The sequence below is a fragment of the Meriones unguiculatus genome, chromosome 6 (assembly GCF_030254825.1).
Source record: "Meriones unguiculatus strain TT.TT164.6M chromosome 6, Bangor_MerUng_6.1, whole genome shotgun sequence".
In the NCBI taxonomy this organism is placed as follows: domain Eukaryota; kingdom Metazoa; phylum Chordata; class Mammalia; order Rodentia; family Muridae; genus Meriones; species Meriones unguiculatus.
In genome coordinates, this window is record NC_083354.1 from 77,277,195 (window position 1) to 77,349,283 (window position 72,089).

Genomic DNA, 72,089 nt, shown 5'->3' on the forward strand with positions numbered 1-72,089 from the left:
GAAGGCCCATGCCTGTTCCCTGTGCAGCAAACTCTATAGGAGACATGGGGCTTTCCTCGCCATCTGCTGAAGTACCATGGCCTGTGCCCTTATCACTGTGCCCAGAGTAGCAGGGATTTCCACCAAATGCAAAACCAGGCACTTGTGTGACCATGTGGAGGGTGAGGGAGGTGGGCAAGCCCTGCAGACGCAGAGCAGGCAGGGAGGGCCGCAGCCGGAGTGCCCAGCCAGCAGTCCACCAACACACCCGCACACCGGTGACACCTGTGCTCACCGCTTCCACAGCAGCCAGCTCCAGTTCCTTCCTGCACCACTGCAGCTGCACTGGCAAGCATTCCCGCAACTGCCCAACCTGCAGCACCATCTGGTCATGTACGGTGTGACAAGGCAAGAGATGGAAGCCCCCACCCCCACCCCCACCCCCGTCCTCAGGAGTTTCCTGAATGTGGCAAGAGCAAATGACAGTTGCAACCTGCTGTGCCACCCGCTCTTGTACACGGGGGCCAGGCCTTACTCCTGTGTTCAGTGTGGCTGTGGCTTCAGCTGCGATTCGCATCTCCTATTCCACAAGCAAATCCATGCCCCAGAGATACTGTGCCAGCCTCATCCATGTTCCAACAACCTTGTCTCACACGCATCTCCCTGCATGAATGAGATTTCCTGGGAGGACGCCCTTTTACACACATCTCCCCCTGATTCTTCTAGGTTTGGCCTCCCCACATTTGACCTCTTTCCCTAACCTCGGGGATGTGTTTCAGATGTTTCTAGAAAACCCACCCTCAAGAAGAAGAAGGAGGAGGAGGAGGAGGAGGAGGAAAGGGGAAGGGGAAAGAGAAGGGGATGGAGAAGAAGAAAAGGAGGAGGAGAGGAGGGGGTGGAGGAGGAGAAGGAGAAAAAGAACCTGAAGTAGTCAAACAATTGGGGGGAAAATTTAAAGATAGAGGAACATGGCCAATATGAAGACCTTCTATAAAGCAACTACGGTCAAAACAATGTGCTTCTGACAAACAGATAAATATACACAAGAGAGACGAAGACAATCTAGAAACAGGAGTGTCTAGAAAGTCTTGACAAAGAACTGAAAATGCACGCCTACATAAAAACTGTATGGGAATGTTTGTAGCATAGTCAGGAATTAGAAACAACCTATGTGAACACACAAACTGGGAAATAAACTAGTACAAAGGGACAAACTATTGTACAGAAAGTGCACAGATGAGTCCCAAAAGCTTTCAGAGAAAGAGGCAAGCAAGTGCTCTCTGTGTGTGACCCCATTTTATGTCAGTACTCAAAGAATCAAAGCGTTTTCCTCTCTACAAAGTAAAATCCGGTCAGTGGGTTCGGACACTTGGTAGAGGGAAAAGATTAATTAGAAAGGGAATACAGGAACATTTAAGGTGACAGGAATGTGCTGGGATTCCATAACTATAAATGCTTCTCATGTTTACAGAACTGGATGCCAAAAATGAAAGAATTTAGCTGCCTGAGGATAATTATCCCATGCACATATATGCATATATGATAGAAAATAATGTGCAGGAAATATGACAACGAAAACAGAATAAAAAATATCAAGTCAGAGGAATTTGACACCTGATGTCTGTAATATATAATTTAGGATTATTTGACATCAATAAGATTTGCATAATTGTTTTTACATGTTGGTAAGAAAACCAATTATCCTTAGCACTGTTAACAAGGAAAGATGTAATATAGATGATAGTCAGAGTAATTCGAGAGACAAATTACTCCCCATAGGTAGTGGGCTTAACAGTGACTCTATGAAGATATGCTTGGGTCCTCACATTTGGAGGCTCTGAATATTAGTCTATACAGCAGAAGTATGGAAAGTACACTTCGGATAACAAAGGATAGGAACAGACCTAGCATCTGGAGAGATACTAGCATCCTTACTGTAAGAGAGGTAATTTGGGGACAGAGAAGAAAGCTGATTAAAATGATGTGGCCACAAGCCTAAGACTGCTGAGAGCCACGGGGATGGAAGCAGAAGCTGCTACCTACCCACCCAAGAGCCAGTCTGCCCCCCTCCTTAGTAAAAGACTGCCTCCAACCCCGCTCCAGAAACATAATTTAAACCCTTACAGAGAAGCCAAAGTTGTTGGCAAATGTTTCCCCGGACAACTTCTTTTAATGGCATGAGGATGTCCACTGCCATCTCCCATCTGTCAAGCAGGTACCTTCAAGACAGAAGATAGGGTTACAAGCAGCCACCACTCCGCAGTGAGGTAGAGAGCATCTCTGAGGTCCAAGCATCTCTTGGACCCAGAGAGCATAAGGATGGAGGACCAAAAAAAGATAAAAGCAACACAGAGTTGCGGGAACAGTCCTGGACTCCTTGCCTGTTTTGCATGCATAAAAACAAGCCTGGTTTTAAAGTTAACAACACTTTATATTACATTTTTGTAGGCCTGTAACCATAAGCAATTCCCAGCTCACTCTAAGATCTAATTAACTTTATTAAAATGATACTGAAACTAGAGAAAGTTAAGAATGAAAAAGTTGCTGATAGCATCAGTTTTCCTCCAGATTAGCTTTCCAGAGAACAAATTTGCTGATCTCATAGGGGATGTCATTCCTTTTAATTTGCTAATCTCCGTTTTCTTTTTTCAGTTAAACGGAAAACAGGCTCTCAGAGAATTCATAAGTCACATCTCTCTACACCGCCAGAGTCACAATTAGAGAAGACCTGCCTTTGATAGTTGTGCCAAGTCAGGGAAGGGTTACCTTAACAAATTGCCACTGTCCCCAGGCTCTTGCATTAACCCTTTACAGGCTCAATGAACATGGGCAGCTTTCTCCAATCACTGTTACAGATGTAACTAAATCTGTAAAACCAGAGAGGTTCAAGTCATAAAACCAAAAAAAAAAAAAAAAAAAAGCTGGGCAGTGGTACACCTTTGATCCCAGCATTGCAAGGCAGAGGCAGGCAGATCTCTGAATTTCAGGCCAGCCTGGAGTACTGAGTGAGTACCAGGGCAGCCAGGGGCTACATAGAGAAACCCTGTCTCACAAAACTGAAACAAGGTAAAAGAAAGAAAAAAAATATGCCCAGATGGATGAAGAGACAGAACCAGAAGATAGGAAGGACTGCTGGACAGAAGGGATCAGGGTGTGTAAATGATAGCTAGAAGAAAGGATGGATATCCTGGAAGAACCTAGCCTCTTAAATTATAAGACGAAGAGAGACTGACAACCAATGTGCATGGTGACTATGGGGCTGGAACTGCCTGGCCTTCTGCCTGCTCACAAAACCCTTTCACACCACTTTACAGTTGGTGCTGAGGGAGCCATTTGGCTTCTCTAAACTATAACTAAGACCACAGCACTTCCAGGGACAGGACTGAGTCTGAACAGTTCACAGATGTGAACTTGAGACCTAGTTTGAATCTTACGTGAGTTTCTTTCTTTCCCAAATTGCTTCTTAAAAGGAAGGCTCCAGGGGGCTAGAGAGATGGCTCAGCATTTAAGAGCATTTACTGCTCTTATAGAGGCCCTGGCTTGGGTTCCCAGCACCTACATCGTAATTCACAACTGTCTGTAATTCCAGCTCTACAGCTCCAAGAGATCTGATGGCTTCTTCTGGCCTGTGGACATCAGGCATAAACATGGTATACTTCGTACCTACAGGCGGATGAAATACTCATACACATTAAATAAAATAAATAGATCTTTTTTTAAAAAAAAAAAAAAAGAATAAGGCAAAGAGTGATAGGGAAAGACACCTGGCCTTGACTTAACGCTCAATTGTTCTGCAGCCTTCCAAACCAGTTGGCAACCAAAAGTATTCAAACATAGGCACCTATGGGTGATATTTCACATTGAGTCTACAACAGCACCCCAATCTGGACATGTGTATAGCTTTCAGTTACCTGCTTGATAATGTAGACATCTGAATTTGATGACTTGGACAGCAGTCAACAAGGGTCCAAGCCAACATCTTCTCTTCCCTCTACAGCTTCATTTGCTTCTTTGGTGCTCGAAGCCAGCCCCAGGTCACTGGAGGCTTAATTCCACTCACGAACGGACCATTGTCCCTCATTTGCATAAACCAATATGTGCTGTAGAAATGCAGAATTTGCATATGCACAGGCCTCCTTCCACCGCGAGAGGCTGGTTATATTTACTCAGGATTCTTTCCCTAAATGCAGCCAGCAGAACAGTAATTAATACTGCAAGAATTTGAGTCAGCTTACATTTGCACACATGATAAAAGATGCCGTTGCTTCAGTTATCAAATAAGTAGGAAATGAAAAAAAAAAAAAAAAACACTAAGAGGCCACCAAGGAACAGGCATGTTCATGGTGCAGATGAGAGAAGAGAATGCTGCAAAATCCTTGCTTGTAGGGAGCAAAGGGAACCCTGAATGTTTGAAGTCCCATGTGAACAGGTGTTGTCAACATGGCCGCAGCCTTGTCAACGACCCTAGCCTCAAGCCTATGGGGGAAATGGCTAAGCGTTCCCTCCGGTCCATATGCAGATATTGACAGTGTGTACAGAAAATGTCCACCTACCCCCTCCTGCCCTTATATTTGTATCCCGATGACTGCTCCCCTGCATAGACTGCTCCTACAAAGATTAGCTCAACTCGCCTCCTTATTCATCTGTATACCACACACCCTGACTTGATTCATCTGCATGCAATAATCCTACATTCCTGCTCAACTGCATATCATAAATACAGCTTCTGGGATTCTGCAGTTTCTCCATCAGAAAGCTTGTCCACATGATACTGCTTTTTCTTTATATCAGTGTGTTTAACATTTCTTCATTGCCTTGCCTCCCCAGTCAGATCTACTCCTTGAAACAGGGCAAGGACACAGCAATTTATAGAGGGGAATTTAGAAATAACTAGAAGAATACTAGAAAACTTTTCTGCTCTAAATACTTGCTAGAAATTATGTGTGTGTGTGTGTGTGTGTGTGTGTGTGTGTGTGTGTGTGTGTGTATTCTCTTCCTCTGTGGCCTGGTAAGGCTGTCCTCCCTCAGGCAGAGGTGATCACAGAGCCAGACACTGAGTTCATGTCAGAGACAGTCCCTGTACCCCCACTTGGAAACTGAGCTGCCATGGGCTACATCTGTGCAGGGATTCTAGGTTATCTCCATGCATGGTCCTTGGTTGGAGTATCAGTCTCAGAAAAGACCCTTGGGCCCAGATTTTTTGGTTCTGTTGCTCTCCTTGTGGAGCTCCTGTCCCCTCCAGGTCTTTCATCTCCCCATCTTTCATACAACTCCCTGCACTCTGCCCAAAGCTTGGTCAGTCTCTCAGAGTCAGGAATCCGGATGCAGCCTAGGCAGATCTGTGTTCCCTACCACCACTACCAACCCCCAAAGCTAAGGTCAAGGTGTCAGAGAGGGCTGAAGTCTCAGCCCATGGATAAAGAGAGTTGGTTTTTCAGTCTACTCATGAGCTTGCTTCCAAGACTCAATTCCCCAAACATTTGAACAGAGGCTTCTGTTATTTGCTGGCCAAAGCTGCCCTCTGTTCCTGCCATAGCCACTTGCTCCATCACACCACAATATCATTGTGTAAAAGACAGGAGTCACACCTTCAATTGCTGCCATATTGTGTTGATTGGAAAGACTGGAGTGAAGAGGAGAATGCACTCTAACAAGAAGGAGACTGGCTGCAAGACAAGAGACAAAACACTGGTAGCGTACAAAGCCAGTGACTAAAGATCAGCCACTGGCACATCTGGACAAAGCTGAGACACATCTTAGTCTTGGCATTTACATCCCCTCAAACCCACAGCCTTTTACCACTGTTTTTTCCCCATCTCCAGAACAAAGGCCAGCCTGGCTAAAGTGTTCACTCTTCAAGGAAGGCAGCCCTTCCCGGGAAACTCTCTCCCCATGGCTTCTGTGGCCAGACACACCCTCAGAAAATGACCACACTCGGGGAAGCTCAAAGCATAACTTCAGGAGGTATGCGTAATTCACTTGCTTTCTTTTTATTGTCATTAGCTTGTGCGGGGGTGTTTTCTGACATGTATGTCTATTCACTGCATTTGTGTGTGGTGTCCAGGGAGGCAAGAAGAAAGCATAAAATCACCTAAGACTTAGTTAGAGATGGTATTGGCCCACCAGGCAGGTGCTGGGAATCGAATCCAGGTCCTCAGCAAGAGCAGCAAGTGCTCTTAACCAATGAGCCATCTCTCCAGCATCTCCTGGTACACTTGAATTTCCGCCCAGGACAGCTACAACTCACCAGCCCAGGACTATTTTTAATCATCACCCGTGCTACTTGGAAGTGCAGTTTGACTTCTACTCTTTAAGAGACCGTGAAGGTTACTGAGCTCTCCGGGCAATCAGTGGTTAAATTATCCTGCAGCAGGAAAGACTGCCTCCTCCTGTGACCACCTTCCTTCTGTGGAGAGGCAGATTCTTCTATTCTCCAGAAAGTCACCGCCATGGTGGCAGGACTGTCCTGGGACCTTGAGTTGGCGCTCAGGGAAACAGTGGGGGAGGAGAGCAACTCCAAAGCTAGCTTCAGCTCATCCCCTTGTTCTTCCAAAGCTTGAAGGATAAAGCTGGTGTTGGTTTTGCTTTCACATTTTGTTTGTAGCTTGCTTGCTTGTTTGTCTGTTTGTTTTAAAGAGGAGGTTTCTGAAGTAATAGTCTCGGGAACAAAGTGCACAGGCCTGCTTATACAGAGCGTCCCTGTTACCCATTTAAAGTGCCCTGCAAACACAAAGAGACTTGTCAGGCCACATTGTCCCTGGCCTGCCATTTTTAAGGCAACTAGTTTTATAAACTCAGAAAGGCCCCTCTGCCTGGGATATAGATCCCAAATAGGTGAAGACTTCTCCCTTATAACTATTTCCCTATGAAGCCCTAAGCATAAAGGCCCATCATCTCTCTGCCCCTTTTCACACTTTACCAACTTTTCTTCTCCTGGAGTTGATGCCCCACCCCCACTGGAGCAGGACAGTTTAGGGTCTATAAAGATCAAAGGGAAAATTAAGGTCAAGCATCTATTTTTTTTTTTTTTTTTTTTTTTTTTACCCAGTGATCAGAGGACTCCCAAGGGAGAGTGAAGGCACCAGGAAACATCTGCTCTTTCACAGAAAGGGTCCCTGGCTCTTTTCTCAGCCCTTGGAATTAGACTCCGCAAACATCCTCTTCTAGCTTCTCATCTCAATGGCTACCACGCCATAGGGTTGAGGGAAGCAAGGAACTCATTCTGCACACAAGCACTTTCCTTTTTCTAGAAAGCAAACCTGTTTACCTGGGGATAAAGGGTATCTCTCCCACCCTTCCACCAGTAGCTGCACCATCTCTCAAGGGGGGGACAGCAAGCCAGCTCTTCATGAAGACTCGGGGTTTTTCTTTAGGGCTCGGTGCTGGCCTCCTCATGGCCAAGCCTCCTTTCAAAGTTTCAGGACTGCCACCAGTTCAGCACAGGAAGCTCAGCTCTTCCTCCTCTTGGGAGTCTAGAATTTTCCTTAATGTTTCTGGTGATGTTTCAGACAACTTCCACAGGGCCAAGGATGGGCTCCAGCATCTCTCTCCCTCTCCCTCTCTCTCTCTCTCTCTCTCTCTCTCTCTCTCACACACACACACACACACACACACACACACACACAAACACACACACACACACACAAACACACACACACACACACACACACACACACACATACACTGGCCTCTGTGAACAAAGAAGAGCAGGACAGCCATTCTTTAATGGATCTGTTTAGGGGAAGAGATGAAATATGGGGCAGTGTCTCCGACGGCAAAGAGGCAGAGCTGGAGGAAAGGCGGCAGATGTTGTCAAAGCTCCTCTTTCAAGTTCCTGTGCAGTCGGAATCTGCAGATGTATGTTGGCAGGGCTACAGTCAGAGTGAATCGGGAGGCAGGGGTTCACACATCTGGAAAGCATTTGCAGGGGGCAGAGTTCAGGAGTGCTCTGCCTCAGCTGCCTTCCAAGCAGCCTGTCCAAGCAGACTGATGCAGAGTGTGGGGCTGGCTGGTCCCAGAGGAGCCTCTGGGGCCTCAGTCTCAGTGGAAGAGAGAACTGCTCCCTAAGCCAGTGGGTTCTCCTCAGTCTCGGTTCAACCCCATGGAGAAGTTGGAATGATCGTGAGATGAGAGACGGGGCCTGGGGAAAGACTGGAGTAGAGCAGAGAATGCTCTCTAACTGTGAGAAGTCTGGCTTCCAGTCAAGAAACAAAATGTACTTGGACTGAATCCAGAGCATGAGTTAACTTGAGAGCAAAGAACACCATTCAGGGGAGGAGGGGGGAAGGCCACTCCACTGCATAGGAACACCCATGCTCACACCACACTGACTTTTCTCAGAAATCTCTGTACATTTCGCCTTCGTTTATTTCAAGAATGCAAAAGGCCCTCTTTATCTGGAGGGAATTACTTACTCTCTTTGAAGGATTTATGAGGTTCTGCAGAGACAGAAAGAGAGAGAGGATCCCCCCAAAGCCTGGATTATCACCCCACTGCTCTTCACCCTCTTACCCACATGAGATGAGGGCCTGCCTCCCAGAAGGACCAGGTCACCCTGCGGGCTTAGCTTCCCTCAGGGGAAAAGTTTCAGGGTGAAGTCATGTCTCAGTTCAAAGGTCCTGCCATATCCATCATGGGGCTTAGCTGGGGGCCTCATGTTCCTGTGTTTGGTGGTGTGACCTCTCAAGGTGTGATAATGACTTAAAGATGCTGGGGCCTAAACGCATTGGTTCCTGTAGTCCTCAGAGGAATCAGAGTCCATCTGGGGAGAGAACATAGAAAAAAAAAAAAAAGATGAGTTATAAAACACAGCATAAATATATAGTGTATACTGGTCAGGAAATACAATGAGTCTAGACAAATGTCCTCAGAGTCCTTACCCTCAAGCCTGCTGACCTTCCTGCCTTGATGATATCTCACATCCCGTAGTTGCTGAAGCCAGAAACCTGCAAGCCTTCCCCTATCCCCTTCATCACCTGCTCATCCAATATGGCCTATGGATACTATTGTTACTATGACCTTAGCATCTCTTCAATGGGCGGTGCTCGCTTCAGTCCTCCAGCCTTGGTGGGCCTAGTCGACATCAACACTGCTCCAAGCTGGTCGTTCTGCTGTCAGTCTTGCCTCACTACACTGGTTTTCTGAGTCGTCTTTCTAAATTTAAATACGAACAGGTCGCTGTCCTAAAGGGGCAGCTTAGCTCCTCTATAGCTGCAAGGACACGGGTCAGCCGCCCACCCCAGCCCCAGCGTGATAGGCAAAAGCTTTGTGATCTGGTTTGTGTACATTTTCCTCACTTTGACTCAGGTCTGTCCTGGTAAATGTTCAACAACAAGATATCCAGACAGACCACCGCTGCATCTTGTAAAATTGTACACGGACGGCCTCCCACTTCCCAGAAGGAGTTCGCTTTAACTCTCCTGATTATTCCACATCCCTTGTTCATCTGGTCTTTTGCACATCTTTTTCTCTCCAGCAACAAAGATCCTATTCCCATTTCCTCCTAGCCTGGACACCCTTCAAGCCCAAGCTGATCCAGAGCCAACTGGGATAAACGTCAGGCTTTTAAAAGGGGGTTATGTTTCAAAAAGTCCTGAGCAAATTAAGAAAAGAAGCAAGTTTGAAAAGAGCAATAGGAAGAGGCTGTGTCTTCTTTAGACAATTTGAATTTGAAATGAATGTGTGGTCACTAAGCAGCAGACGGGGCGTCAGAGCCTGGGACTGACTGAATTCACCCATATACGTGATGCCACAGCCTGCAGCAGAGCTGTCAATCACATGTCCTATATGCAAAGGAGGTGGGAGACTATTCTTCCCAATAGCCCCACAGTGTATAAGACGCAGGTGCACTGATGCCTTCACGAACAGCTTCCCCACTCCTGAAGTCCATTATGCACGGTAGACACCCCTTATTCTTCACCTTATTCTTCCTGAAGGGATGCTTAATGGAGTTCACAATGGAAACACTTCTGATGAGACGCAGCCCGCTTTCTCGGGGAACTGCCTCAGTGCACTGTAAAGCCTGAGTCGGATGCAGTTGAAGGCATGTCTGAATGAAGCAAACCACCCGTCTAAGTGAAGCTGGCGGAAGCAGTCGACGGGAGCAATGTACATGAAGACGCCTTGAAATGTACAGCACGCTAGGCAAATCTAAGAATATTAGATGTGAAAGAAATCTCACAGCGTCTTACGACTACACATCAAGCCACCCTGGAGGGGCATCTGCTCGTGTGAAGTGTTCTCGCGAACCTGAGAGTTCCCACACCAAGACAATGGCAGAGGACACTCTGGGCATCTCTGGCGGCGCATGAGGTTTAGTTTCCCACCGTTAGTGTGGACCTCTCTAAGTATAACTGATTGATGTTGTACACAAGAAGTCTCAGAGCCTTGATTCAACCCTCCTGAGAACTGACTGGACTAAGGCATCCCCTGGACTCAGCTTTTCTGATCCGCCTGGGATCTGGTGCTGACTTCAAATGCAAAGGAAGCGCTGTGTTTAAATCCAGATGCCAGGGCTCAGCGTGTCTACGGCATGTCTGTGGAAGCCCATGGCTGTCTTTGTGATGTCCAGGGTGCTGTTCTGCACATCATTGAGGAACTACAGTGAGGGCCTTGACAGGACACCTCCATGCACATAAAGTTTGGCTAAGCAAGTAAACAAGAGGATAACGTAGACAAGCATACATGCACGTGCGTGTTCACGCCGACTCTCTCTCTCTCTCTTTCTCTCACTCTCTCTCTCTCTCTCTCTCTCACACACACACACACACACACACCATCCAGAGAGAGAGAGAGAGAGAGACTGCCACTGATGTTCAAAGAGCCTTGAAAGGCCTCCAGCTGCACTCTGAAACCCAGGTGGTGTGTGCCCTGATTGCATAGTAGAAGAGCCTGCAAACACTGGCGAACCAGTGCAATCCAAGAGACTATCACACCTGAGACTTTCTGGGTTTTCTGGGACTTAGTCAGGTCTTAAGGAGTATGTAAGGTTCCAATACTGAATAGCTGCTCCCTTCCTAAACTCCAGCTTCAAAGAGATTAATATAAATCAGCAGTGATGGGCAGGGCACAAGGCTCACAGCAGTCAAACCAGAGTACACAAAGAGCTCGCGGGTGATGGTACCCAAACCTCCAGGGGCCTCTCGTGATAGCCCATGGCTCAGGCCCACTGTCTCCCTGTACTTCTATTTGCCACCTTGTGTGGCCTTTATATGCCACCATTCTGGCCATCACAGAGCTGGAGAAGGGGCGTCTGCTCTCTCATCACCTAATGGCCTTGTCTCCTGCACACCTCCATGGCCATCAGCTCCACAGGACCTTCAGACCCTTTCTCCTTTCCATTATTGTACTGCTGATTCATCCTAGTGTTTCGCCGCCTAACGCCTTCCACGCATGGAGCTGATGGGCTGAGTTACAGACACTATTATTGCCAGATCCTCTTCCTTCATTGTCTAGCAGCCTGTCTCTATTTAAGCCCTAATCCTTTCTGCCATTTTTGACCTAGTTCCCATTACTTTATATTTTTCCATATTAAGTCAAATAAGCCACTTGTCACTCTGCATTTCTCTTATTGGCTCCAGCTCCTCTATTGTGATTCAAATGAATGCCTGATGGGGGTGGGGGGGAAGTCCTCCAAGACAATCCCAAGGACTTAACCACTTTCTCAATTTGTGAACTAGATGGAAAACTTCTTTGGAAAAAAAAAATCACTGGTGTTCTTTAACTAGACAAAGGGGTGGCCTAACTCACTGCTACTCTGCTCTCAGCAACCTTCAAACAGAAGCGTGCATTTAAATACACCGAATATGAGAAACATGCCATTAAGCCCTTCCTTGACAACTGCTAAGTAAACCCATTCCTCAGGGCTGAATAGCAATGGGTGAATAGGTTGTTAGATAAGATAGACTGAGAAGAAATTGAGCAAGAGAAGGGATGTGAGCCATCAAGAGCCCAACAGTAATAGTGAAACCACTCATCTGCCACAAGGTTCTTCCTCCCTTCCTGCCTTCGGCCCCAGAGAACTAACTCAACATGTGACTGAAAACACCAAAAGGTACCACTTTGGAAAATATTATTTCTTGAAACGTGTGTGGCATGATCAGGAGTCCAAAAAAATGATGCTTTTAGGGGTAAATGACCTGAAGGCTTGTCCCTGCCCCTTCCAGGGCCTGCTTGAGAATGAATCACTTGTACTGTGTTTGTTTCACAAATACTTTGAAACAAGCCAAGCTTTTAAAGGGTCCCGGAGTGGCTTTGATTTGCTGGAGCGTGTTTATCTGTCCCATAGGGAACATTTGGACTACTGAGAAGTGTTTTCAGGTGTCAGGCCCGGTCTCTATTTCCCCTCAAAATCGAGCCATTGCGCTGCTGTCCAGCTGAAACTGAGCAGCATGGGAGGCTTTCCAGGATCACCCCCAAGAGCGGTGGTGTCGGGGTCACCTTGTAATTCCACCAAAGTGGTAAGTGCTGTGCAATCCAGAGACACCGGCTGATGCAGGTGAGAAATAAGAAAGGCTCTACCAGTTTTGATCCCTGACAGAGGAGAAATGGTAGTTATTTTTCCAACCCTCGCTGAATTTTTTGATTCAATCCAAAGAGGATTTTCATTATCTATCAAATAGCAACAGTAACAGTAATAGAGATAGCAAAAACTTGGTGTGCATTTTTATGCACTATATCAACGCAGCCGTCTGACAGATGGTTATCATTATTGCATACATTTATAGGTGAAAGCCTTTGGTTGTATGAATAGCCTATTTGGTACTAGACAACGTAGGAGGGCCAGAATGAACGCAGGTCAACCCCAATCCAAGCCTACATTTGCGATAGAATTTTCTCAATTAGATACAGAAAAATGGAGGTCAAACACCTATGTCCATACTTAGAGAAAAACGACAAGACTTCTCTAGCCATGTGCTCCACATATATCTACAACTAAGAGCAAGAGGGATATGGAGAGCATCCCTAATGTGCTATTGTGTAAACACTGTGTTTCCCTTTGAAATGTGCTCTGGCAATCTCTTTGCAGCAATTAATGTCTTCCTACTATATCATATTTAATATTTCATGGTAATTCCTACACCAGAATGTTTGGAAGCCTTCCTTAAAGATGATGGGTCTTAAGCTAGAATAAAATGTACTTTAAAGGCTGAATTCTTAGATACAGTTCTCACATGTTACCACTGAGGCATAAATATGAATTGTCATTGTATTAAAATGTTCTTTTTACCACACCATTTGGGCACTAGCATCTTATCATCTTTGTCCACTGAAAAGAGAAATTAACAAGATTCCACTGGTGCGGACTGGGCAGATGCCTCAGTCTGCAAAGGGGTTGCCTTGCAAGCTTAAGGGCCTGAGTTCGATTCCCAGAACTCATGGTTAAAAAAAAAAAAAAAAAAAGGCAGAATGTAGCAGCATGCACTTGTAATCCTGGGGCTGAGGAGGCAGAAACCAGTAGATTCCTGGAACTCACTGGCCAGCATAACTGGACTGGCTGGCCATGAACCAATCAGAGGCCCTGTCTCGGCAACCAAGGTGGAGACGACTCATGAGGTGTGACACTCAGGGTTATCCTCTCACATACAGGTGCCTGTGGACCCACACACGTGAACATGCACACATACAGGAGACATAATGATCCCAGCGGTGTTTTATTTGCTCTCCCTTTTTTATTTTCCTGACAGAATACTTATCATAAATCCCTCTCAGGACCCTCTGGAGCCCTGGATGGCCTCAAAATCATCATTCCCCCCCCCCCCGAACCTCTCAACTGTGGAGGGCAACAGGCGGGGGCCACCTCACCCAGCACCACAGTTTATTTTCCTGTCAGGGCTTGTCACATAATACTTATTTTCTAGAACAAGGTGTCATATATTTCTCCCCTCATTTTCATTTGCTTTTACGTTTTTAATTGCAGATAATTTAAGCTTTTTCTTTCCTCTACTGGTTTTTGGTACTGGCATCATATTTAAAAGCAAGCTCTCTTCGTTCTATATTTTTCTCTAACATAAGGTATACTTTATTTGTTAAAGTTTATTAAGGCACCTGTCACAACTACTAAATGCCATATTTTCAAAACATTCTGTCAATTCAAAACACATTAACAACCACTTCCATCTTCTATGGGAGTTGTGTGTTCGCTGGTGTTTGCTCCTGCACTTGTTCCTGCTCTATGCCACAGACTTTTCTTCTGAGTTCAGCATGACTGCTCTCAGTTTCAATTTCTATAATTTTATAAGCCAGAGGAACTTTTTTCCTTCATTACCATCAACTGTATATGGACGTGAATGCATTTAAGAATCATTCTGGCAGTTTCCCCACACACACGCTCCAAATGGGATTACATTTAGAACAACTGAAAAAACTGACTGCTTTATGGTTTCAGCAAATTCTTCCTTCCAGGAGAAGTAAGTTGTGCCTGGCTTTCTTCGATTTCTCTCTTCTTGTGTGTTATAATGTCTGCTACTACGTAAGTGGGATCTTCTTACTACATTGACCTGAAACTTAGATTTGTGGAAGACAGAATCCTGCTTTCCAGGGCATTGGGAGGCCGTTCATTTCATCTGTAGTGGGGTGTCACAGATTCTGTCACTCACCCCTGCACAGCGTGACCATCAGCCCTAACACCACCCTGCTGTAGGCACAGCACCTTCCCCCATGGCTACTGCTCTTCTTGTAGCTTCCTAATGCATCCCCCCAGTTTCACAGTCGCTCTTTTAGTCCATTATGTGAGTTTCACAAATGACCAAATCATATTAGATCCCCTACTTAAAATCCCTTCAGGGATTCCCCATGATCCCCTGACTAACGAGGGCTCCACAAGATCCGACTCGCTGTATTTTTCCAGCCACCTCCTTCCTGTCTCCCCTCACACTATGGAGTCTCCCCCATCATGCCATTTTTCATTTCATCACTATCTTCTCACAGCTTAAACATACGCCGCGCCCTCCATGGAGAGACTCTTCTTCCAACTCATTTATCCCCTTTACCATCCCAAGCTCACAGTCAAGGTTGTCTGTTCAGCAAAGCCATCTCTGACCTCCATATTTTGTTAAAATAGTCATCATAAAGTGTATTTATTTATCCATAGGCTGATTTGTATGGCATCTCCCCTGAGCCTTTCTTCTCCCCTCCTTTACCTTAAAGGCAAAGTTTCAAAACTTTTTTTTTTTTTTAATTTTTGGTTTTTTGAGACAGAGTTTCTCTGTGTGGTCTTGGCTGTCCGGAACTTGCTTTGTAGACCAGACTGGCCTCAAACTCAGAGATCCACCTGCCTCTGCCTCTTAGAGTACTGGAATTACAGGTGTGCAAGACCAGGCCCAGCTAATACCTTTTATTTTATACAACATTGAATTGCCAAAGACTACCAGAGTGACGCCATATGCAATGCAAAGCTGCAGCATAAAGAAATCAGCACACAACTTTGATCCTCTGACTTGTCAGGTGCATTGGTTGGTGGGAGCAGTCACACGACAGGCAGAGCCATGTTTGCATCTCAGCCCTCGTCATTATTGGAGTCCTTGAGAAAAGCACTCAGGGTCCTAGAGCATCACTCTCTCTAACCATGAAACACTGTGGTTTGTAACAGCATCATAAGGCTGGCTTGGGCATGAAATGAGAAAACCTATACAAAGCAGAAGCAGAAGCCTATGCGCATAGTAGGTACTCAAGGCACATTACTTCTTCTCTCTCTGAGCTATTTTTGGTCACTAACCAACATCTTTATTTTTTAAGATGTATTTATTTGTTTATTTATACAATATTCTGTCTGTGTTTGTGCCTGCAGGCAGGAAGAAGGCACCACATCTCATTATAGATAGTTATGAGTCACCATGTCATTGCTGGGAATTAGAACTCAGGACCTTTGGAAGAACAGCCAGTGTTCTTAACCTCGGAGCCATCTCTCCAGCCCACCAGCATCTTTATTTATGTTGCCTTTTACAACTAGAGAGCTTGGAATTTGGTGCCCAGAAAACTTTATTATTAGATTAAAAGTTCAAATTAGGAGACTAAAGAGGTTGCTCAATGGGTAAAGAAAGGACTTGCTAAAAAACTATGAGGATATGAGGACCAGAGCTCAGATTCCCAGCACCCATCTAAATGCCAAGGAGACATAATGGCCCTGTAATACTAACTCTGGGGAGAAAGAGACAAGGGCCCCCAGAGCAACCTGGAAAGCTACATTAACTGAATTGGTGGGCTCTGGGTTCAAGTAAGAGATTGCCTCAATACTTAATGTGAAGAGTGATCAAGACAGACACCAAAGCTCAACTTCTGGCACACACACACAAAAGTGCACCCTCATACATATTATAACACAGTGGTTCTCAACCTTCCTATGCTGTGACCCTTAAATATCACTCCTCGTGTTGTGGTGACCCCAGTCATAAAATTGTTTTTTTTTTTGCTAACTCATAACTATAATTTGCTACTGTTATGAATTGTAATATAAATATCTGGTATGTGGAAGATCTGATATGTGACCCCTCTGAACGAGTCGTTAGCCCTTCAAAGGGGTCACAAGCCACAGGTTGAGAACCACTGCTGTATGTAACTGCTAATCTTGGATGTCACCTTAGCACCACTAGAGAAGAACCCTCAGTTACGGAATTACCTCAATTGGCTTGGCCTGCGGGCATGTCTGTGAGGCATTTTCTTGATTACTAACTGAAGCAGGCAGGCCCAGACCATCATAGATGGTAAGATCTCTAGGCAGGTGGGCCTGGGCTCTAGAAAAAAGGTAGCTGAGCATGTGCCTAGCATCCAGCCAGCAAATAAGGCCTCCTCCATGGTCTCTGCTTCAGCTCCTTCCCTGGGATTCCTGATTTTGCTTCCTAATGAAGCCTTTCCTCCCCAGTTCAGTGTTTCATCACTGCAACAACAATGCAAACTAGAACACACAAGCAGACATGCAATCACACACGGACACCACTTATTACACGTTTTTAAAGGTTCAAATTAGATGCAAAACAGGAAGTGATGCCAATGGACAGAATAAACATCTCAAACACATTTTTCCCCATCTTAAAACACGAAATCCAAGACAAGGATAATTTAACAAGTCAACAAGTCGAAACTGTCATGATGCTACAAATCAACTTACTATTGGTGTGGGATCTTAGCATTGCTTTGGATGAAGCACTCACTGTCACATGACTCATTGAAATTATAAAAGAGACCATTGAGCATAATCCCTAGAGGAAGATGTGAAGTTCAAATAAATCAATGGTTGTGGTATCCTAGAGCAATCTTATCCTATTTCCATGAACACTCCTACATCAGGGGAATTATACAAGGCCTGAATTATATGCAAGTCTTCAAAGCCTGACACAGTAAAGTGGTTTGTTCTTTAAAAAAAAGAAATGAAGGAAATTAATATTTTGACCTTGACTGTCAAAACACTGCTATTGATTATTCTAAACTTTCCTTTGAAGTATACAATTGGGAAGCCATCTCATTTTAAATCTCTGTTAGTAATGCATGTAAAGTTTTAAGGTCAGACACAACTTTTTCCTCTTGTTCGAAGGGACAGACTGATCACCAAAAGAATAGCACTCTTGTACAAGTCTCAGAACCACAAGTGGTCCAAGTTAGGAACAAGGTCCATCCACTCTGCTTGAAACACTATTGGGAAAGCAGCAGGCACAAAAGTCCAGGTCACCTCTGTCCTGGAGAAGGTGCATGTGCTCACACACCTGCTTGCTTGTTCTTCAGACAGACTGGCACAGATTGGCAGTACACATTTTCTGAAAATGTGCAGGGGTAGAGCCAGCTCCCCCCAGGAGGAATTAGTACCATGCAAGGGCAGAGACTGGGAGTCGGGTGTCCGGAGTAGATGCTTAGTTTGAATCTCTCTTCCTCACTTTGCCAGTTGTGTGAACGTGGAAGCAACTTTGCTCTTCTGTTCCTTGAGCTTCTTGTCTACAAACTGGCATAGTAATAGCTATGCAGAGCAAGAAGTACTGAATGTGAGCTGTTGGCATGAGTGTGGCCATATTAAAAACCCTAATGTCCCAGCCCCAGGGTGACAAAGCCTTCCCAAGTTCCCAGAGCAAATGTTGGCAGTGTGTGCTGAAAATGTCCACCACAGTTTTCTCCTTCCAGAAGTTCACAGCCTAAAGACAGTTCTGCCTCCAGAGACTGCTCCTACAGAGATTAGCTAAACCTGCCTCCTTGTTCAGCTGTAAGAAATAACCCTGGCTCCTTGTTCAACTGTGTGCAGTAAACACACTGAGCTTCTAGCGTGCGGCAGTTTCTGCATCCAGAAGCCCAGGCAACAGCGGATTTTCGTTAGATCAGTCCCGGGAACCATGCAGAGCACGGCAAATGACAGCTACTATATCACAGCTTGTCATGAGGACCGGTGTGTTAAGATTTGAAAGCGGGGCTGCAGAGATGGCTCAGAGGTTAAGAGCACTGGCTGCCCTTCCAAAGGTCCTGAGCTCAATTCCCAGCAAACACATGGTAGCTCACAACCATCTATAATGAGATCTGGTGCCCTCTTCTGGCTCAGGCACACATGTGGGTAGAAGACTGCATAAATAAGTAAATCTGTTTGTTTGTTTGTTTGTTTGTTTGTTTTTAAGATTTGAAAGAAATTCAAAAAGGCTTAATAAAAACCTTTATAAAGTTTAGCGATTCAGGGCAGAGTGCCGGTGTTTTTGCTTCATGAACTTCTGTCCCATGTTTGAAGGGATGAGATTAATCTCTCTACTCTCAGTAGTGGTGATGACAGACAGGGATCTTTTATGTCTTTATCTCCTGAAGTAGAAGATTCTCAGTCATCCACTCCCATTTCTCAATTAAAAAAAAAAACAAAAAACAAAAAAACAAAGGCATTGGGCATATCTATCAGGGCCCTGTTACAACTGTTACAACTGGAGACATAGAACTGTTACAACTGGAGACAGACAGACAGACTGTTCTTTTCCATGCATGTCTGTAGATTAGACCAAACTCTGGCCCAAAAGAGCAAGAAAATAAATTTTGTGGTACTTAACATATTCGTGCATTTTCTCTCCTTGCCATCATCTCATAAGTTATACAGAATGATAGTTATCGTTAGTATAATGCAGTTATCGTTCCTTAAATAAGATAACAGCACAGCATGAGCAAGGCTTGAAGCAGGGGCTCGTTCTGAAAATAAGTTTTGGTGTACCCCGTGAGAACCCAGCAGAGAGGACAATGAAACAACCCGCTGAATGTCATATTCTACGGTGGCTTAGAATGATTTTTAAACCACAGCAAAGGATGGCTAATTCTTCTGGAATAATCTAAGAGCAGAGTTTTGGTTTTTTTTTTAACCTTTGGGTAGTGAAAATGTTGGAACTGTAATTTGTTCAACGCTGTCATTGTTTGTTGCTTATTTTATCTGCATATTGCACATTCCGAGATTTGTTTCAAAAACTAAGCTCCAATTCCTCCGACAGAATACTCTGCAGCCAAGAGACTTAGCTTTAAGCCCTTTTGTTCTCTGACTGTTGGCATGGGGAAGCGTCCTGACAAAATTCGGAGTTCAGTATCAGTGAGTGTGCTCAGTATGCAGGCTCTTCAGGGAAGAAAAGGAGAAGTGGCCTTGGGCCCTCCTGCCTGAGGACCTTCTGTCAGTCCACCCTGAACACCCAGCCAGGTCCAGGCCAAGTAAAAATAATTCCTTATCTATCATAGTATCTATATTTATAGAGCACTTCAACTTAAATGCACCATTTCAGAATTCACGTAATGATTTTTCTTGTCCAAAATTTACTGAAGTGTTTTGCAATTATTTAAGAAACTGATACAATAATCTCCATAGGAGGCATCAATATATAATGTAAGCCTTTGGCTCTTCTGCTTTAGAGACATTGTGGACTTATCCTATGTGATTGATGTAGGAAACTATGTTTAAAAAACAAAATAGACCACATTTATACGCAGACACAACGCTGGGAAGGCACAGAAAAGCAATTTAAGACTTATTTTCCCTCATGTAAGTCCTGAGTCAGCCAAAAAATAAATAAATAATAAATAATCCTGGTTAAAGTTCAGTTCAGAGGATAGAACTGAATTAATCAGTATGCCAGCAACAATAAAAAGAATAATAACCAAGTGATGACTTACGCTAGCACAAGGCCGTGATATTTTCATGACATTAGAATTCACATTTGTTACCATTGCTAGGACTCACCCAGCATACAGCCAGCAGAGCACCTAGTCCAAGCTGGGTAAATAATCATTAGTGATGGCGATTGGGTTGGCAAGGCGTTCCACTGTGTCTGTGTCATCCAGTTGAGCTCCCCATGAAATTTCACCGTGATTACATCTTTTGTGGACAGCTTCTGGCCCTCTGAGGAGGCTCTGATGGTACCTAAGGAAACTCAGTCTGTTCCAGGGTTCCGGTTGACCCTGAACACAGGAGAATTTTTCATAAGGCAGTCAGTACTACTTGGCTCTGTTATTTGTGAAGCCTCTGAGTCACAATTTAAACCTGGTTCATCTCCAGAAATGATCTTCAAAGGTAGATCTCTTCTGGCAGTCATGGAGCTTAGAAGAAGCTCACTAACACCTCAAAGGATGGGTTAAGGGTGAGGGTTCCCTAAGGAAAATGAAGACTTGTACTGTAGGGACCGGAAGGAGCCCTGAGGGAGTTAAGTCCTGAGTGAATTCAGGACAACCTGTGTCCATGTTGACAGGAGCACAGCCATGTCAAGGAGCCCAGGCTGAGACCCACTGGAAAAGCGGCAAAGCCTCACCCCGCAGTGCCCACCCCGGGGAGGCTCAGAGAGAATGGCAGTTGCGCCTTTCCTTGTGGTCTGAGTGCACATCTGGACAGTGTGTGCAGAAAATGGCCGCCATGACTGTCTCCCCCAGAGATAGTCACTGCCTGGAGACTGCTCCCCTCAAGAGACTGCTCCTAATGAAATTAGCTAAACCTGTCTCTGCGGTCCAGCGGCATGCCATAAGCCTGGCCTCCTTGTTTGCCTGTAGGAAATAACCCCAGCTCCTTATTGGGCTGTATGCAGTGACCCCTGCCTCTCTGTTCAAAGAGGTCAGTTTTACAGTTGGATTTAGTTTAGCTTGCGCCTGGGTCCAAGTCATCGAAGTCTGAACTGAGACAGCTGTGAACTTAGGACACCTCTGAAGTCCTAAGGTAAACTCGCATCAGGCTTCCATCCTGACCTACACCGCCTAGCTCTCCCATTACGTACTTGGCCTTCACCATGGTACATGTATTGAAGCAGACAGTTTCATCTTCTTTATGGAATAAACTTGTTAGAAAAGTAAGTTTTTGCTGCATATGTACCTTGAGGGTGGCCTGGAACCCGCCTCTTAAGTTTGTGTAGATCTCCTAGTAAGTACCTACTTGCTTATTTATAATGCAAAGAATGTATACTAGTGCCTGAGATCCAAAAGTTCTTAGTTTGATTCTGGATTCTGCAGTCACCCTAAATTCCTCTCTCTCTCTCTCTCTCTCTCTCTCTCTCTCTCTCTCTCTCTCTCTCTCTTTCTTTGTTATTCTCCATACTGGAGAGAGTGAACCTCATGAAAGGAAATGGAAGAGGCTTTCTCCACAAGAGATTACCCAAGACTACAGAATCTTGGCAACCCTTCACTGTCAACAGGAAAAAAAAATCTTTTTTAAAGGAGAAAATGATATACATACAGAAAGAAATTATCAACTGATTAAACGCCAAGATAAGATACGGGACTCTTCAGTCTCACTAACAAACCAACTGCTCTGCGCTGCTCTTTTACAGGCCTTTTAATGTTCCTTAAAGGGAGACTTCTAAGGTTTCTAAAATAGATTGTTTGGGCCTCAGCCCAAATCCACAAAGTCCTCTCTTGTAGCTCCCACTTCTCAAGGCAAGCCTGTGGGGTTCAAGGCCTGGCAGCAGGATGTGAGCCTGACAGAGAAAATCAGCATGTGCTGCACAGCCCACACTGAGGAATGTCTGTGGACACAGAGATTCGAGCAGGTGCCTGTCTTCGCCTCCTGCGGTGTCCTGGAGCTGGGTTGCTCAAGCAAAGCCACCCCTCGTCTTAGCGGCAGCAAACCATTAGCCAAATAAGCAAAAGACAGTGGCACCTTTGGGGTGAGCAGGGAGCTCGTCTGAAGATAACGTGAACGGGACGAATAGGCTAAGCTATGAAGAACACCCTTGAGTCCCTCATGCAAAGGAGCCTCGAGGCTTGCTGTTAGAACCAGGTCTTCCAAGCGAGCTCTCTAGTCAGTATTCATGGCTCCTTTGAACAAAGAGGCAGGGGTTACTGCATACAGCCCAATAAGGAGCTGGGGTTATTACCTACAGGCAAACAAGGAGGCCAGGCTTATGGCATACAGCTGGACCACGGAGACAAGTTTAGCTAATTTCAGTAGGAGCAGTCTCTTCAGGGGAACAGTCTCCAGGCAGTCACTATCTCTGGGGGAGAAAGTCATGGCGGCCATTTCCTTTAATAAATGCATTGGGCATGGTAGCACACACCTGTAACACAAGCACCAAAAAGGCCAAAGCAGGAGGAACAGGAGTTTGGGGACAACCTGAGCTCCATAGACACACTGCAGTAATTGGTTTTTAAAAAGTTCTCAAATGCTCTCCTAAATTTTGTTGGTTTGAGAAGCTATTTGGATTTGGATTTTCTGGATTCTGTTATTTGTTTTTGAGGCCAGGACCTACTGTGTAGCCCAGGATGGCCTTCAACTCACAGCAGTCTTCCTGCTTCAGCCTCATGAGAGCTGGGATTATGCTTGACCTCACCACTTCTAGAATGACTCCAGATTCCTAGTGAGAGAATCAGATTATTTGCATTTTTTTTTCAAATCAAGTTAGAAATTTGGTTCTTTTGTGATGGATTGCTCAAGAATCAAGAATCTAGAGTAACTCATCTTTGCAGATATCCTATCTTTTTTTATTCTAATCACCATAGGACACATGGGACCTTAATTTTTTTTTAACATTTTAAGTATAATAGGATGAATTGTCCAAACAGATTACTTAAATCCCCAATGGACTGTGGGAGTGTGCATATACAAAAGAAACATGTATAGCAGAAATAGCTGCTACCTTGCTCCAATGTAAGCCAGAAGAGATTGCAAACCTTACCTCCTTCACATGCCCTCTCCTCCCCCCCCTCTCTCTCACACACACACACACACACACACACACATCTTTTTTCCACATACTTTTCCAATCAGATACAAAGGGATCTCCGCAGGCTAATAGTCACTAGTATAAATATAATTCAGCTAAGAAGTCTAATAACAAATACGCAGTTCTGTTGACTACTTCAAAACAATTCATAGTAGTAGTGATAGCTGTTTCTATTGCTGTGGGCTCAGATTTGTCTTACATGTTGGGTATCTCAACAAGGCACAGTCCTCTGAGGTTCATATTTTAATTAGCATCTTTTTCCCCCAAGTAGGGACTGGTTAATTTTTATATCGTGACTTGTATTTACAGCTGGAGCAATGCCTCTGTAATTGAGTCACACAGGAGTCATCACAGCCACAGTTCTCATCAGCAACCTCTGCGGCTTCCCCCAGCTGTAGCAAAAGCCAGGGACTGTCCCCAGGTCTCTTTCTGGGTAGATGATGGGAAAATATGACAGCTTGGGTTACAAAGCGATGAGAATTACATAAAAGGAGGAGGAAAGAGATACACATGCCCTCAGGGTAGAGAGAACATGCTTGGAATTCTGGAGGCCCTGGGTTCAAGCCTAGCTCAAAGTCAGATATGGTGGTGCTGGCCCGGAGTCCCAGCCACTCAGCAGGCTGAATCCTGAGGATCATTTAACCAAACGAACTCAAGACCAGCCCAAGCAACAGAGAGAGACCGTATCACATAGCAACAACAAAATACTTCAGGCTTAAATACACACACACACACACACACAGCTACAAATGTTCACACACATGCTCACTCACAGACTCACATTGCTCTATAGATGGCCCAGGTCTCTTTCCTTTTCTTCTTCAAAGTAGTCCACTATATTTTATAAGATTTTTATCTAAATACAAATTGCAAAGTACAGGCATTTACCTTCAGCATCCCTGAATTTGTGTCTCTAGAGTAACTTCAAGGCCCTGTGGCACGCAATATCTGAAGTGGTGCCAGGTGAGTTAGTTCTTGGGACCTCGTGGTAGGAATGGAGATTTCCTGATCTTGGAAGCTCCTCTGGGGAATGAGGTAAGCAATGCAAAGTCCTAGGCATCTCTGCCTGTTCCGCTGGCTCGCTTTCCACTCCTGCCTTCAGGAACAAGATTATCTGAACCCAATGAATCAACGCCCCGTCTTCGATGTACAAACTTGTGAAATAGCAGCTTTTCATCTCGCTGTCAGTAAATGGATACCGTATGCACGTACGGAACACTCAAGCACGAATACCGTCTCTGGTAATAAGAGTGGGACTGACATCAGGGAGTCACATAATAGACAACACGTCTAAAGGACAGAACTATTTTCCACAGAGTATTAATTTACCAACTTCCTACACGCCAATTTCCCAAAGCAGCCGAGAACATCTGCGACCCACAGGCTTCATGTTTCCCTTAATGGGGCACTAATTGTTTTCAAATAAATGTCCCCAGTGTGCAAGCTCCCTGAGTAGAATAGAAGAGGGTTGGGGACTGGTAAGCCTACCCTATCATTCTGATGTCTAAAATGTCACACTTTAAAAGATGCCAGGAAGATGAAGTGCATTTAATAGTCAATGTAAATTTTTAACAAGTGTTAAAAGTTCCTGTTTGAATTACGAAAGCCTCAATTATGGAACTTCTGCCCCACCCCCACAAAAACAATTACCACTCCCTATAGCATTGCTCCTTAAAATGGTTACAGCCACACTCCACACGCGTACACCACGCTAACACAGGCATTACTGGTGCATGCATCCCCCAGCTCTGCTCTTGACACAAAGTATTTTCTGCACGAAAGGCTCTTATTTTCCTCATTGGTGTCTTGGTTGGAGCTTTAAAATGAGGTGTTTTAATAGCGCCACCTTGTGGTGGTGGGCCATATCACGTTTATTCCACCAGCAAAACGGCAGCGTCCTTTTCCAAGTTCTGGCTTTTTTGAGATTTTGTTTTGCCTTTGTTATTGTTGTTGTCTCTTTTTCTTCCGGTCCATATTCAAGAGACATTCTTTGCTATTAGTGCTACTGGGAATAATTATTTAATTCAAACAAAATCAATTATTTAAAAAAAAATTACCAAAAAATAATTAGTCTTAATGTAAGAACAGAAGCACCTGTACATCTAGTAATGCCCCTCATCCAGCGACTGGGGTGAAGGGGCAGGTTAGAGGTATGTGAAGGAACACTATGGGGAGAGGAGGAATGCCTCCTTTCCATTTAATTGAAGGCTTAATGGCTAAAACTTCCCTTTCCTATCTGCCGTGGTTTTCTGGGCAGGCACTGGTCTGAAAACCAGAGAGCTCAGAGCAGCAGGCAACTGATTCCAAGGCACAAAGAAGGGAATATTAAAGCCATTAATATTCTTCCTACAGCAGCATGAACTACAGCCAGGTGTTAAAGGAATTGGTTGTTTTTGAGGAAATAATCAAATATTTCTTCCCTTTTTTCTCTTCTTTTTTCGGAAACCTCACACGACTCCCAGCCTCCTGTCTCCGAGGGAAAGAGAGCTACCTGGGGAAAAGAATAACTTAAGCTCTTCCCTCCTCCCTCCCAAAAGCATTTCAATTCCAAGGGCTTGGTCACTGGAAACTCATGTCCAACGACAGGTGTGCACAGTCGGGCACTGAGACCGATGATGGTGTCATACCATTTTTTAGATCTAAATAACTAAATCCATTGGCCGTTCCATCCAACCTTGGTAAGCCCCTGTCTCTTGGCAATTTGTAACAGGCCATGAGGTGACTTTACATGGCAGAGATGAAAGAGAAGGAGAGAGGGTGTCTGAGGATGGCATTAGCAGGCAAGTATCCCATCGTCCATCTATTCAAGAGCAGCCAGGCTGCTGAAGCACCTTCCATGAGCAGAGGCCTTGGAAAAGGTGACCTAATTTAGAGGGTGAGCTGAGATGCACATAGTTGTGTGCACGCGTGAGTGCGCATAAGTGCAAGCGCAGACAGCCAGTCTGCTGACCTAGACGTCGGGCATCGCCTAAACTCCTATAAAAGACAACTGCTTTCTGCTTTCTCAAACCTCAACAAGATACCCGCAATGAGGGCCTAGGGTAAGGGACCCAAAAGCCACATTTCCGAGAGCCTCATGATGATCGCCAAGCCAGCAACAGCACTGTCTCGGCGGAGAACAGCTGAGGGCAAAATTGTGTGGGGAGACATGTACTTGAATGGAAGGAGGACGAGATCCCCGGATGAGCCACGGGAAGTCCTGAGTGGGCCATAGAAATCGCCGCCCCCCCCCCCACCGCCCCCATCCCCCCCTGAGTGAAGGTTCTGGAAGTTGTCCAAGTCAGCCAACGATCCCAGCTGACCTTTCCGGGGCTGATAGACTCCTGGCCAGACTGCGAGGATTGTGACTGAGAAGCAAATCTCTGTTCCTTCCTGGTGACCCCGCTTTACTTTCCAGTAAGTCCCCTGTGGTCGGTCCAATTGTTCCTTTATCTGCAGAGGAAGGGAATTTGCGATTCCTTCTGGAAACTGGAGAGTGCCAGGCCCACTCTCCTGGATGCTGCCTCACAGTCTGTGCATGCGCAGACCTGGAAGGCAGCCCAGTCTTGCCGGGACCGCCGTGTAGCAGCAGATTTTCATTCTCTAAGATCCAAGAGCCTTACGGTGATCACCAAGCAGAACTTGCCACAGATTAGTATAAAACTTGGACCAGGAAAATGTGACCCAATGGCCCAAACCAGGCCCTCCCCTGTGTTTATAACTGAGTCTCTTCAGGAGGTGTCCATGCTCATTCACTTTCGCCTCCTGTAGGCAGATTTTCCTCAGGGGCAGAGTTGAGCAATGCACCTGCAAGGCCTAGGTTGTTTACTGCCTGGGCCTTCACGAAGGAAAAGCACGCTGACCTCCAGTTCAACAGAAAGGCCGGTCAGTAAAGAGCATGGTTTCTTTAAGGACCCTGAGAAGGGGCCCAAAGCCTGAATTCTGACTCTGTCTTCATCAGAAGCCAGCTTACAAGTGACTGAATGCCTCTTCCGGGGGCACATGACATAAAAATTCTTTGATTTCCTTCTCCAGTAACAAATTGATTGCCTGATACTTTTCATTTCCCAAAGTTCCTTTTCCTGTTCATGACCCAAGGATTGTGATATTTAAAATAATTACATTGCAGTTAATACCTTGTACTTATAAAAATGAATAAATAAATACATAGATGGGGTGGAGCTGTGGTTCCTTGGTTAGCACCGTCTGCTCTTTTAGAAAAAAACAAGTTTGATTTCTAGCATCCACCCATGCAGGGGAGCTACAGCCCTCCATACCTCCAGCTTCAGGGATCTGACACCCTCTCTGGCCTCCACTGGCACATGCATATGTGTGCTAAACACACACACACATAAATAAATAAAACCTTTTTTACATACGTGTACATACACATACGTCTAGAGACACTCAAACACGTGCTCACGCAGACACACAGCAATGTACTCCGAGCCCAGTGATAGCCCCATGCTTCATGCACTGCCCCTCTAGAGAGCAGACAAGTGTCTACAGGGGCCTCACCATCTGTGAAGCTACGATCAAAACATTACTATTCAGTTACCATCTAAGCACAGCTGTAGAATTACAGAGACGTGTTTTTACAACACCATGCAATTGTCTGAGTCTGTCTCCCAACTGAAGAACGGGGAAAGTCTAATTTACAGAACAATTCATACTTTATAGCGAGCGCATTTATACACAACATACTGGGTACTATCCTATTTACTTGTTTTTCATACCATCTTTATTTAGTGTTTTCTTTATAAGACTTGCAAATAGTTTCCAAACATCTCTAAATTTAAGAGAAAAAAAAATGTTACTGAGTGAAGCTGATTTAAATTAGCTTAGTCTGGGTTCTTCCCAGAAGCAGAGCCTGAAACAAGATAATGTATTTTGGGAACTGATTTAAAGAAACAAGTAGAGAACTAGACAAATTAAAATGGGGAACAGGGGAGCCAATCACAGGGTCCTTAGCTGAGCTGGTCACTGGACCTGGACAACAGAGGAGCCTTCCTTCTGAGATGCTGGGAGCTGGAATGGCTCCCTAGTGTATCTTCCTGGATTCAGAACAGACATGTTGCCCTGTGTGGATCTAATCCACTCACACTTGCAGCTTGAACATGAGGCAGAAGTCAGAGTACCCACAGCCTGAAAGACGCTCCACCAAAGCAAGCAATAATTCTGTGATCCACCTGCTGGAGGGAGCCGAGGAATAAAAACTGCAGACAGCATCCGTAGAAGACCACAGTCAGAGAGCAAGCTAGGAAAACACAGAAGGACACAAAAGAAACCCATCCAGCATATGAGGTTTACTTACGAGGCCATCTTCTCCTAACACCATCATTTAAGCTGGTGTGATTACAGCAGCCCTTTAAGATTAGAGATGCCTCTGACACTTGCTACCCCCCTATTCACTGGCTTACACAGAACACTTTAATGCATTCAGATTAACACATTTGATGAAAATGAGAACACAGAGAGCAATGAATGGAGGCCAGTGTAAGAGACGTCTTCAAAACTTGACCGGGGCCATAGCAGTGTTTCAATAGACCAACAGGAGCTTTCAAGGAAGTAGCCAGGAAAGAAAAGGGAGTTACCTTTGCACAAAGATTGGAGCTTGTGTAAGAATGTGCAAAGATTTTAGGAAGGTCTAAATAAGTGCATGTGGGGAAGTCAGCAGTCATGCGGTGGATGAGGAAGACAGGTCCTCGATCATGGGACCCCAGGTCCCAGTCTAAGCACATTGTACTCCATCCACTGACATCAAAAGTCTTGAGGGGAGGCTTGAGAAGAAGTGAGAGTTACTTGCTTTACTTTTAAGAAAAATAGCATCGTGGAGTTTAGGTCATGTCAGAGAAATTTTAGAAGCAAATGCGTGTTCCTTAATCTTGTTTGGTTTTTTGTTTTGTTTGGTGGTAGTGGGGTGTGTGTGTGTGTGTGTGTGTGTGTGTGTGTTGTAGGAAATAGTGTATGTAATGCATGTGCGTATCTAGGTGTGCTCTCCTGTGCCTGAGTTTACAGAAGTTGGAGACTGGCTTCAAGCAGCCCGTCTCTTGCATTCCACCTTACTTTTTTACACAAATCTCTCATTGAACTCGGAGCTCTTTCCTTCAGGTAGATGATCTTAGCTAGCAAGCCCCCATGATTTGCCTGTTTCTGTCTCTGCAGGTGTGCACCAACAAGCCTGGCTTTTATGTGGGTTCTGGGGATCAGAACTCAGGGCCTAATGCTTGCCCAGAAAGCACTTTCTCATCAGAGCCATCTCCCCAGCTCAAGTTTGTGTATTTTGATGATCCCAAGATGAAAGTAACTCAGTTCTGTCAAACATTTCAATTCACAAAACATACAACCTGATTTTCTGTAAACACACAGAGAAATATGCCTAAATTTAACACAAGACTGAATGAAAACCACAGCAAAGCTTCATCCATCACAGTCTGTTGTGCAAGCAGAGGTCTGTTATTTATTATATTGTGTTCAGCATGCATTACACTGCTGGCTAGAAATAATTTAAACCACTGGCTACCTCCATGGCCCTTTCATAGTGTGAGGCGGTATGATAATTCAAGAAGACTAACCACCAGAACTCAACCCAGAAACTCAGACTTTCTTCTCACTCTGTTGAGAAGAAAAATCAATCACTTTAGTATCTTGAAAACATGAATGATGGACGTGCAGCAACAACTACAAAAAGAAAGTTGACCTTCTCAACTTATGGCTCTCAAGACAAATTAATTCAAAGTTCCTTGCATGGGTGTGTGCACCAATAAAACAAGAGACAGCGACAGGTCAGTGAGGAATAAGATAAGGGCATGACAGCTATGGGAAAGTGACAGCAGACCCAGAGACAAGGGAGGGCTTGAAGTACCAATGAACTCTCTGAACCTCTATGCCCATGTTTCTTGGAAAATGCCCTCACTCTCTCTGCTAGCCACAAGATTGCTGTTAGTGACGAAGAGCCAGGAAGATGATCCACTTCTAAATAGTCCTACAGTAAGCACCCAAGAGCAGGTGTGTCCTTGGCATCCTGATTTCAGTGTCATTAGAGACGTGCCCAGGAGTAAGGTAGCTGAATCATGGGAGTGCAGAGATGGCTCAGTAAGTAGAATACTTACTGCTCTGAAGCAGACCTGGGTTTGGTTCCCAGCGCACCCACACAACACCTCACAACTGTCTGTAATTCCAGTTCCGCTGGGATTGGAAGCCTTCTGCTAGCCTTCAAGGACCCCAGGCATTCACATGGTGCATTTACATACTTACAGGCAAACAGTCATACCCTAAAATAATAATGAATAATAAAAAATAATCAATGGTGAATAGGAAAAAAGAATAATGAATTCTTTTTAAAAAAACCATGAAGACAGCTGGATTAAAGAGTGCTTCTAACTTTTGTGTTTTGAGGGCCATCCATAGTGTTTTCTACAATGGTTGCCCTGGTTTTCATTTCTGCCAGCAGTATCTGAAAGCCCCGTTTCTCCACATCCTGACCTCTCCTGAGTAAAAGCTACTGTAGGGGGATGACAGGATTGATACCTCATTGTGGTTTTTACTCTGTCTCCCTTTGATGATTGTTTTTCATATGCTTATTGGCGTGCTAGGTGTTGTCTTTTGAGAAATGATTTTTCAGATCATCTATGGGAGTCTTTCTATTACCATTTTCTGAAAGAACGTATTTGGATGCATAAAACCCACGTTGAACTAAGGCTATCACTCAAAATATTCTAAAATAAATTTTGTGCTAGGCTAATGGACGTCTTTCTCAATGTGTTAAATATCAAGATCTGATGGTGGAGATGATAATTAGCATCACTTAAATGTGGTGATTTGAATATGATTAATATCTTGAAATATCTGCAACATTCTAAAGTGTCACACAAAAAAATTATTATGTATACTGGTGACAAACTCAGCATGTTTCTGATACTCCTGTGCTGGTATGGTCCAGGGATTCATACCCAGTTTGCATAAGGCCTTGATTCAAGATATAACACCACAGAAATAATAAATAATTGACACATATAAAACTAAAGATGTGAGGCTAAAAGATGGATAAGTGGTGAGAGCACTGGCTGTTCTTCCAGAGGACCCAGGTTCAATTCCTAGCATCCACAAGACAGCTTACAACTGTCTATAGCTCCTGCTCCAGGGGATCTGACATCCTCACACAGACTTACATGCAGACACAACACCAATGGACATAAACTAAAATAAGTTTAAAAAAAAAAACTTAGGAAAAAAGTTTTCCATCACACTTAGGATAAAAGAAATAACTCAGTCTCCATGTGGGTTCCTTAGTGAGGCAAGCGAGCAAGAGTTGTCTCTGACATGGACTCTGTTGCCTGCTCTTTGATCACATCCCCCTGGTGGGGAGGCCTTGCCAGACCACAGAGGAAGAGGGTGCAGGCAGTCCTGATGAGACTTGATAGGCTGGGTTCAGATGGTAGAAGATGACTCCCCCTTTCTGTGGACTCGGGGAGGAGAATAGGGAGAGGGAGAGAGGAAGGGTAGGACTGGGAGAAGATCAGGGAGGGGGCTACAAGCAGGATAGAAAGTGAATAAATTATTTAAAATTTTTTTTTCATGTTTAAAAACCTAAGATGTGATTTATGGGTCCCCAGTTAAGCCTCCCAACCATCCTTCCCAAGGTGTAGCCTGTGTGTTCTATCCATTTGCTGGTGGAGGAGGAAGGGTCCCAATATCAAAGAGCTCTTTGGATGTCCAGTAGGTAGGAGTTCTCCGTTTTAAATTATTGTAATGATAGCATGTATAGTCAAAGGCTACAGTACTCTGCAAGTACTTTGGGATATTTTATTTTCATAGAGGCAACACCATCACCCATGTTTGGACTAAAACGGAATCCATATGCCTGTGTGTAAGTTCTTACAAGTTTCTAAAAAACCCACAGAAAACCTACTTAGCACAAAGGACTTTGGAAAGCCGGTTTGCTCTTTAAAGAACTGCACCCTCTCTTGAAATGGGGTGTTTAGTGCAGAGTTCAAGTACAAACTGAAGTTCCTCTCTGTGTGACCCTGAATAAACTCAATTTTTTCATTTGTAAAATAAATATTAAAATAGTGTTACTACATTAGATTACTGTGAGAACGGAAATGAGCCAAAGAAGTGGGGTTTCTTTCTTTTTTTTTTTCTTTCTAAGCTACAGATGACAACTGCTTAGCAGAGTTTAAAACCACTGAGCATCTCATGAGTAGCCTTTCAAAAAATTAGACAGGACAAAGTAGAAATTGTATGCGTATGCACGGCAAAGGGAAATGCTGCTTAACGCAGCTTTTATTTCAGATACGAGCGTGCAGCTTAGTTCTATTTTACACAATGTTTTTTTTTGCTGTGAGCCACTGAGGAATTGTCTCAGATTCGGAGGCAAAACTGTTTAACAGAAGGGCTAGTGTGGTGGAAGTCACAGCTAGCCCTGCTTTAGTCAGGCCTTAGCACGGGCCAGGAGCAGCAGAAAATGGATGGCTGGGTCACAGGAGCATTGAGAGGTCTATCTAGCACACTGATTCTCTGCAGCGTTGGGAGGTCAGCTGTGGCTTTTAATAAATAGTCTCTTCTTGAACGGAGTCAGGCACAGCTGAAGGAGTAGCAGGGAAGGAGTCGCACAAAGCCCTGTCTTTGGGGATACACATCTAGGAAATGAGACAAGCGATCAAGAAAAGAAATGTACAGAACGTTGGGGCTTAGGGGACTATAGAAATGGCTCCATGGTTAAGAGGACTTGGTGCTTTTGCAGAGGACATGAGTTCAGTTCTCAGGACCCATATGGTGGCTCATAACTGCTTGTATCTCAAGTCCCTGGTGATCCAATGACCTCTTCTGGCCTCTGGAGGCTCCTACATTCATGTGGTATACATGAGCTCGTTCAGGTACACACCAATATACACACATGTACATGTAAATACATAAATACATCTTAAAAAGAAGAATGTCGGGGTACAATGCATGCTGGAGGTGGATTCCCACCCCATAGAGGGTCATCAAAGTGGTAACTGAGCAACCTCCCGCTGGATGGAAGGGCCAGCTGTCCAGGACCCAGGAACAGAGGCAGAGGCCACAGGTTGGGCTTGTGCTCGGCAACTGGGGAGAAGCAAGCATGTTGGTACGGTTGTGGGGACATTCTCAGGGGGCTGGGAGGGGGCTGGAGACGTGTCCTATACACCTGGGAGACATGAGCCTTTCCTCTGAGTGAGAGGCAGTCAGTCTTTCTGTTATCCACCACCCTCTTTCCTTGCCCCTTCCGGACGGTGCCCAGTGATGGTCACCGTAGGACATTCCATAAGACAGCTGGATGAGTGCAGAAGCCAGCACCATTGAAACTGAAGGCAAGAGGACTAATCTTTACTAAAAGGCATAAAACTGACAACAACCAAACACGCTCCTCGACTTCTTAGGATGTGCAGAGGGGCTGGAGGATAGACTAATCTTAGATGATGTTATGCAATTATTCTAAGTCCTGCTCATGAGTGATAACAGGATTGGGGCTACGTGGGGCAGTGTTGTTATTTTCCGAAGACAGGTGGCGAAATAGTTTAGGGTGAATTGCTATGAGGTTGTACATACACTCAAATGGGCCCACAGATAGATAGAAAAAGCAAAAATGTCAAAATATGAATAAATATTGAATCTAGGTGGTTGGTTTATATATTTATTATACTAGTCTATCAGCTTCCATTTTATTATTAGTGTGTGTGAGAGAGAGAGAGAGAAAGAGATCACACTCATGCTGTGACATGTATATGGAGGACCCAGGACAATTGGTGGCAGATGGTCCTTCTACCAGAGCTCAAACACAAGTCCTTAGACTAGGCAGCAAGTGCCTTTACAGGCTGAGTCATCAACACTAGCCTGACTTCCAGTTTTAGAACAATTTGTTGTTAAAAGTTTGGAAACTCCATCCTGCTATAGTCTGTTTTTTTATGTTTGTTTTTGGTTGCACTTTTTTTTTTTTTTCCTCTGCAGATATTGTACTGAGCCACAGGCTAGGTCATTGATTTATTCCCAATCAGAAAAGCTTGCCTTGGAAGGCTCAGAAGAGCCTCTGAGTTCAGGGGCTTAGGTGGCACTTTTTTGGGCAGGGCCTTTAAAGAACAAGGCAGGAAGTCAAAGGATTGCAGGTGTGCTTCAAATTCTTAAAAGCCATTTCCAGGGCAAGAGAAAGGCAAAGAAAACACACGCAGCCTTGGAGAAATTAATTCCTCCCTGGAGTGTGTGCTTTTCCTTGGTGCGGAGGGACTAAATTAGTCCACTGTTTACCTGCCGCGTGACTTGACAAAAGGGTAATGTGATTTAGAAACTCAGCGGTCACGGAAAGCCTATTTTCAGCCAGCCGGTTACCAGGCAATGACAGCAGATTGGACTGCAGTGTATCAAATCCTGAGTTTAATCCGGGAACAGATGTGCCTGTGACTATGAGGAAAACCCATTGCCCTGTGCCTGGCTCACCTCAGTTCCACACCACATTTTCCCAGTGGAGGCACGAATCAAGAAAAAGAAAGTTGGACATAGCACCTTCGGGTCTCCAGATAAGAATTCGGCTTCTTGGTGGACCATGCACATTTATAGGCACACACACACCTTCTCTCCCAACCAAAGAAGTCAGAAATATAAAAATAACCCAGGCTGGGTGAATCCTTTGATCTCAGGAAACAGAAGAGTGGAGGTTGCAATAGATAAAGAATTCTCTAAAGGGTGACTCTGTGCAAGCTTTTATTTTGTAAATAGGAAAGGTCTTTTGTTTTGTTTTGTAGCAGTGAATAATACAACTCATTATCTGTTGCCTGCTTTCAATCACATTCCCCTAGTGAGAGGCAGGAGGAGCTCAGTCCTGACGAGACTTCATGTGCTGGGGAGAAGGGAGAGGGCTACAATCCGTATGTAAAGTAAACATATAAATTTAAAAAAGAAACAAACAAACTAAGGGAGGAAGTGGAAAGATGATCTCTAGAAGTTTGTCTCCTTGGGGTTCAGGAATAGGAGAGTCGCATTCGTTAGCTTTCAACATTGAGACAATACACTGGCAAAAGTCAGCTAAAGGAGTAAACCGTCATTTTTGCCTCCTGTCTCTCTGCAGAGGTTTCAGTCTGCAGTCAGCTGGCTCTATCTTTGAGCCCTGAGGAGAGGCCAGCTTTTAGATGAGCAGGGTCATGTGGTAGAGGCTGCTCACTTCCGAGTAGCCAAGAAGCCAAAACACAGAAGCATCAAACAACAACAACAAAACAGAAGGAGGAAGAGTTCAGGGGGAACGAGATTTGACCTTCAAAGAAATGTCCCTTAATAGTCCATTTCGATACGAAATCGCCAAAGATGAATCTGTAGCTGAGGCTGGAATTTAAAGCTTCAGTTCAACCGCCCCCTAATCAGTGGAGTAGAACTGGGGCTCCAACATCTGAGGCTGTAGGGGGCATCTCATACTCAATCCACCACCCCAGACACTCCAAGCCCTGACACTAACTGGCTGCCTACCTGGACAGCTTGGTAAGCACTCTGCATCTTGATGAATTGAATCCTTCTGGCAACAGTATGAAGAAGCTGCTCTTGTTGTCTTGCTTTTAGGGATCAGAAGATCAAAGAAATTGAGTAACAGATACACAGTGGCCTGGTCAGTAATTAACATAACCTTCAAGCTGTCTCTTGAGGTCAGCCACTTCAAACGCTTTCCTATTTATTCTCTTCTCTTTCCACAATAAAATCTGTTGTGGTCCTTCTCTGGGATTGAGTCTGTTGAACATGCTTGCTCATTGTTTTTTGCTTTCTTGTTGCTGTGATAAAACACTAAAGAAAAAGCAAACCTGAGGAGGAAAAGATTTGTTTGCTTTAGGGCTTGGGGAAGATCTACCGTGGAGGGAAGTCAGGACAGGAACTTGAGGCAGGAACTAAACTGAGCAGGTGAAGGAACACTGCTTTCTGGCTTGCAGTCTTTGGCTTGCTCCATTTGCTTTCTTATGCATCCCAGGACCACCTACCAAGAGCTGGCCCCACCCACAGTGGGCTGGGCCTTCCCTCATCAATCAAGAAAATACAACCCTGGGATGCCCGAAGGCCCATCTGATAAAAGCAATTCTTTAATTGTGGTTCATCTTCCAAAGTGTGTTCAAAACTAACCAGCCCCAAACCTGCTCCACACATTCTCTGCAAACTCACTCACTGAGTTTGCAGACTCCTGGTAGAGGAGTGATCTTTGAACAACAGTGACTCTCAGATCCCAGCTCTGTGGCCCAGAGTTTGCTCAGAGCAGGGCTGATCACCATCTCACTCTGGCTTCTTGCTGTCATTTCACCACATCCACAGCTGCTTTGGAGATCTCTGACTAACATGCCTTCCATTGGGCCTAACAACTCCTCAGGGTCACCCCATCAGCATCTCCTGTAAACTTGCCCTCTCTCTCCGCACAGCCACTTCTGTGTGGTGACAACACTGCCACCTCTCCTTCTGAGGCCATTGCACTGATCATCCTAGGTAGCAATCACAGCCACACCACTGCCTGCCCAGCACTTCTTCCCTGGTTTCCCTTCCTCCACTGAGGCATGCATGAGTCTTCCTGAGCTCAAGCCCAAGGTCCTGGTCCCCACCCTCTGCCATCTTCACCTCCAGCTTGTCCAAACTAAACCATGTTCTCTGAAATGTCCTGCTCCTCACACCTCTGGCTTACTCCTGTCTCTCACAAACCTCTGCTCTTCCCTCAGCACTTCTAACTGGCAGTCCTGGCCAACATCTACCCTTCCGTCAGGTTTGAAGCCAATTGCCACCTTCCCTTGGAAAAATCCTTAATTCCCCTCTCCTCACAGAAAGATTTGGTTTAAGAGGAAAATCGGTTTAACAACAACAACAAAGAGCATCAACAGGATTTTCTTTTCTGTCTTTAGCTAGCCCTCAGCATGGTTCTTGAAAGCATCAAGGGGTTTGAATCTTTCAATTTTTGCATCCACAGAAAGTCTGGCAAATTACCATGTGTTGAAATAATCTGAGGAACCGTATTTTCCTGAGCAGAGCTGTGTGCTCAGGGGATTCAGTATCAGACTGATGACCCCAGTCTTCCCCTTCTGGTTTCATGGCTAGAGCCTGGAGTTAATAGCAAACATCCTCATTGCTTTGGTTTGGTAAACCCAGCAACAGGCAGCTGACTGGTGACATTCCAGAGCACACTGACCCCGTGTCCAGGTTGTGTTGTTTGCTTTTCGCTAAGAGAGCAGCTTTGCTTCAAGGCTCTGAAAGTCAAACCCATTCATTCTCTGTTCCTTCTTGCTCTCTTTCACAGAAACATGTTTGAGGGAATATTACACAGAGAAAAATAGGTGGAGTTAAAGAAAGAGGAAGCAAAACCGTGGCCGAGAGACAAAGAGGCCATAGAATTAACCTGGCCAGGGGGTATTAGTCAAACACTTATTGCCAAACCCAGACAGAAGGCTGAACAATGGTATAGGACTAGGGACTGTGTCCAAAGAGCCATAATGACTGCCATCAACATTAGCAGAACTGCACCCAGAAAAATCTATCAGCCTGAGCCTCAGCCTTGTCCACCTCCAATATGTCTACCCTAGAAAAAAATCTCCCTGCCTACTTAAGGGCAGAGCATAACAAATACCATAGTTAGGATTTCTCTAAGGAGCCTAACTAATTTGCCAGGACCCAAGGACCTTCTGGATTTCGAATGGACTTCTGTCATGTTCACCTGTGGTTTATCAGGCACCCACGTGGATTGTAGTAACACTTAAATTTTATTTCTGTTTGAATGTTTTACCTATTCTTCATCCCCATAAAAGACATTACATTCATGTTCGAAGTAGTATGTGTGGGCTGAGGGGTGGGGGGGAGGGCCTCCATACAGCCTCTTACACAGCTCGCTGATTCAGCTCACTGCTTACATACCACAGGCTGGAGGGGTGTAAGCATTTTATTGCGGGTCCTGAGGTCCCTCCCCAGCTCCTAGCATTGTTTCAGTTTGTCTGGCTTGAAACGAGGCCAGCTGATTCTTCTCCAAGTTCCATTTTGGGTCAGATCTCAGGAGACAGCCTGTCTGGTGGCTCATAAAACAAATATCTGCTAGAGTATCCAGCCCAAACCTGGAATCAGGGTGGATCGCCCCGCCTGATAGCCTTCTTAACACCCCCAGTGCCCCGTGCACGGTGGAGGGAGGCGAACTCAGAGGTGGGAAGTGCTCTAATTTCTCCAGCTGAGTCTCTCAATGAGCTTCTAAGTGGGAAGCGCTGTCTGCAGGCAACCAGGCTGCCCAGGCTCCTTCCCTCTTACACAACCAGTGTCTCCTGCCAGGCGCCTGTGTCATCTTCATTTTCTCCCGTGTTTACTCTGGGCGTCTCCTCTTGCGGCCTCGAAGCACTCTTAGCTGTCTACCGCTAGCTAGTCGCTGGGCTTTACCCCACCAAGTCCCCCCGCAGAGATCACAGGGATCTAGAAGAGGGGTTTCCACTCGCAAAGACCTTAAATCCCCAAAATGGAGGCAAAGAGCCGCAACCACAAAATCGGAATAGGGCATGCGGTTGTTGTACTGAGTTCACGTGTTGCCGGGGCCTTTTGATTTTCCTGTGAGCTGCCGAGATTATCTTCAGAGGGTCGAGCATGGCTGTCCACCAAGGTGAGATATGTAGCCTGTCAGCCTTCTTGTTACTTTAAACAACCCACTTCTTAAAACACTTTGAAATGGAGTTAAGTATTCTCATTGACTTACAATCTGATTATTTAATGAAAACTTCCTCGTCAAGTTTGCCATCATAGGTTTGTTTTTTATACCAGAAAGCTCAGGGTAAATGGCAGTACTTTCCTTGAAAGAAATGAACATAACAAAGGAATTTGGTAACTGACGTGTTGATATTATAAACATTTTTGCATGACTTTGAATTCTTTTCCCAATTTTTTTAAGACGCATTAAGAGAGGGAGAGAGACTATGGGAGTGCGTGTGTCTGGGTTTTAGGATTTGTTGACAGGGGTACCACAACATGCACTTGAAGACTAGGGAACAGCTCTGTGGAGTCAGCTCTCTCCTTCCACCCTTCTGTGGGTTCTAGGGACGGAACTCAGGTCACCAGGCTGGCACAGACACGCCTTTCCCCACAGAATTCTTTACCCACACCTTCACTGCCCCAAGAATTCTTTTCTTTGATCTGTGGTCTAAATAACAAGAGCACAGGGCAGTGTCGTAAGAGGAGTTGGGTACTGGAGAAAGGGGACCTGAATTCGAACTTGCTCTTTCCTCATCTGGTGAATGTGGAAAAGAATAATAACTTTCAGCTCTTGATTTGATTTCATTTTTGTTTTGTTTTGTTTTTTTAATAAAGAAAGGCTGTTAGGAATGATGTGCGGAGCACGGTATTATGTATTCTGTTCTATGCTTGCCTGGTGTGCTTTTTGGGATTAGACAAGTATAAATCATTAAAATCTTTGTTTACATGGTGAACGAGTGCTTGTAAACGAGCTGTGCGTCTTTAGGGAGAAAAATGTGCTCTTGGGTCTTCTCTGCAGACATAGGACGTGTACAACATCTGCCCTGGGACCAGGTAAGCTTTGTAAGTAATCGCTTTGGGGAAAGGGTTAGTGTTTGGCAGAGGTTTCAACTAGAAGAGATGGGCCCTGCCAGAGTTACAAGGACAGTCTGTCTGGTGAGCTCATTAGCAGCACTAGGGGTCTAGGCACAACCTGGAGACAACAGAATTGAAGTCTTTCAGCCCGGCTAAGAACCTTCTAAGCCCTGTGGACAGGTTATGTGATGTCCTGAAAAGCACACGGCTCCAAATTCTCAGTCAGCCACTAGGAGTTGCGTGACCCTGGGCAAGGTGACTGACCTTTGGAGATTGCCAATGGCATGGAAAATTGGACATGACCTGTTAGAGGCTGCGATGCAGCACCCTGCCCCGCTGGAGAGTTAAAAATCTAGGTTATGATTAACTCCTAGTCATTACTCCTCGCACCATTTGAAGCAAATCTCTTAGCACAAATAAAACTAAAGCTCTAACCTAAAAAGAGCAGCCAGCAAATAAAAACTTGAAAATTCTCTAGAAAAACAAACAAGGGGACGAAATAAAAGGGGTAAGTTGTCTTAACAGACTAAAAGAGAGCGTTAGTATGGTCCCTACCAGAGTTAAAGAGAGACCATTGGTATAGTCACTGTAACCATTACTCAGAGGATATAAGAAAAATTTGTGATGAACAAATTTGACAATTTAAATAAAATGAAAAAAATCTTTAAAATACCACTTGCAAGTTTATATCTGTTTACTAATTTCTTTTATTATAGATAAGGAAACTTATCTATTATTTACTTAATACTATTAAGGAAACTAAATTTATCATTAAAAGATCTTACCATAAAGCAAGTCATAAGTTCTATCAAACATTTAAGAAAAAAATGCTAACAATCTTACTTTTTTCAGAAAATACAAAGTTGGCCTATAGTCTTGCATGAAATTTTAATGCCCACTACAAGGAAATAAGTTTCTAGATTGATATTGTTTATAAATACAGATTCAGAAAGCCCTAAATATTAGCTAATAAAAATAAACAGCATAAACCAGAATTAATATATATGGTAAGTTGCTTTTCTCATTGCTATGATTTAAAAAAAAAAGAAAAGAAAAAAAAAGTCCTACTAGGCGCTGGAGAGATGGCTCAGCAGTTAAGAGTACTGGCTACTCTTCCATGGGACTGGAATTTAATTCTTAGAACCCACACAGTGGCTCCCAACCATCTGTAACTCCAGTTCCAGGATGTCCTGGGCCCACTTCTGGCTTCCATGGGTACCAGGAATATTCATGGTGCACAGATCTACACACAGGCAAACATCCATACCCATAAAATAAAATAATAAGAAAAGCAGTTTAAGGAAAGGTTAGTTTGGCTCAGAGGGTATTTACCATCAGGGCAGATTGGTCACAGCAGCCTGAGGCAGCTGGGCATATTGTATTCACAGTTAGGAAGCAAAGAGCAATGAGTGCTATCCTGCTTGGGTTTTCCTTTTCCTTTTAATCAGACATGGCCCCCAGCCCATGGAATGACATCACCACATTTAATCCTCCCACCCCAATTATCCTAATCTAGAAAGTCTCTCAGAGACACGCTCAGAGTTTTTGTTTCCATGGTGACTCTAAATCTTATTGAGTTGACAATAAAGATTAAATACCACAGTGACAGTCGGTCATATCCCTGAAATGCTAGATTAATTTCAAACCATTTTAACATGACTTCCTGCAATAACAAAACAGAAAAAAGGTCAGAACAACATCTCTATCCATGCAACAAGAGTTCTGACCATATCTTACATCCACTTGTTAGAAAAACTATCAGCGAACTAGGAATAGTAACGAGCTTCCTAGGGCTGATAAAAAGCATTTTTGAAAAATGTGCAGCTAACAGTTTATTTAATCTGAAATATTGAGGTATTTCCCCCAAGTATTGGAGACACGACAGGGATATTCATTCACATCTGTCTGGGTATATCTCTTTTTAACCAATATCAAGCTAGGGGCTCCATCTGGGAATCACTACATTCAAGAATAGCATGAAATCCTGCCATGTAATTTAATCTAGCTTCACTAATTCATATATTGTATCCTGATGATATTCACCCCTTACCTCCTTCCAGATCCACCTCCTAACTCCCAACTTTATGTCCTGCCCCTTTTCAGAATCCAACAAGACCAAATGTGGTGCTCATACATTCACTGGTATGGGACCATCAACTAGAGTGTGGTTAACAGACCAGGGACTGTGCCCAGGAAGACAGGAAGGGGGAAGAAAGGAAGGAAGGGAGGAAGGAAAGGAGGAAGGGAGGAAGGAAAACCTGTCACTCTCTTCCTCAGAAGCTATCAATTGTCAATTGTCTAGCAAATAGGGATGTTGGCATGTGAACCCCTCCCGACGTCATGCTGGAACTTTGACTGGATTGATCTTGTGCAGACCTTGTACAAGCAGGCATAGCTGTTACAGTACATGAGTGCAAAAGCCCATCATGTCTAGAAGACAGTTTCACTGTCTTACTCTCTTTTTATAGTGTTTTTTTTTGGGGGGGGAATAGAAAGGATGGGGCAGCTTTTGGTTTTTGAGATAAGGTTTCTCTGTAGGCTTGGCTGTTCTGAACTCGCTTTGTAGAGCAGGCTGGCCTCAAACTCACAGAGATCCACCCATCCACCTGCCTCTGCCTCCCTGAGTGCTGGGATTACAGGTGTGCACCACCATGCCTGGCTATAATGGCAGGATTCTATTTTGAAAAGAAACTTACACAAAAATTTCACTAAATAATTGAATACAAATTCTGAAATCTGACAGTAGTTTCTTACTGAAATTAAATTGAAAATTCTCTAGAAAGATTGAACACTTACTATCTTCTTTTCCTGCCCTTCATCCCTCAGTCACTATCAATTCATACTTATTCTAGTCCCACTAGTTTCCAAGAACCTTGAGCTCCAAGAACTTCAAGGACTCACCTGCTAGCACCTCCAGTTTGATCTGTGAGCTCCTCTCTGAGGGTTTTTTTGATATTTTTATCTGGCTTGACTAGCCCTCCTTTCACATCCAGTAATTTTATAATGCAACTCAGACATTACCCACATGCAGGGGCAGAGGTGAATTAGCTACTACACGTGTCAACTTGTCAGAAGGGATTACTGGAGCAAATGGGGCATAAATCTGAATTGGGTTGCCAGTGCTCTTCTACATACAAGTGTCCACCTGGAAGCCCACTGCCAGTGCCTACCAAAGGCATGCCTTTTGTCACCGCAAGCACTGCCTGCCCTCTGTGCGTTCCAAGGACTTGGGTTCAGGCTGGGTTTGTAGCCTGAATCTCAATCTTGAGACTGTATCTAGAGCTCCAGACATGCCTGAAGAACAAGGGAAAAGAGACCCTGGACAATGCAGGGTGTTGTCCAATTTGCCAGTGGGAGAGGGGGTACTTTTTAATTGTCTCATTTTGTGCTTTAAGATGCCTCCCGTGAAGCTATTTGATTCACAAAGCAAATCTCAAAATAATTAAAAGGAAGGAGAAGCAAGTATAACAGAGAGAAAGAGAGAGCTCCAGAGAAATCAGGAATAAACAGCACAGAAGATGCGCGAGGTAAAAGGCAATTTCAGCTAAGCATAAACATTATGTTTGGTTTATGAATAAATTCTATTTCCAAACTAAGACATGTTAAAATTCTAAGGACAAAGTTGGCTTCTCCTGCTTTCACAAATGACTTAAAGAAAGTCTATTTCAAGAGCACTATCATACCCCAGCATACAAAACACACACACACACACCACGCACTCACACATGAACATGAGAACACTTACACTTCCCCTGGTTCCATTCTATGTCCAAGCCCAGCCAGTGCTGTGTTTCCAAGCTCTCCTTCAGCAACCTCCCTCTCCAATACAAAGCAGCCCCACCCTGGCCACTCCTGTCTTCCTCCCTCTTTCCTAGTTCAGAAGCAAGGGTCCTTTTCCTCCCTGAAGAGGCCTCTTCCTCAATTCCCACATCACCTCTCAGTTTCATGGCTCATTTCCTCTCTCTCTCTCTCTCTCTCTCTCTCTCTCTCATAATTGCTTCCCCTTTCATTTATTTATTTATTTATTTATTTATTTTTAAGATTTGTTTTGTGAATCAAATGGCTTCACAGGAGCTATCTGAGAGCACAGAGTGAGGCAATTAAGAAGTACCTTAGTTGTTCCCTTGAAGAGCACCAGAGGCTCCTGAGCCTCCTGGACCCTAACACACCCCTTTTCTGGTCCCCACACCCTGAGTTTCCAGCCTTGTTCTCTTTTGAACATTATCACCAGCCTTTGAAGGAGCCCTAAGTGTAATTCACCTGTGTTGCCACACCGCCTCCAGCCTTCAACTCAAAGAGCTGAGAGATGGGGTACAGAATGGAGAGGGGTGGGGTGGGCATTCTGCTCACACCCAACGCAACAGCAGTCTCCAGAGCAAGCAGGCCCTGAGGAGCCAGATGGCTTGAGATCTGAACAGGGAAAAATCTACCAATTTTAAAATAAAATCAATTGCTTTCATTTTTTTTTATTTATTTATTTATTTATTTTAAATACTGAGGGTCAAATAAGATGTCTTCTCCGGTTTAGCTTTTTCCTATGGTCCCAACAGTTGCAAACTATATTTTCTTCACCCAACATGACCCTAGATAATAGGTTCTTCAGTCCTTCCAGCACTTTGACAAGGCTTCTCTCACCTCAGCTCCCTACCAGCTCCTGGGCATATGGCCTGCTTTATGCCAGACCCCTGGTTAAACCTACAATTGGGGTTATGTAACTGCCCTCCCCCTTCTCACCGCAATGCTTTGCTTTCTCTACTAGCAATTTTGTTGTTTTGCCAATGTGCGGGATGTATGTGTGTGCGGGTGGGGTGGGCGAGGTGTAGGTAATTCTCATGGAGGCCAAAAGGTCAGAGGTATCTTGTTCTTCACCTTTTTTTTGAGGGGAAGAAAACGGGATCCGGAGCTTACTTGTTTAGCTAGGCTGGCCAGCCAGTGACCTGGAGGATCTGCTTCCCAAGCCCACCGCTTGCTGCTCCCCAGGCGGAGATGACAGAGCCCCCTAGAGGGCTCCTTCCGGTAAGCGCAGAGGAAGCGAACTCGCGTGCTCATACATGGCACAGCAAGCACTCTACCGATGGCGCCAGCTCCCCCGCCCCTCTGCCTTTTTAAAGCCCTCTGATTGTAAAAAACAAACAAGCAAAACCTCTCTTCACACAGAGTCTCCACCATCTCTTCCACATCTCTCCCCAGCTCCAGGCTCAAACTTGTGCAGACAGTGTACAAGGTCCAAATCCATGCTCTGACTCATCTTCCTCCTTTGCCCCAATAACCACTAACCCTGCTCATCCTGGCCCTGTCCTCCTGAACGGACACCAGCTGCTGTCTCCTGACACTCAGTCCTAAGCGGCTCCTCTGTAGCCCGCGGTCAATTGTGTGGGATAGCTGCCTCCTTTTCTTCCTTCCCAGGTGAATACGGCAATCCTCATCAGCCACACTGTAGCCCCCCAACCTCCAAAAGCCTTTCTCCGCCCTGGTTTGTCATCCACTCTTCACGCCGCTGCAGCTTGGGACAAGCAGCTTCCCTCAGCTTAAACAAAATGGAACTCAAGACCCTGCTGCACACTGGCTCTCCCAGCCTCATCCCAGAACCCTGTGTCATAAGCAACTACTGGTTCCCTAAACACAGCCTTGTCTCAGTGCTTGATCCACTCTCTGCGTGGGGTGGCCTCCTTTTCCTCTCCCCAACCCACAGTGCAACAGAACCGGTTCTCAGTGTCCTGACTGCTCCTGACTAACAGTCCTCTCTGAAACCCCATCCCCCTGCATCTCCTCTTTGTACCTAGCAAGCATGCTGAACCTGTGGCCCTGGGCTGCTTGGGGCAGCATGTGGTGAAGGGTAGCAAAAAACCCTTCCCAATACAAAGCCGTCAACTCACTTCAAACACGATGAGATACTTTTCCAATCTGTAAACCTGACTGTGCCCTTCTCGGATGTAAAGTTTATGGGTGGCAATGTCGTGTCACAGTGTCAGACAGTCGGATGCACTTGGCAGAGCGTTGAGTGCGGGCGCTATCTTTATCTTTATGAAGAGTGTGAGTCTCCCGAGCAGACATCCCCAGCGCAGCTACTTCCTGCTACACGTGTTTGACGACTGTGTAAAGGCCGGTATCCCAACAGAGGATAATAGTAACTATCTTGTAAGTTTTAAGCGATAGGATTTGAGCCTAGGCGCATGAGAACATGAGGCCTGCCTGTCATACTGGGTGATAAAAGCTTAGGGTTCTAACCACACGTACACCGTGAGTTTCAGGCGCAGTCTCACTTCTCGTTCTCATTTGACACGGGTAGACTTTAGCTGCTATTTCTAGCATTAGTTTTTCCCTCTCCCTACTGCCTCCTCTTTCCCCGCCCTCTCTTTTTACCTCCCTTCCTCCATCTGTCTTTTCTACTCCACCTTCCTCCCATGGTGTTCTATGCAGGATATCACACTGGACTTGCTCTCTCTGGGATCCAGCCCACGTCTCATTCATAGTTACCTTGACAACCACGTTCTTCCATTTTGAAACAATGTAGTGATTTTTTTTTTTTTTTTATTATTGAAATAGGAATAGTTCCCACATGGTTAAAAATGGGTCAAGCAGTGAGGCCCAGTCAATAAAATACCTGCTACACAAATGTAGGACCAGATTTAGATCCATAGCACCCACACAGACACTGAGCCTAGTGGCTGGCACTCATAACCCCTAGCCCTGTGGGATGAATTGCAGAGATTGGCGGAGCCCTAGAGCTCACTGTCCAGGGAGCCTCGGATTTAGTGAGAGACCCTGCCTCAAAAATGAGGTGGAGAGTATTGAAAGGCAATCAACACTGCACTCTATCGTCAATACACATGCATGCATAGCAACATGAGCATGTGCCCAGACTCACACAAATATTTACACCACGCATACACAAACACCATTATTTAAAAAGGGCAAATTATTATAAAGTGAAAATTCTCCCATTTACACCATACTCGCTCAGCTCATCAGCTCAGAAATAACTTATGCATCATTCTCTTGCTCATTTTTCTCTTCCCCCCACCCACAAGAAAGAAACAAAAAGCTTTGTTCCATACATTTGTTGCTTTCCATAGAAGCAAAGGAACACGGCGCACATTTGTGTGCATCCTGGTCTTTTCATTAAGAGTGTTTGGTGGTTTATAGATCTCAGTTAATAGATCTAAACTCCTTAGAATAGTGCTTGAAACATAGCAAATTCTTAATCAATGTCCCCTCCCATGAGGGAGATCAAAAAACAGGCTCCAACATTCAAGATTGTAGAAGCACCAAGGGAATAAAAACAAAACATGATTCCACTGGGCAAGAGTGTAGAGGAATTTTAATTCAGAACATGGCTGCTCTGGCAAGAGATCACATCCAAAGACCTTCTAAGTCTGTGAGATCCAGCTGGAATATGACACACCTTTAATCCAGGAGACAGAGACAAGCAGATATGAATTCAAGGCCAGCCTGGTATAGAGCAAGTTTCAGACAAAGAAAATCTTAGGCCCAGGTGTGGTGGTATATGCCTTTGATCCCAAACAATAAAGGCAGTGTTAGTTTTTAGAAGTAAGCACCCATGTTTGAAAGTGATATTTAATTGAGTGGGTGAAAAAGTGACAAATCTGAGAAATATTTGACAGAATAGGATATACCCAAGTCTCATGAAAAGAGAGAGGAAAGTGAAGCTACTTAAGGGGCAATGAGAGAGAAGAGGCTGTTTTACTGGGACAGTAATAGGGAGATATATTGCAGAGAGAGAGCACAGGTGAAGACAGAATGAGCCAGAGAATGAAAAGGAGCCAGGATATTTAAAAAGATTGCTAGAGTCAGAAGAGCAATTCAGAGGCCAAGAGAGAAGCCAGGTTGAATAAGTTAACTGGTAGAGAAGTTTGAGCCAGAACAGCTGAATTGCACCAGCCAGCTATGAACTCAGAAAGAACAAGAAAGGGCGAGCTTATTACGCAGTAAGTCTCAGAGGCTGAAGATACTCTAGGCCTGGGTTAGATTGTATGGAGGCCAGAAGCTTCCAGGCCTAAGCCTGGGTTGGCAGACGGAGGCAGTGAGCCTCCGAGACAACAATTGCAACAAGGGAATGAAAGTTCATTTTACACAGGAGCTTCAGGGACGCTTCTCCAGAGACGGTCCTCCAAAAACTACGCCGCTACCTCTCCTTGTGGCGGTGTGGCATTTAGGGGGAAGAAAAGTTTCATGCAGAAGTCACACTTCCTCAAATGAAGCCACACTGCTCTCACTCTGGTACTGATACTCCTAAACGATGCATGAGGAAATACGGCTTCGCGGTAGATTTTGCTTCACCTACTGTCAGAAAACTGAGATACAGCTTCTGCACCTCAATGTACCAATGTTACTCACTTAAAAAGAATGGGGGATGTTGAGCTCCCAGTTTGGCCAAAGCTGGTTCCATTCCACATGGACCACAAACGTTTCTGAAAGGCAGTGTATGGGGAGAGCCCCTTGCACTTGGGTCTGGTTCTGAATATCTCCCATGAGGTCCTCTAATTGAAGCAGAGCTTACAGCGGATGTAAATTCCAAGGCTATTCAAAGCAGGGGCAAGGACAAGGCTTGAGAGGGGACCAGAGATGTCTGTTCTCTCTCTCAAGCAGACTTTGGTTTACAATACTTTGTCTAGAGGCATGAAGGACACGTGCTCTGTCCACACAACTTTCAGTTCCCCAGAGATGCCTTTTCATCTTTTGAGGTAGAAACGAGACGGAGGCCTTTCACTTGCCCAGGCCACCGGACCCACAATGCACCTGTCAGACTCAACAGCCAACATAGCCTGGGGGTAGGATGTGGGGAAGGGCAAAGGTTTTGAAATATGGAGTTATTTGGGTGTCTGGGGAATTTGAGAGAACTTGTGACTGCTCCTAGGAGGGAGGCCGGTGACTTAAATAAACATGAATCCTTCCAGAACAAATAACTGAGTCCATTTAAAATTCATCAACCCCCTTCTCTGGCAGAGCGTTTTGTTTAAAATAGGCATCACTTGTGTGTTCATGGGTATGTGCACGCACTCCCAACCCAAAGTTGGGAGAGTTGCCAAACGGTAGGCCTCCCAATAGCATCAGGGAGGAAACAAGAGATGCTTGACCCTGTTCTGTACCCCGCTGAGTGGCTTCCATGGGGTAGGGACTAGGTCAAAACAAAGCCAGCTACTGCAGACAACTGTTCTTGCCACTGATTCTCCGAAGCACCGATGCACGTGACCCACATAACTCCGACAGCCACAAAACAAGCCTACGCTGTGACAGCTGCAGCCCCTTCGCAGCTCTGTCCTCCCCGCCCCCCCCCCCACCCCAGCCTGTGTGGAACACCTCAAAGGTCCTGACAAGGAGAAAATTTAAATCCAGGAGGAATCTGAGGCAATGGGGTGCAAATATCCAAAGTGCTACTGATTAGAACAAGAGATGAAAATGGGCCAGGCCATTGACCGGAGAGACCAGGGCCTGGGGGTGTTTTTGGCTCTTCCCAGGGACCACTGACTTCACAGGAGTGCTGGGTGATCCTGAACATCTGTCACCCTCATTCCTTACTGAAAGCCCACCTGAGGCAAGAGATTAAGCCTTCTATAAACTTAAAGGCACCTTACTTTACCAAGTATACTTCAGCACTTGGTCAGGCTGCTTAGGCCAGTGCTACTGATGGCCCTTGACCCTTGACCCTTCCATAACAGGATGAGGAGGTATGACTGTGAGTAGTAACCACAGTGAGCAAAACCTTGAGAACCCTGGTGAGAACGAAAAGCGAGGGACAGAAGGACATCCAAGCAATGTGCCAAGACTCAGACCAGAGAAGGGCTCAGGCCAGCCGGTCACTCCTAGGCATAGAAGGACTCAGGCTGACTGTAGGTTGTACCTAATTCTGAGCAAGGGATTGGTCTAAGGCTACTGCACACAGATGTAGAAGAGGCATGAGTTTAGGGAAGGGATCAGACACTCTCCAGGGAAGGATGGACGGCAAGGCGACACAGCTGTTGCAAAGGCCTGAGCTGTGCCAGTGGCTTTAGGGAATTAAGACATTTGGAGGAGGAGTTCCAGACAGAGTGCTTAATTTAGTCTGGCTTCCAGCTGCTTACACCAAGAATCTCAGGGATAGGAGTGAGGTCTCTTGCTGTTGTTCTCACTCCTCCTCCTTCCTTCCCTCCCTCCTTCTTATCTAATCTGTTGGAAGTTTCACTGCGCCTGTTTTCAAACGGCAAACAAAATCGGGCCCTTCCTGACCACTCCCACGGCCACCCCCTCCAGGCAAGCCATTGTTATCTTTGACCTCCCCCTCTGTGTGGTCCCCTGCTCACGAGGCAGACACCTTTAAAACCAAAGTCAGACATCATCTCTCTTCTCCTTTCTGGAAACCCTGAAGCATCTCTCCCTTCTACCTCAGAGGAAAAGGGAGCCACTAAGACCCCCCCTCAAAACCCTAACACCTCTATGCACACTGATTCTGGGGGCTGCCCAGGCTCTGCCTTCCTTGCTCCCTACTTGCCACATTCTCTCTGGCCATGCCCATCTTTCTCTTGATCAAGGCCAACCCCACCTCAGGGACTTCCTGAAATGCTGTCTCTGGATCTGAGTATCTCTCTCACCAAGGTCACAGCTCACCCCCTCAGCTCCTTGAGGCCTTCTCTCAACTGTCCATCTAGAAGACTCCACCCTGTCCAGAACTGAAAATGAATATGAGCCCCCTTCCCTCTGGACACCCTGATTTTTCAGATCACATTCCACATTCTACTGTCATAAATAGCATGCGATCAGTTATGAACAGAGATACCTCTAGTAAAGGAATCCATGGGTAATTTTGCCATGGCGCATGCACCAGAAAATACATAACTCAGTCCATTGTTCCATATGCAGTCCATTGTTGAGTGAAGCATTATTTTGATGAATATGAATGTATATGGATCTGTGATAGTTACTAGGTATTTTTATCTCTCTCTCTTTCTCTCTCTCTCTCTCTCTCTCTGTCTCTCTCCTAAAATGTGAAACACCATGAGAACAAGGAGTTGCATGGCCCTTGACTAGAAGGGAAACCTCTCCATCACGGCATCCTCCATCCTTTGATACATGTGTGGAATGTATTTACTGAACACCTCCACACTGTACCAGGCACTGTCATGGGACCTAAACTACAAAGGTGTGCAAAGACGGTTGGTTCTGTTTTCCTTCTGCTCTCAGTCTAGTGTATGGAGATGGTGATTTCCCAAGGGATGCAACTGACGTAAGAAAACTATTGTGAAATTTGCAGGCAAATGGATAGAACTGGAAAATATCTTCCCGAGTTAGGTAACCCAAACCCAGAAAGACACACATAGTAGGTGCTCACTTGTAAGTGGATATTAGTCATGAAGTCCAGGATAACTATGCTACAATCCACAGACCTAAAGAAGCTAAGTAATGGGGGTTCACGGGAGGGTGCCTGAATCTCACTCAGAAGGAGAAATAAAATAGTCATGGGGGATATGGATGGAAAGAACAGGATGGGAGAAGGGGTGGGAGGAGGAAAAGGAACGATCGAGTATGGTGAGGACAGAGGAAAAGAGAACTAGAAGAAACTGGAATCAATGGAGGGTGGGCCATCTCTGGGACAAGCTACAAAACGAGGACAAGGGAAATACCCAGGAATCTATAAGGGTGACTCTAGCTAAGACTCAGAGCAATAAAGTAAATGGAGCCTAAACTGGTCATCTTCTGTAATCAGGCAAGGCTTCCTTCCAATGGAGGGAGAGAAACACCAACCCACCCCCAAAACCTTCAACCCACAACTTACCCTGCCTAAAAGATGCACCGAGAGGATGGAGCTGACTGGCCCAACTTGAGACCATGCCATGAGAGACAGGCCACCCCTGACACTATTAATGATATTCTGCTATACTTGCAGACAGAAGTCTGGAACAACTGTCCTCTGAGAGGATTTACCCAGCAGCTGATGGAGAGAGATGTAGAGACACACAGCCAGACTTTAGTCAGAGCCAGAGCAATCTTGTAGAAGAGAGGGAGGATGGACTGAAGAAGACAAAGAGGTCACGGACATCACAAGAAAACCTACAGAATAAACTAACCTGTGCCCACAGAGACTCAACCACCAACCAAACAGCATGTGTGGGACAGTATGAGGGCCCCTAAATATATGTAACAGAAGTACAGCTTGGTCTTCACATGGGACCCCTAATAGCAGGAGCAGGGGCTGTCTCTGACTCTGTTGCCTGACTTTGGATCCCTTTCCCCTCACTAGGCTGCCTTGTCTAGCCTCAGTAGGAGAAGATGGGCCTAGTCCTACTGAATCTTGATATGCCAAAGCAGGAGGCCTCCCCATCTCAGAGAAGAAATAGAAGGGGAGATGCGGTAGGGGGATGGAAGAGGGAGAGGCTGGGAGAAGAGGTGGGAGAAGAAGCAGTGATTGGGATGTAAAGTAAACAAACAAAATAATTTTTTTAAAAGGTCAGAAAAGACATTGCATTTGTACTTGCAGTTAGGCAGGTGGTAGGTGAGAGAAAATTACTGATAAGATCCAAGATTTACTAAGAAGATGGAGACTATATACATTCTGAATGAACTGAGGAGAATTTATATGACAGTGGTGAGTCCAAACTTTCCAATTAAAGAAACTTCGTGTAATTACTAATGATTTAATTGGTAGAGAAGGTTGAAAGATATTTGTGCTCTAATCCCTAAAACCTGAGAATTCCACTTTATTGGGGAGAGCTGGATTGTGCAGGTGTGATTTAATTGAGGGTGTTGGATGTTAAATGGGGAAAATTATCAGGATTATCTATGATTATGTACACGGTGCATATGGAACCGTGTACAATTCATGCCCAATCCATGCCCCATCCACGTTACGAGGATCTAACACATTGTATGGCACACCTATAATCACAGCCCTCAATGGACTGAGCCCAGCAAATTGCAAGTTGGGTGTCTGGCTGGGCTAAATGCAACAGACTTGTCTCAGTCTCTACAGCTAAAGAAAAGGAAAATAGGGTCACAGGAATACTTAGACACATATATACAAACAGATAGCAAGGAGTAAAGAGACAGCAAAGTGAGACTTGATGATGCTGGCTGAGGTTGAAAGATGTGGCCACGGGCAAGTTTGAAAGTTAATTTTACACATTATCTTGACTGCACGTGGGTTCCCAGAGGTGGGGTCAAATGGAATTCTGTATGCCTGTGAGGCTGTCTCTGTAGGCTACTAAAGCAGATCGCCCTCTGTTCTGGGCCTCACTCAAATCAACTGAACAGAAGAAAAGGGGTGAGTAGGAAGTCTTTTTCCTCTCTGACTTCTGAACTAGGACACCGGTCTTCTACTCCCCTCACCCTGGCACTTCGAGCACTTGTTCCAGTTTGCTGACTGTAGAATATGTGATGCCCTAGTAGATAATGGTGGGTAGACAGTAGATAGATAGATAGATAGATAGATAGATAGATAGATAGATAGATAGATAGATAACAGATAGACAGATATAGATACAGGAGATATACATATAAATTATATATGTTCTGTTCCTCAGGAAAACAGACTAATATATCAAAGAATTTTAGCAGAAAGAGACGAACTCATCTCTACAAGCCACATAGGGAACGCAGCTTTCTCACCACCCGAAAGTCAGTCCAGCGGACACTGTTTCAGATTTCTCACCTGCAGAACCGTAAAAGGATATACGTGCCCTGTGGAGCCAATCAGTTCATAGTACTCTGTCTCAGAGGCCACAGGAAACTAGTAAGATAGGAAATACTGTAAGACAGGCATCGGTACTGGTTTCGGAGCATGAACGAAGATCCCAACCATATGCTGATTGGAGAGGCAAGCCAAATCTTAACTCAGATATGCCATGTGCTACTCACAGACAGGTCTGAGCAAGCGGTATGCCCCAAGGATGCCACAAATAGAAAGCCATGAGAAGTAGGGAAGGCGGCTATGCTATGTCTCATGTCTAGCCTTCTTGATGTTGGATGGCTGGTGGAATGAAAATCTGAGGAAGAAACTACAAGACATGGCGCCTTGGAGTCATGAGAGATGAGAATTTTGGATGCCACGAATGGTGAGCAGTGGCGAAGCAGCCGAGACCAGCTGTTTGAACAGTTGATTCTTGACGTCTGCCTGGGAACAGACATAGACAGTAGGCAGTTGCTATGGCTGTTGGATCCAGGAAAGCTCCTTCACTCTTGTAGAGCACTGAGTCTGCTTTAGAAAATGGCCCAATAATGACTGCAGCAGAAAATGCAGGTTCAGGATGTTTGAGCTCCTGGAGACCGAGAAAGCAGTCAATAAAGAGGATTTGGAGAACAGAGCTCTCTGTCCTGATGGCAGTTAGGATCCCTGGGGTCATTTCAAAAGTCTCTGTGAGCTTGGGCTTTCTAAGCTGGGCTCCAGATATCAGCCATTATCGGGGCTGGTTAAAGCTAGTCAGGTAGTTTCAATGTACATCCTGGGAGACTCTTAGCATTCCTGATAGGTGTGTCCAAAAGGGATCAGGTGTAGGTAATTCATAGATAGGCATTAGAACATTCATTTAAATTTCACCATTTGCAGTACAAAATTTTAAAGCAAGGTTGTGTATATGCTATGCCTGTGACCAAAGAGAGGCCCTGAGGGCTGGGAATGGAGAAAGGATAGCCTAGTCATGCTGAGTAGAAAAGGGAAGCTGCCTAACTGAGTAAATGTACCTCTAGTTCTAGAAAGGTCCAAGAACTGATAGCTACACTGTCCATTCATTTACCCAACTACAATTTTTGGACAGATTCCTGATGTGAGGAAAAGCAGGCCTGTAACATCACCAGTTTCACAATTAATAGAAGGAGATGTTCAAGCAAACACAGGATTCAGAATCTGCGATAGAATTAAGCACAGAGGAGAATGGTGACTTCAGCTCTTGTGGGATTCAGAGTTTTCGCCGTGGTGTGGAGGGTGCTGGGATGTAATCATTATTCTCCAAACACCTTAGGGGTATGGAAAATGATGGTCATCACTTAGTCTCCAGAGGTAGTTAACGCAGTGCCGCAGTCCCTAGTCCTCAGGATCCGAGGCAAGGCTGAAGTGCAGTGATTGTTTTTTTCTCCTGGTAATCTCCGTGTGACATTCAGAAAGTGGCCACTAGGTGGCAGCTGCACGCTGCGAAGAAACGAACCGGACTCTACTTGGTGTTCAAAAGCCAAACAAAATCCTGTGACAGGTGAAGGAAGAGCCCAAAATCTCAACAGGTTGCTGTTTAATTTGACCTCAGCCACTAGCCCACAGGCAGGGGAAAGGTAACTGAGGATTCTGAGCACCGCTGAGAAGTCGAAAGTTGGATTTTAATTCCTGTGGGTTAATTTAAATATGAAAACAGGAGTATGACCACCTACTTCCTCAACTGTGAACTTTAGGACTAGGAAGTTCCAATGAAAATAACGAAATTAAGCTGTGCTGGAAATGGCAGTGTCATTTAGTGAGTTTGGTATAAAAATGCATTCTAAAATAACTACCTCAGTAAGATCAATTTTGTATATATTTGGAAAAATCTACCCTCCTAATAAACTTGCTATATACAATGTAAAAAACAGCATTCATATTTTTATTAGTTATTCTGATTTTATATTGATATAAGTAACATTTTGATGCACTTTGTTAAAAGTAGAAAATAAAAAATGAGCGTTGGACTATATAATGTTTACTATTAGCCATAAGATTATCACAGTGCTGTTATTTAATCCACTATCACAAATAATAAGACACAGACACCTGTTAGATTTTATAATTGCCTTACTTACCTTGGGCCGGGCAGATATTTCACCTCCGCTGTCTCAATAGCCTCACCACCCACTTCCCAGCCCCCATCCAATGCCATCCACTTGAATCTTCCTCATCTAGTCTACCTTCCATCCATAATCTCCATACACTTGTTTGTATTCTTCACCTGGGCCTTTCTACGCCATCATCGGAGCCCTTCCTCACAGATCATGTGGTTTCTTCTCCACCTAACCCATCCTGGCATCCTCCTCTTCCTTCCTTCCCATCCATCCGTCTCCCGTGACTCTCCTGTCCGCCAAAGCCCGGGAACCTTAGCCATGCCTATCCCATCTGCCCTGCCCAATTATAGGCCATTTAATCAGCCAATGAGGTAGGTTTACAAAGCAAGGCTAGGTCTATACAGGCAACAATATACAACATCAGACCAACCCCCAACAGTCAAATAAAGCTCATCGCTTAAATTAAAATTCACCTTCTTTCCTTTCACTGCTTGGTTTGGTTTGGGAGGTGCTATGTCATTTACTAGTGAAAAAAATTAAAACATGGGAGTGGGAACACACAGGGAAGGGCCAGCCTCCTCCCTGTAGACTTGATCTTCGCTCTACTACTGCTCTCCCCTTTCCAGTCCATAGCGCAGCATGGGGGTAGGGGGTATATTTTCCTTCTTACCCACCCAGTCATTTTTTTTCCTCTGGATTCAAAGAACAGCAGTGGTCTTCTGTTTTCTATCTCTTCCCTGTGCTCTTAAACCTGCCTCCCTCCTGCTTGGTTCCATCCACAGTGACGGAAAAAAGAAGCCTTCCTACGCACTCACCCATCCCTATGCCAGTCCTATGGCTGATACAGCAGCTTCTGAATTCTTCCAGGAGCTCTTACTGCCTACTTCTTAGGAATTAATAAGAAGAATGGTTAGAGACACGCACTTTAAGAAGCAAAATGGAGACAATGGAAGCAATGACAGGATTTTTTTTTTTTGTAGTAACATTATTCTCTCCTTTTACATGTTTGATGTGTGTATACGTGTGTACACCTGGGTGAAATGAGGGCCCCCTGAGAAATCAGTAGGGTTAAAGGAGATCAGGCAAAACCAGCTTAAGAACGGGGCTCTGAGAGTGAAGCCACAAAGGGACAGACTAGAGATCAGATTCTCCAAGCTTGCTCTGCTCTTGTCTTCAACACTCCAGTTTTCTGGAAAGCAAACACTGAGCCAAAGGATTGTTCTGATGACTCCCTCCTCTTCCTCCACACCTTCCATCCCACACCTCACCCCCACTTAGACTTTCCCACCACCGGCCTTCCTTGTGTCATTAGTCAAGAATCATCAAGAAACTCCACAAATGACCCAGAATGTTTGCTTCGTGTGAGTCAGTGATGTTGGGTTACCCTTTTGTGTTGTTTCCTGAGTGAGAATCACAGCTGAGCAAGAGCTGCAGCTTCTCAGTGATGGGATGGGTCTTGTGCTTACCCGGCATCGGTCAGGATGTGTGACATGTGAGCAGCCACGGCTTCAGCTCTGTGCTTCTGTAAGTACTGGGTCAGGAGGCCGAGCATTTGCTATCTGCCTGCTACCCATCTACAGGAAAAATCAGCATAGGTAGGAGATAGCCTGTCCCCATCCAAATTCAACCAGTTCCCAAAGAGATGGCCCTTTTTTGGGGAGGGAGGGGAGAGAAGAGTTGTCATTTTTTTCTTGATTAAAATGATTGTGTGAAAGCTACAAGTCATTTTCAACTTATTCAGAGATAAGCATGCTTAGATCTTGAAAGATTTTTAAGAATAGTCTGAAGGCAACCACCATGCATGGCTGGGAAAAGAAGCTCCTAGGCTTGTGGGTTACTTAACAAACTTCCAGTGCCAGGGCTGTGTACCTTCTTATGAGTTATTGGTTGTGGGGCCCAGAAATCCCCAGAACTATGCAGGTTCTTGCCATTCCTCATGACTGACTACCAGAACTAGATGATAAGAGACCCTATTGCTGAAGACACTATGCACTTTTCTTGTATGATATAGGGAAATCAAGCTAGAAGCTTCCTCTCTGTCAGCTAACTTTTGTGGTTCTAGAAGATGCTATGTAAGCTAATGGGGGGGAGGGAAGCATTGGTGGTCTTATTCAGCTGTGAACCCTACGAACTGTAAGACCATCTCCCAAGCAAAATGTGCACACTTATGCAGTAGTGGAATTGCCAGAATGAGGTAACCAACAGTTCTCTAACTGGAATTGAAGCCAGCTTCACAGAAAGGAATCCATGGCTGATACTAAAGACCTGATAAAAAATCAGTATCTATGGAAGTCATAGGTGACTGGAGTGGGTAACTAAGTATTGATATTAAGCTAAATTGATATAGCGTCAAACTGCCTTCTAAAGTATTGCCTTTACTTACAAGCAAAAGCTCCTCTTAGCCTTAATGGAGAGAAGTCTTTTCCGTGAACAATGGTAAAGGCAGAGACTCGTGGCTTCACAAGGTGCTGAGACTACATGACAGATGGGTACAGATTCCTAAGCAAGACATCTATCCGTGCCTTTCAAAGGCTGAGAGAATGCTGAAGAGAGGAAACAATGAGAGTGTAATAGCCAGAAGGAAGGAGAAAAGGGCCAAGGAATGCCACTTTCCAGGCAAGACACAGCTTTTGAAATCATAAGCTCATAGCAGCTGCAAATGCATTCACAGGTTTACACAATACTTAGCCAATCAGCCAGCATCCGGACATGAATGGAGGAGGAAGGAACTCACAACGCCCTACTTCTCACTGATGAACTACGTGCTCACGCTTGCCACCAAGAGATTCAAGGAGATGGGGTAGTCATTGCCTTCAGTTGTCTACCCACCGGCGGCCCTGCCTAGAGGATGATTCTAATCCAATGAGCCCATAAATGGCCGTGGTTGATCTACATGGATCACAAAACAAACCCAGAAGTCATGACTCTCGAAAGGCATGGGTATGGAGGAGGGGGCGTTGATAAGAATAGCAGGGAGATAAGAGAGAGTAGGCAGAGAGAGTGATCAGAATGTATTCTATACGAGTGTGACAATGTCAAAGAACAACGTTAACTTCAAAGCCAGCAACAGCAACAACCAAAACAGGCTATAGATTCGGTTAGCGTAAGTTCAGTTATCTGAGAAAGCAAAAGGAGAGTTTCAGTTTCTTCCTTCTCCTCTCGCTTTGTTAATAATAGACTGCAACAGGAACTAGTTGTGTTCCATAAAGAGGAAACCATGCTAGAATTTTACAGTTTTCTCCAAACCTGGAAACTGCTGATTGCATGTCTGTGCAAGGACTTTCTCTATATATTGACATTCAGTTATTCCTGGTCTACCAGGATACATGCTTATTCAGCAATATAAAAACGAAAACTATCAAGTTACAAATGTTACCAATGAAGAATATTTTCCTTCTGGATGAAAAGTCCCAGGCCACACCAGCTCTTAGCTTCGTATGTCTAGTCTACAGTCTCCACATCCTTCTCTCTTAAACACACACATGCACCACGTGGCTAGACTCGCGCCTGTGCTAGCCAATGCCAGGGTAACGGGCCTTGACACAATGGCAGGGGGTTGGAGCCACCACTCCTTGGATTACTGCCAACAAGATACGTCCTCTTGGCTAGATTCAGCTGACCACCGGGTTTCCATGTCCTTCCTGGAGGAATGCAAAGCTGGAGCTCGTGGCAGAGCCCCACTCTGACATTTTGACTGCTAATCCAATCAGGGTCTGACCTCAGGAAAAAACTCAAGTGAGTTAATGTTTTGAAGATGAACAAGAGAGATGAGATTCCTGAGCCTTCCAGATACCAAGAGGTGGTAAGGACCCCACAGAAACCAAGTTCTAAAGAATGAGGAGCACATGACGAAAAGCCACAGGAAGGGGGGTGGGTGGGGAGACAACCATTGAGCTGGAGAGATGGCTCAGCCATTTACAGTGCTTGCTGCTCTTGCAGAGAATTTGAACTCAGCTCCCAGTATGCACTTCAGTGGTTCAGCATCACCTATAGCTTCAACTCCAGGGGAACCTGAGGTCTCTGGTCAACTCAAGGGCCTGCACCCATACACACATACTCACACACATGCACATAATACAAATATAATAAAAAAATAAATAAAACAAGACAGTAAAAAGTCTAAAATGAAGACACTTTAAAGAGAGAGAGGTAGTAGAAGCCAGGGGTGGCTGCTAACACAGCAGAGAAACGATCTTCACAAACAAAACGCATAAAAATGAAAAGAAATAAAAAACTGTAAAGAAATAGACACGGCTCCCAAGAGAATCAAAGAAGAATGAAGACACTGCTTCCCGAACACAGGGGCCAGTGGGACACTAAGGCTTCCACCAACTTCCCGTTAACCTCCGGCTCCGGTGATGCAATTCCTACTTTTAGGCTTTTCTGTTTTGTCTTAAAGTCAGAAGTCATAGTCACTCACATTAGAATAGAATTATAAAGTGTTTTGAAATCAAAACTAAGAAATGTGAATTGCTCTAAAAGAGCAATTATCACCCTCTATAGCTCCCTCCCCGCCCCAAATCCTAAATACCCTTAACATAGCCCAACCCCGCAGGGACTAACAGAGGATTATTTGGAATGTGTCTTATCGGTCCTGTTTACAGAAAAGGGGACTTAGTGAATCTACTTGAAGCAAAGCAGTGCTTCTCTGTGACATAAGAGGGGTCGTGGTGAGTTTGGGTTCCAGGCCTGCAACATTTGGTTAATTTGAAAGTTTATTGAAAGGATTTGAATTCTACTTTAAAACCCAAACTGGTGTGAGAGAGTTAAGGTATGTCTGAAAAGCTGATTAGAAAACATACATGTTCGTATGTTGCAACCCTCAAAGTTCTATGTGAAGGGGCTTGGCTTTTCACCTTTAGTGTCTCAGCTCTTCCCTGGCCATTCGAGTCCCTCATGCCGGCAGGCTGACATCTTACGTGCTGTGAAGGAAGTAAGAAACATGCAAATCTAGTCAGGCATCTTATTCAGCCTCCTTCTATGTTCACAGAGTCTGCCTCAGCCCTACTTAATGATCAGCAGTCATTACCTGTCCTAATTCAGAGACTCTGAATCAATGATAAATTAAGCCTAGGGCAGCCACCTCCTGCCCCATCATTAAAGAGACCTATTTAGACAATCCTACTCATTAGCTCAGAAAGTCACAGCTCAAGTGTTCACTGGTAGATGGCAGGGAAAGCATTGACTCTTGGTGGCCTCGCATAGCTCAAAGCTGTATATTCTGAATAATTACAAAGTATGTTTGCAGGACGCAAGGAGAGGCCCACAGGCCTGGGGATCAAGTCAGCATGTCCTTGGCATTTACTAAGTCCAGATGTCTTTATCTTCTGTGCAGCAAGTCAGAGCCTGTCCAGATGGCATCTTGATTGCTTTTCGCCCAGCTGATTAAATTTTTAAGGCTGACAACTCTTCCAAATGTTCTCTCTGTCCTAGGAAAATGTGGTTGTTGAAAAAGGTAAGGGGAGGAATCACTAGAAAGGATTGAAAACGGGAAGGTTCTGAATGTAGACCCCGAGCTCCTGGGACACCCACACTCAACAACATATCTCCGGCCATCTAGCTGAGGCTGGGGGATTGTTTTCCTGACAAATGAAGTGTTTCTTGAGAGCAACATAGTGGGGGCAGGAGTATGAATCCAGAATCAGACACAGCTACTTAGGACTCATTGGTTCTCTACTTTCCCACCTTGAACTTGCTCATAGTCCCGAGCCACCGTGGTCTTAATTTGCCTATCTATACATTTGGGATAAAAATAGAACCCATGCCAACAAGTTCTGAAAATATGTAGGGCGACACATGCCAAAAGCCTACAAGGAAGCCTGGCTCCTGGTAGCTGTTTCCTGTGTGTATTTTGGTACCACCGCTAGCTGCTTTTAGTGCTTCTCCCGAGCACTGCCCTGAGTGAGGACAGGAATCCAGCCTGGTCATGCACACGCTTTCTCTGAGCAACAGCTTCTAAACTTCATCAGCTTTCACGGGTTGCTCTCTTCACACTCGCTCTCTTGACAGCACAGACGGGAGTCCTTTCTCTTTCCCAGAAGACACTGGGACACTTAGAGGCTAATGATGTGTCTAAGGTCACAGGAGGGCTTGTGTCTGAAGATTGAAACCTTTAAGGCTGTTGAACTCTGCTGACAATCCCACCGACAAGAGGAAAATAGTGGTTAGCCCTGCAATTTTGCTCATCTGCTCAACTACTCCCATAATGTTTTGTGTCCTGTGGTCAAGCTGTTTCTGGAGAAAAAAAGAATCAGAATGAAGCAAGGACGCCGTGTTGCTGTTGCCCACCTCTCTGCTGGTTCAGAAAAATTTTTCCCACGAAGTTCACTGTTTGGGGCTAAAAGTGTGACAAGACACAGAACGTAAAAATCATTTCAGAAAGGCCGAACGTAAAGGAATGGAATATGAATACTCTTAATTCTTGGGACCATTAGGCTCATTGGTTGTTAATTTACATTATTAATTAAAGAAATGATGGGGGGGTTAGGTTCCTTGTCAACTTATTTTTAGCTTTGTTTTCTGATCCCAGTGAACCACTCCTAGGACCACTGTGGTGGACTGAATGAAAATGGCCCTCATAGGCTCACAGAGAGCGACACTATTGGGAGGTGTGGCCTTTTTGGATGAGGTGTGTCTGTAGAGGTGGCCTGGTGGCAAGTCTCTTTTCTGCTGCCTGCTGATCTACATGCAGAACTCTCAGCTCTTTCTCTAGCACCAGCTCTGCCATGTTTCCTGCCATGATGATAACGGACTAAACCTCTGAACTGTAAGCCAGCCCCAGTTAAATGTTCTCCTTTATAAGAGTTGCCATGGTCATGGTGTCTCTTCACAGCAATAGAAACCCTAATGAAGACAACCAAGTTATTTCAGATCTAAGAGTTTAATCTCAGAATCCCAATTTCTAGGCCCGTACTCTAGTCAGCATTCTCTGTCTTCAGACCCTGAAGAAGCCTGTAACATTTCCACCTTTATAAAACACATCCAACAAAACAGAAGTGAATGGAAATTACTGAAATTATAGTTAATTGAAAGTGAAGGCTTAGCAAGTGTTAGGATGTGTTGTCTATCTTTGCAGAAGCATGTGTGTGTAATTGGGTGACCACAGAAAGGAATGAAATCCAAATGTGGGGAGGTGTTTCAACATCGGACAATTTTTTAATGAACACAATGAGGCTAGAGAAATGAATATTTCCACCAACGGCCAATAAAGTCATCTTGGGAAAAACTGAAATCCAGGATAGGAAATGGAAGCTGTCCTTGCATCAAAACAAGAAAAACTCCTTCCCCTGAGTTCATAGGCCAGGAAGACCTGGTCCTGGGGTGAAGAAATACTTGAGGCATTCCTGAGATGAAAACGAGCTGTCCTTGACATGTGATGACGCCGTGCTCTCTCTATCAGCCACAGCATCGGCAACAACTTGCACAACATCCCGCCACATATAGTTTTGAGCTAATGGTAACTGAGAACTAGCAGGGAAGGGAAGATGGCTGTCTCAGGTTCATCCTAAAGTGGGGTCTAAGTTTCCCAGAAGAAAGGTTTCCTCCTTTCACCATGCTGACAGCATCCTCGTCGGTGAAGGCAGAGTCAGAACACCCAAACACCACAGTCTCCCAGCAGATTCTCCCACAGCTTCTTGACTACTTTTCCACACTCTATCACTCCTATCCTAAACAGCTTTTTTCCTTTTCCTCACCAAATTTCCATCATTTATTAATCTTCATTAAAATAGAATATGACACCCCACCCCGGTTCTGTTTCTTTGAGATTCAGAGACTTTTCTCTTCTTTCTGTGAATCACTGAGTACCACATAAAAACCTCAAAATCAATTAGATTCCCATGCTTTATGGCCTGCTCCTCTGTCTTCCATCAGCTCAGGTCCTAAGCTCCATCTACAAAAGCTAAGAAGGAAAAAGAGAAGTCTTTCCTCCCTACAAAACCAAGCAGGACATGTGGAAAACCATGTCACCTCTCAGGAAGTGACCAGTGTTGAAGGGACCAGGATTCAGCACAAGATACCCCAAGACCAAGTTCTCAGCACAAATGAGATTTATTTACCCCAGAGGGACAAAGGACAGAAAACAAGAGACAAAGACAGGAGATAGAGGATGAAGAAAAGAAACAAGGGAAATGGGAAGGGGTTTTTGTCCCAAAGGGGACAAAGGACTGCCTCGAGATATTGAGGAGACAGACATGGCCCATAAGCAAATGCAGATTTTAAAGGTAAAAGGGAAATCCCATGTTAGGATGAGGCGTTTAATTTTAATTGGGCAAGTTAATTAGGTGAGCCAAAGGGGACGCTTGATTATTGGACTTCAGTACTTTGGTAGCTGGACTTTGGTGGTCAGCCTCAAGAGGAAGAAGTGGCCAAATAAGGGAATAGACCTTGGTGGCCAGCTTAGGAATGTAATCTAATGGTTTTAGCAAGGCAGAGGCAATGGGGGAGGAGGGCAAGACCTGCCAGAGTCATGTTTGCCACGCTTGGGCTGGTCAGAGTCCTGTCACGCGTTACTGCCTCTGTGTAGCCTGATAACCCCGCAGGGTCACCATCTGCAAAGGAGCAAAAGGTGTTCAGATATGTCACGAGGCATATGACACAACCCTCAAAGGGAGAGAGTCTCTGCTTTGAAGGAAGCTCTACTTTGAGACTTTATGGCTCCACACCTTGTAGCATAACAATTTGATTATATGTGGCCAAGTTATTAGGAAATTTAATGACCCAAGGTAAACTTGTCCATACAGTATATTCAAATACTCAAGAATATTTTAGAAAACCAGGTATATTAAGCCATCTAGTGGTGGGGGGTCGTGCAATTGAATGAGGAAGGAGCCTCAAGCCAAAAGCAGAAGCAAAACTGAGCATATAAAGGGTAAGTCATTGTAAGTCATTGTAACAGCTCCTGCTGCTCAGATGATATGGTAGGAATTCTCAGGCAGTGTTTTTCAAATTTGGACAAAGCATACTTTAGCTTATATATTCCTGAAAATAAATTAGCCTTTGGATCACTAGCTGGAAAGGGCTCTAGGACAGAGACAGAGGCAGGTGGATCTCTGTGAGTTTGAGGCCAGCCTGGTTTACAAAGCAAGTTCCAGGACACCCAGGACTGTTACATGGAAAAAGCCTGTCTTAGAAAAAACAAACACAAAAACAGTTCCTTATAGAAAAAGTAGTCTTGGTTAGGGAGGTTGACCAGCAGCTAAAAGTGCTTACTGCACAAGCCTGATGACCTGAGTTTAATCCCCAGAACCTACATGAAGATGGAAAAAATGAACTGACTCCACAGACTTGTCCTCTGACCTCCACATAAGCCCAAATACATCAAACATGCACACATACCAATAGTAAATGAAATAAAACGTTGACAGAAGAGAAAAGCTAGTCTAATTCCATCATTGCTAGTCTGAATGATACACAACCAGTTAATGACAAAGACAGGATTCTAACCCCGTGTATTTTCTGTGCTATTTGGGAAACATTCATAAACAGACTGGCAGGAGTGATAATGTGTGGTCTTGGGACACAGAGAATCTGGACATTTTTAACCTACAAAGGGGAAGGATTGTGGACATTATCATTTTAAATACCCACAGGACTGACAGATATGAAGGGGCTTGCATTTACTCACCTATTAGCTGGAGGAAACCCGGAATACTATGAGCACAATATAGGGAAGCTTTTTACGGTTAAATAAAAGGCCATGTCGTATATATAAACAGCTAAAAATGGCCAGAACAATTTCTTGAGGAACGGTGAGTTTTCTATCCCTGAGACATTCTGGGGCAGACTGAGAAATGGTGCAGTATGTTTTGGTCTAACCACAGCAGTGGGGTAAAGGGCTGTAGAGGGAGAACTGAGGCATGAAAATCATTTGAATGAGGTGACCTTTAGGAGATCATGACTCTTTACAAACTGGAACCGAATAAGGGTTTCATCCTTGTCTCTGAACTCTAAAACCTATCTTCCTATCTGTTTGCAATAGTTTAAATTTTAATCTATTTCATATTTCAGGGTATTATGCCCTGAATATTTGATTTGAATGCTGTGGCAGAAGGTCACTCATATTCATTTATTTTCTTTTACTCTTATACACTGGCAGTGAGTCTTTTGAATCCATTATGCAAACGCACGCAAATCATATGCAAATGATACAGCCTCAGAAAATGACAAAATCTTACGGCCTTAACGGAGCCATCAAACCTTTCTTTAAGACAGAAAGTAATATGCCTTTTCAGTGTCTCTGGGGCAGGAGACAATTTCCTGAGAGTGATATTTACGTGACATTGGAATTGGGGGTTCAGAGTAGACTCCCCTCCACATTCTTTATGTTTATGTGGGGCTTTAAGGTTAAAAAAGCATTTTCCCACATATGATCTCATGTGATCCTCATAATTACCCTGTGATGTAAGCAGAACATCTCCAGGTTTTCAGATGAGAAGCCACATTCTGAGAAGTGTGGTGCCTTATTCGCGGTCACTCAGTTGGTGAGTTGTGGACCCGAGGCTTGGAACCTTTGGGTCCATGCTATCATGGATGCGTCTTTGAAGTAAAGTGGCCTTCCACTCCCCTTTACTGGCATAGATCACACCTTCGGAGGTATACTTGTTGATAAGGACAGCATTTTATGGAGCGCCTGCTTTTCTGAGAGCAGCCCGAATGTAGCCCAGGTGAGAAGCTTCTGCAGCCTGTTCTCAGCCTCTGCTGAGATGGACAGGTGAACATTCTCTGTTCTGTCCACTAGTCAGCTGTTTTAGGAGGCCACTTCCTCCCATGGAGAGTAGAAATATGTCTTCTCTGTCTTGCTCCACCATGCTCTGGTGGTGGAGTCTAGGAGAGATGGTTTAATTGCTCAAAGTTATCAGTTTCTACAACAGTAAAATGAACCAAAAAAGGTGACACTTTGTAGGCTAGAGAAATGCACTTAAGCAAACTAAAATCTGGCCCCCTGGCTGATGAATGCTTGGTAAGTGGCAGCTGCTATGATCCCTGTGTTGGTCATAGTAACACAGAGCCATAGCAGCTAACATCACTGTGGAGTCTGAACTAGGAACTGGGCTCTTGGAAGTAGAATGGAAGAACAGCACCACCAATTGCCCCCCAAATGTCAACCTGTTCAAGGACAGAGAAGGCCTGAGATAGTTAAGTGCACTGGGTAAATGCTTGAACTTTTTTCTTTTCTCTGGCACACCTTAACTCTTCGAAAAATTACCTCCCAATTCAAAGAATTTTCTCTATTTTTCTCTCCCTTCCCCACACTTAGAAAGGCTTTCCTGTAGCCTGGGCTGGCCTTAAATTCACTATGACTTTGAACAGCCCATTCTCCTGCCTCTATCTCCATAAATGCTGGGCTTATGGGGGTATTCCCATGACTGTTTTATAGGATGCTGAGTGGCCGAACTTGGGGGTTTCATGGATGCCAATAAATCACTCTACCAGTTGAGGTACATCCCAGCCCTTCAAAGCTATTTCCAAAGCAAAAGGGACCCTAGACTGTTAAACTTAGTTCTGCTCCCCTAGACCAGGCTGCAGATCTTTTAACAGCTGTTTTGTTGAACTTGAGCCATTTGGGAGGGCAGAAAGGGGCTTTCACCTGAGCTGTTTTAACAGTCCCAAGTGACCAGGGAGAGGCAGTAATCTCTCCACAGGAGATCGGTACTGGTCCAGGAAGAAGCCGAACTTCAGCTACCAGGACCGCTGAACCTGTCACCTCCTGCCCTAGTTCCCAATTTCCCAGCCCTCCCATTTGCTGAAGCACAGCTCTCTGCCCTGGCAGCGCGCTCCCTCCCGGGCTTCTCTTAGTCACTCAAGAAGATGGGTGGCAAAGCGGCGCCCTGCGTGAGTGCAGACTCCTGTCTCCCTTCTCACAAGGAGAGACACTAGAACCTAGCAGAGTGGACAGCCTCTCAGCCTCTCAGAGGGCTGCACAACTGATCCGTGTTTGTCAGGAAATGCATGCGGCCAGCCTTGGGGCAGGGTTCTCAGTTATTTTTGGTCAAGATGGTTGGTATGCAAAAAGAACTTCCTTTTTTTTTTTTTTTTCTTTTGCAGCAAAGGTTCACAAACGCTGAGCAGCTCACAGCATTTCTGTTCTAAGATCAGCCTTCTGAGCCCCTCACTGCCTGCCAAATTGCCAGGCCTATTAGAGTGCGATTACATTGCTTGGCTCTGAGCATTAGATAATCCTGCCCAGCTGGGCTTGCTCTGGACCCGGGATGGCTCCACACATCAGCTGCTTCTTTTTAGTGGCATTCTTTTCAGCTGGCTGTCAAGTCATCACCTCCTCAGATCAGAGGTGCATTGAGGTGAGTCCAAACTATTTGTCTCTACCCAGCTGACCCTTGCTGAGAATTTTGAGATACGGCATACAGACTCATCTGAGCCGTGGCTTTCGGTCTCCACTGTCCCAAAGAGGACAACGGGAGCTATCAGTAGGGTTTGGGTGCAAAGAGCAGGCCTCCTCAATCTCAACACCTGAGCCATTGGTGCACCATCCCCGCACAGAGCTCCGGCTTCTTGGCTATCATGGTGAAGACTAGTAGAGGCAGACCCATGCCGGTCTTCAGAACACTTAAAGGATCATTCTGAATGAGACTGGTTTCCTCCTCCAGGTGAACACCCTTCCACCTGTGGGACTAACCTACAGGAGGAAACCTGAGAACCAAGCCAACTCAAACCTTCCGTTTAAAACTGCAACAGTATTTGTCAACTTGTAAGAAGTTGTGGAGAAAATGGAAAAGAGAATGGAGAGAATGTGAAAGAGAATGGCCTCTGTCTTTTGCCATCTTAAAATGGTTCAACCTCCCTCCCACTGCCCTTGACTCTGGCAAAGTGGTCAATCCCACGGGGGCCTGCTTGACAGAGAGTGAAGTCAAAAAAGACTGTAAGCCTTGGCAGGCTTGGTAAGTCACTTTCCTGCTTATATAAGCCAGGAATAGCCAGGAGCAAAATGAAATGAGACCATGGTTAGAAGTTAGACCAATGATCCAAAAGCAGGGCAAAGACTTCCCAGACAAGGGTATGAAGCAAACCCAAAGCTGAAACGGAATAAAGAATGGAACAGAAACAAAACAGAAGCCTGTTGTCTATGTATTTGGGTGGACTCAGGATGCTCTCAGACCGGTCAGAGATGGGATACCCAAGAAAAATTAGGGCAGGAATAGTGTATTAATTTTCTCAGGCTTCCAGAAGCAGAGCTGAGGAGTGAGGGAACTTATTGTCTTGTCATTTCTAGAGGCTGGAAATGCAGGATGGAGGTAGTGGTGACGTTGTTTTCCTCTGCGGTCATTCTTCTTGGCTTGTACATGGCTTTGTTCTTGTGTATCTCCAGTGTATCATCCCCATGCTTAACTTTGTCTCATTTTCTCTGATTAAGATAGTAGTTGTGCTTGCTTAGGACCTACCTAGAGTTCCTCATCTTATTGTAATCATATACTGAAAGTCTTGTATCGACTTGTATTCACACGAGGCACGAGGTCCTAGAAGTGACAGCTTCAACATTAGAAGTTCATGGTTGGGATAATGGGATACACTCCACCTATAAAGAAAACAAAGGAGGAAAGGGCCTTCATCAGACCCAGCTTCATTCACCTCATCCAAGTTGGGAGGTCAATTTCATACATTGAGTAGATGGCATAAGGGGATCAGGATGGGGACATCACCTCCTCAGTGACCGAGAATGACTGCCGAATGCTGGGCACCTGCTGGCATCATACCCAGGTGGGATAGTCCTCCCATTGCTTCAGAGTTCTGCAAAACAAGGCAACTTGCTCTGTTCTACACTTCGTATTCCAGCTTTCAAATGCTTGCACCTTTGGGAAGGTTGCGTAGCCCTTCTGAGGCCACAAAGAGTCCAGGAAGGGCCAGCTCTGCCAGGGAATTTCCAGCAGAGCTAGTGAACCGTTCTAACCAGCCATGGAGGTCACCAAGTCAGGGGTTGCCACTTCCCTTTTATACATGGCCTCTGGTTTAGCAGAGGGAAGAGGAATGAGGCAAAAAGAGAGAAACTGTGTCGTAGGCCTTCAGTATTGTACCTTTCTGGCCATGGGAGGGAGGATCGGTGTCCCAGGTCCTCAAAGGCCCCGTGTTTCAATGAAGACTTTCCTTTCAGATAGACTGGTGGGAGTGAAATCCCTCTAACACAGCAAACAGTCCTCACCTCTACCCTGTGGCTGCCCGCTAATGCAGGATTTCTCCTAAATAGTCCTGTAACCTATTTCATTAACATTAGATCTCGATTTTTCTCTTCTCCCTTCTCTCATTTTTCTTTCTAAGCAGAAGAATTCTAAGGCTGTTTAATGCACGAATGTGACGGGAACACGTTTCTGAAGGTTCCAGCCCTCCAGGGCACGGGCAAGTGGGAGAGTGCCGGACTCATTAGGAGAAACTGTGTTTCCGGTTTTCACGCGTGGTCCTCTCCTACAGCCAAGTCAGCCTGGCTCTACCCACCCCCTTCGCTTTCTCTTCTTCTTCACCCCACTCCAAGCATAACTAGGCACGTGCTGTCTGTCTGGTGCTATGACTCCCCATCATGAGCTCATCTTGCCGAGCATGATAAGGTTTCTGCTTTTGTTTTTCCCTTCTTTTCCTCTCATGAAGCTTTTGTTGAAGCAAAACACAAATGCAGAAAGCTGGGAAATCCTTAAATATGCGGTTAATTGCGTTTTCACTAATGAACACACCCAGGTACAGCTCAAGACAGAAAGGACTCAATGCCCCAGAAGCCCTCAGGCCTCCTCCCAGGTTCCAGCACCGTGCTTGCTTTTGTGCCTTTTGGAAAAATAACTTTGTACGCTTGGGAGCTTGGGACCATGGTGTAGAGACTGCTGTGTGCCTTTTGCTTGACTGTAATTGCTGACACTTTCTGATGACGTGCACAACAGTCATTTGCTGAGTCCCACAGTTGAGTGACACTCTTTTGGGTTGAAGACCCCACTACAATTTATGTGTTTCTCAACTAGTCATAAAAAACTGCATCGTTTATAAGTTTTGGGAAGTTCAATAGGATGCCGGCTTAGGACTTTCTTGATTATGTCTTTCTTTAAATAAATGGATATACAAATTTATATTAATTACGTGAGCACCTGAGTAGATATATTTGCTCAGTGTGTGTGTGTGTGTGTGTGTGTGTGTATGTGTGTGTGTGTGTAGTACACATTACCAGCTTTACAAAACATCATTACTAATTAACATTCATTGTCAGTGTCTGTGACTTTCAATTGCTCCAGAAATTTGTTAACCTTTGTTATTAAATGTGAGCCATTCTGATGGTAGGGAAGTAGTATTTTGTTGGGATTCAATCTTTATTTCTCTGGATTATTACATTGACTACATAGTCACAGTAGTTTGCACACCTCAGCTCTTCTCGCTGAGAGGCAAAGCCAGTGTCAGTCTCGTGGTAGACAGGCATTGTGCCACTAATGGACCCCCTCCAGCCCTCCACAACCATGTTTGTGTCTGCACAATGTGTCTTCATGTAGTCCCAGCCCTCTACAACCACGTGTGTGTCTGAGAAATGCGGAAGCCTTTTGCCCATTTTCCCCTTGGTTGTCTTGATTTGTAAGGGCTCCCTTTCATCTGACAGCCAATATGTTCTACTCTGAGGCTTCCCTTTCAACTTTTCTAAATGTATCTTTTGCCAACTGGAAGTCCTTAATATTGTAACTCAATTTAACATTTTTTTTTGCTTTAATTTTCAGTACATTTCTGTCCAGTTTAAGAAATCTTTGCCTACCCCAAGGCTATGATGATATTACCCCACGGTTTCTTCTGGAAGATTTATTGTTTCACATTCCTAAGTACCACAGCTCAAGGACTGGATATATGTGTGTGTTGGGCAGAAGTCAGGATTAACATTTTAATAAATGTTTTGGTTAAAAAAGTTCCAACCTCCACACAAATTCTGAGAAAATTATAATAAAAACTCATGAACACTCCACTGAGAATCTTCTGTTGCTAAATGTCCCATGTTCTCTGCATGAGTATAACAAAATTACAGCCATGACTAGGCCTTGAGAGACTAGCAAGTATGCTTCCTTGCTGGAATCCAGGGCTCTGTAATTGCTCCTGTTAAAACGTTTCTAAAACACTCTGGAATAGCTCCTTGGGACTGTAGGCTTACATCCCCCACCCCCATTTCAAATAGACTCATCTTGGCCACTCTGTCCACGCAGGACCAGAGTGAGGCAAAGTCCTTCTGTTTCTAGGAATGGGGTGGGCTTTACTTAGCAGTGCTGTCTTTTGAAGAACTGCAAGTTGACAGACGCGCAAAAGTTTCCCCGGGAGCCTTAGACGGTTGGATGGTGAGAGGATTGCCTAAGCGGACACTCCTCCTGCTCAGGGCTATAAAGCCCCTTGCACCGCTCCTTCTCACAGCACACCTGCAGGCTGAGCTGACTGTTCCCCAGCAGCAGCCGGGGAAGAGAGAGGCCCAGGCAACATAGTGGCCTGAGCTTAGATTTGAAGGCAAGCAGGCTGACTCTGTGGAGCAGTGGTTGTGGACCTTCCAAAGGCTGCGACCTCACAATGTGTGGTAACCTCCCAGGCGTTGGATTGTTTTCTTTGCGACTTCATAACTGTAATCTTGCTCCCGTTATGAATCACAACGTAACGTATCTGAGATGCAGGAGATCTGGTATGTGACCCCCATGAAAAGGTTGTTCACACTTACTCAGGGGTTCTCAGCCCACAGGTGGAGAGCCACTGCCGTAGAGACCCTGAAAACAAAGCAGGTTT

At 44.9% G+C, this 72,089-nt stretch overlaps 1 protein-coding gene and 2 long non-coding RNA genes across 7 annotated transcripts in view; 1 reads left to right on the forward strand and 2 right to left on the reverse strand.

Annotated features, from left to right (window-relative positions):
- The window catches only part of LOC132654715 (uncharacterized), a 14,666-nt gene extending 14,300 nt beyond the window's left edge, over positions 1-366 (reverse strand). The window contains exon 1 of the long non-coding RNA XR_009592402.1: positions 1-366. This exon is cut by the window's left edge and continues 1,750 nt beyond it. This is a non-coding gene — a long non-coding RNA (uncharacterized LOC132654715).
- A 7,317-nt stretch (positions 367-7,683) lies between these two features.
- On the reverse strand, positions 7,684-35,695 carry LOC110555983 (uncharacterized). Of its 5 annotated transcripts, none has more exons than XR_009592405.1 (3): positions 35,562-35,645; positions 26,411-26,540; positions 7,684-8,740 (listed from the first exon to the last, which is right to left on the reverse strand). It is a non-coding gene; the product is annotated as an uncharacterized LOC110555983 (long non-coding RNA). The 5 variants fall into 5 exon arrangements; XR_009592404.1 differs by lacking the exon at positions 26,411-26,540 and adding an exon at positions 30,200-30,361; XR_002476857.2 differs by lacking the exon at positions 26,411-26,540 and having other exon boundaries at positions 35,562-35,695.
- A 31,717-nt stretch (positions 35,696-67,412) lies between these two features.
- The window catches only part of Cd180 (CD180 molecule), a 20,231-nt gene continuing 15,554 nt past the window's right edge, over positions 67,413-72,089 (forward strand). Inside the window, exon 1 of the mRNA XM_021649491.2 lies at positions 67,413-67,660. Within this exon, the coding sequence (XP_021505166.1) occupies positions 67,571-67,660 (90 nt within the window). The 5' untranslated portion in view covers positions 67,413-67,570. The remainder of the gene's footprint in view (positions 67,661-72,089) is intronic.